This window comes from Pollicipes pollicipes, unplaced genomic scaffold, assembly GCF_011947565.3.
Source record: "Pollicipes pollicipes isolate AB1234 unplaced genomic scaffold, Ppol_2.1 Scaffold_5724;HRSCAF=6776_pilon_pilon_pilon, whole genome shotgun sequence".
Taxonomy (NCBI): Eukaryota; Metazoa; Arthropoda; class Thecostraca; order Pollicipedomorpha; family Pollicipedidae; genus Pollicipes; species Pollicipes pollicipes.
In genome coordinates this window covers 42,523,568-42,586,940 of record NW_023596746.1, presented here as the reverse complement: position 1 = coordinate 42,586,940, position 63,373 = coordinate 42,523,568, and the positions used below count along the sequence as shown (strand labels likewise).

General features: G+C 49.4%; 3 protein-coding genes across 4 annotated transcripts in view; all 3 read right to left on the bottom strand.

Moving 5' to 3' along the window:
* Nucleotides 1-15,197, bottom strand: part of LOC119102636 (uncharacterized) — a 21,860-nt gene extending 6,663 nt beyond the window's left edge. The window contains exons 1-3 of the mRNA XM_037226091.1: nt 15,099-15,197; nt 14,383-14,601; nt 13,267-13,375 (exon numbers count right to left, since the gene is read on the bottom strand). Coding sequence (XP_037081986.1) covers nt 13,267-13,375; nt 14,383-14,460 — 187 coding nt within the window. The 5' untranslated portion in view covers nt 14,461-14,601; nt 15,099-15,197. The remainder of the gene's footprint in view (nt 1-13,266; nt 13,376-14,382; nt 14,602-15,098) is intronic.
* Nucleotides 15,198-37,473: 22,276 nt separating this feature from the next.
* LOC119103076 (alpha-2-macroglobulin) lies at nt 37,474-41,113 on the bottom strand. Its single transcript, XM_037226524.1, has 5 exons — nt 40,973-41,113; nt 39,883-40,059; nt 39,359-39,488; nt 38,624-38,848; nt 37,474-37,598 (listed from the first exon to the last, which is right to left on the bottom strand). The coding sequence occupies exons 1-5, from the start codon at nt 41,111-41,113 to the stop codon at nt 37,474-37,476; spliced, it is 798 nt and encodes a 265-aa protein (XP_037082419.1).
* A 2,140-nt stretch (nt 41,114-43,253) lies between these two features.
* On the bottom strand, nt 43,254-56,939 carry LOC119102637 (alpha-1-macroglobulin). Of its 2 annotated transcripts, XM_037226093.1 has the most exons (8): nt 56,754-56,939; nt 52,203-52,369; nt 51,030-51,162; nt 49,363-49,486; nt 48,251-48,367; nt 45,977-46,134; nt 44,324-44,554; nt 43,254-43,349 (listed from the first exon to the last, which is right to left on the bottom strand). In XM_037226093.1, the coding sequence occupies exons 1-7, from the start codon at nt 56,801-56,803 to the stop codon at nt 44,401-44,403; spliced, it is 903 nt and encodes a 300-aa protein (XP_037081988.1). In that variant the 5' UTR covers nt 56,804-56,939; the 3' UTR covers nt 43,254-43,349; nt 44,324-44,400. The 2 variants fall into 2 exon arrangements, with proteins under 2 accessions (XP_037081988.1, XP_037081989.1); XM_037226094.1 differs by lacking the exons at nt 45,977-46,134; nt 48,251-48,367.
* Nucleotides 56,940-63,373: the final 6,434 nt, after the last annotated feature.

The window sequence follows — 63,373 nt, the reverse complement described above, 5'->3', positions numbered from 1 at the left end:
AACACCCAACGGCACCACCCGCCCGGCGACACACCACGGCACCACCCGCCCGGCGACACACCACCCCGCCCCGCCCTGCACCGTCACGCCACGACACGGCAGGACACGCCCCGTACCGCAATGAGACGCCCAGTCAGCCACCCAGTATTGCAAAATATCTACGTTTTTCCTGTCAGCATTCACCAGGACCAAATTTAGACATGATCCTTTTGTATTATGCTATTTTGCCGCTCGCCAATAGCACATAGAAATGTTTTGCTGGGTCGCTATTTTGCGGTCCGCCATTTCGCCGTTCGAAACCTAGGCACGTGGACTCCATCAATATTGCATTTGGCGGTTCGCCATAAAGCTTATGGGCGTTCTGTCATGGCAATTTTTGCATTTCACCTTTTTGTGGTTCGCAGTTCAGCCGTTTCGACTTTTTGTCTTAGGACCGATTATGACACAACATTACAGTACAGTTCATGACGGTTAAATTGCCGGCAAAGGGTCAGCACCCGCCACGTCAAGCAAGAAAGCACGCAACACGCTGTCGTCCGCACAGACTCAGGGTCCTGGGACGCATGCGACGAAAGCCATCCTGTTACCATGACAGCGGGCGCCCGACACAGCCCGCGCCAACCTGTGACGGGCGGTCTGGATAGCTTCCATACCCGATTGCATGCCTCTGCAAGCCTGAGCAAGCTGACCTTTTGCCAGAGCGACGCAAATATTGATCTCTTACTTGCAAATGTCCCTGGGGTGACATACTACAAGCCTGTTTAAGCTGCCTCAGCCATACAGCTCCCCTCAACTGCAGAAAACCCACTCTGGTTTGAGCTACAGAATTCAATGAAACAAAATCTCACCTCCCGCAAGTTCTTCGCCCGCGTCATCTGCTTCTGCTAAGCCTGACAACCACGGCCACTGCCCCTGGCGTTTGAGAGACGCCGGTTACTTTCGGAATGCAGCCTCTTGCATGACCCTCAGTCTATTCAAACTTAGCAAGACACCAGTGTATATAACCACAACATTTCTACCGACTATTGATGTACTTTATTTGTTAAGCTATCTTACAGCAATGGTCGTTGTACACGGAGAGTGGATGTGCTCAACCCAGCGTTGAGTGGTAAAACAGCAAGACGCGGATGAAACGACACACGAAGATGCGATGCGCATGCCAAGCAAACCGAAGGACGAGGCAAAATGGAGTTTGTCCACTGTTGATCAACGCATAAATAGCACAGGACCAAGCGTGAAAGGATAAAACACATGGTGATCCGTCCAGTGCCAGTCCACCTCACAGTTCTCCGTTTTATGAGCATCTACATGTTTTTCTTTTCAAACGAGTCAGTCTCTTGGCTGGTCAGTTTGTGACAGTCTGTGATGGAGTAAGAGCCCGAGGAGCAAACTCTCTGTCGTCATTCAGCCACGTGTGAGCCGGTGCAGGTTCACGGTAGGGTAGTACTTCATCCGGATTGGTAGGTCTTCAGCAAATATTTGAATTGCTCTCGGATGTTTTTATTTGGCTAACTGTGCGGAGGAGTTGAGCCAGTCGAGTGCGGGAATCCTGGGCCAGAATATGTTGAACCGGACTTGTTGTAGCGGGCTCGGAGTTCAGACAGTCGAGTGCAGACATCCTGGGCCAGAATATACTGAACGGGACTTTTTGGCGCAGGCCCGGAGTGGAGCCAGCTGGGTCCTCTCAGAACAGCCGATATTCACCCGTATTTGCATTTGCCAGACACAACAGCGGCACAAAAATCAACGCATTTTTGGAGCCCCAAGTAGTTCGGTCGGAAAGGCAGCCAAACAGTAAACACAATATGGCACTTACGAAAGCGTCATGCAGTGCACTTCAGTGGTTGGAATGTCCTGAGGGAAATCGTGCCGGAAATGGCAGCGTCCAGTCAATAGTCGGAGGCATTGGCGTGCCAGGTAGGCTGCGTGTGTGTCCAACGACAGACTGGTACCACCATATGTTGCTCAGGGTCTGCACCGTGCGGCTCGGACTACAGACGGAACTTTTTTCCGATATGTTGGCCCCCAGCCCGGTTCCCTTGGCCAGAAAGCCATCCAGTCCACAAAACCCGCCGTGCTCCACATTGCTGGCCGGCATTAGCCCAAAAGCACTAAGTTAGTTGCAATCTACATTTGTCATTTCTTCTTAATATAAGACCTATTCAGAGCGAGCATACAATGGTATGTGAGCGTCAAATGATACACAATATTGTTTTGCTAGCACCAGTGATGCTGCTTGGACGGAGGTGATCAAAATACACACAGTTATTTGTATTTAACAAGCGCCCGGATGGCCGGTTGGATACCGTTGGTTCGGGCGGGAGTCAATTTAACCTGCCCTGAGATCTCAGGAACTAAAAGAGCTGGAGACGCTAGAATCACAGAGTGCGTTGCCCTGCACGTTAAATCTCTTAAGTCAAAGTATGAGATTCCTAGATCTCTTTTGGGTCCGATAAAGTCAAACAAGGTCAAGGTCCAGGTTGGTTTCGAAAGTGTCCCAAGAGCCTAAACACATGTTCTAAGCAAGAGGTCACATTCTCACTAAAGTCAGTGACATCGTTTGACCTTTTGAGGATCATGGTGACCTAAACCATACAAAACTGCTCTGGTGTTTGCAGTTGAGTAAGCGAAAAAGATTACGCCTAGCAGCGTGCTTCCAAAAACACAATGTTCACCTGGGCCAATTAAGGTCAGGGACCTATTCCGACCTTTAGAATGCTCATGGAAGTGTCTAATGCGGTTCCTGTTACCAATGAATTTAAAATGAACACCAGAAACTACCCAATACGGTGAATGATATCCCTAGAGTCATATAACAGGCTGGTTTTGACCTTGGTCTAACCTTTATACCTGACCCTAAGCCAATGTAATGTGCTCATTTAATTTATGTGTTGCCTTAGAGAGTATCTTAGAGAGGTATTGCTTCGTCTAACGCTCCTTTGTTGCATGAGATTGAACGGTTTCCTAGAAATTGAGTTCTGGGTGCATGGACTGACTTTGAATTACCATAGGTCAGTGACCTACAAGGTTCATCTAAATTTCTGGTACCAAGCGATCTGCTATTCGATTGTCTACAGCTATGCAAACGTTGGCGTGGCTACACCGCGCCGTTACAAAATCATTCCGGAATAACCTTTGGGGGCCATTTGACCCCAACTCAAGCGCGTGCTAAAACATCTTTGTTCGCTATGTCAGCCCCTGCATGGTCCCACTTTCAATTAAAACATATCATGCTTGATTGCAGCAAGTTTCGACAACACCGAAAGGCATTGGAGGCATGTTGTCACCACAGTGTGTTGCCGTTCAAAGTTCTCCTATGTCATGACCATCCAACTCTTCTTGAACCTTTCTTCATTTTGTTAGACTAACTGATATGTTTCAAGCACTGCAAAGAGTTATTAACTTGATAATGTTATTTCCTTCGCCAATCACGTTTTAAAGTTTGATTTGAGACAATGCTCTGAAAGGCATGACATGGCCCGAGCAGGCCGAGCATCCCAAACCAAGTGAGATAAAGTAATGCGTTATGACCCATGCACGCATTCGCTGGCTACGCCTGACCGGCAAGACTATCCCAACACAGAGCGGCAGCTCCCATTGCGGGTTTCTGCCAAGGAGCCCTATTTTCTCATCGTCATTTTCGTCGCTTTTCCGCTCGCACTCGTTCCAATCACACGCCTATCACTCAGCTTTTGTTGTTCTCTTCCCGCTCCCCTATACGGAAAAGCGTGGTAAATGCAAGGACGACACCGACACGCACTCGAACTTGGCCTCTAACCTTGGTTCTCCTTTGGATGTAGCGGACGGGAGTGCTGCTGGTCATGCTTTGGCTCCTTGTTCGTCTGATGAGCTCCGCTCACCCCAGATCCGTTCCATTGGCTCACACAGTTCCACCGCTGTGTCTAACTGCACTCGTCTCCGTCTAAGCCCCTGGTTTCGACCCTCGCTCGTCTCTGATCACCCCGGTGCCTGCTCACTCTGATGCTGACTCTCGCTCGACCATGGCCAGCAATCGCCCGACCTCCGAGCCAGTTCTCAATCTGCTCGGCTCTTTCGTTGTCGTGCAGTTTTGTGATGAGAACGTCTCCTTCAGGAAAGTCAATGTCTTCTGGTCGTCCAAACAAATCCAAGTCAGCTGTGGCCATGCAATGTTCAAAATGAGGCGCCACTCAGCGGGACACTCGTGATCAAAACAGCCTCTCGTGCCCAGATCAAGGCTTTCCTCTAGACCACTGAAGTATGCGGCAAGGAAGTAGACATCACCAGAGATACCATCTTCGTGCCTGACCTCCATTGTATGACGGAGGACGAGATTCTGGCGAAAGTCAAAACTGACAACTTTGTCAAGTTCGACTACGGACCGCGTTTAAGACAGACATCGTCGGAACACTACCTTACTTGTTTGACTTTTGCAACCACCCGCCTCCCAGACACTTCACAGCAAGCCACCTCAATATCAAGTCACGGTATTTATACCAGATTCCTTCAGGTGCTTTAAATGCGAACGGTTTGGACACGGTAGCAAGTTGTTCAAATAGAGTGCAAGGTGCCTCAAGTGCGATGAGACCCCTCACGAGGCGCCCGTGTACACATCGCCCCAGAAATGTTTAAGGTGTGAAAGTGCTGATTACAGCACCAACTCTTCCCAGTGGCCGACAGGGATACAAAAATAAATCTGCATCGAAAAGGGTAAGACGGGAACTTCTTACCAACAACCATAACGCACTGTCGAGGCAAAATTGTCTCCGTCTTTCTCAGAATCATACGCACAAGCAACTCAGGTAAAAGTAGCGACAAATGGTACACAAACAGAACCGATTCCCCAACTACCGCCGCTGAAAATTCATGCCCCATTCAAGACTGTCTTGGTTAGGTCAAACACATATACCCAACAAACTTGTCCCCTCGAGCCGGCCCTGGCAACGTGCTCGGACGCACAGTCCTCCGTGCCCTCCCGTTCCCAGGCCGGTCGGCGTTCCAGCCCTCCGGCTACGAACGGTCGGCAGCCGGGTCACTCTGGCCGACGCACGAACGGCCCCTCTCCTCCTTCCATCACAACACCTGCCGTAACACGCTCCAGCGAAGGCGATGGGACGGTCTCGGTCTGTCTCGTTCGCCTGGCTCCCACCAACTGGTGGGGATGGACCCATCCACCCTTAAATGTCTTCTGTCTCGTTCGGCTGGCTCCCACCAACGGTGGGGATGGTCCATCCCCCCTTAAATGTCATTTGTCTTACATTGGCATTGTCGCAGTCTTATTTCAAAATGGTCTGAAAAAGAAGCAATTGCTGTAGTATTAGCAACCACCATTATTCAATTAACTTGATTTCTTCCCACCGGCCCAAATAACTTTAAAATGTCAAATTATTCATGTTATCATAGTGACGACGCAGGCGGTGAGCGTCGCTAAGGTGGGTAGCGGTTCATACCATAAATGAAATAGCACATATGCACCTTCCTCTCGCCTCATCTCTATAGGCTCTTGCATGTTGTTTGCCAATTCATGACTGCATCATCGATGTCTGTTCTGTGTACATTCCCCCAATTTACGATAACGCGGGGCTCTCACGGCATCTTGACCACCTATTCATTCACTTTCGAAACGCTGTTATCATACTCGACGATTCCAGGTCATAGCCCAGCACGGAGTAACGGCACCCAGGCTGTCAATCGCCGAGGACATTTGAATGGAGACTTTGTTGATAACCATAACTTAGTCACGTTAAGCAAAGCAAAAACACTTACCACCACTTACCAACTGGTACGAAAACCACCATCGACCTGTCGCTGTGCTCCCCCTCAAATGGGTTTCTTGGATTAGAATGTTCTTCTTTTTTCAAATCCAAATTTAACTGTGCACCACTTTTTATTCCGCCGCTGATGCAGTTTCGCCATTCCTAGCCCGCTGGAATTTGCCAAGAGCAGACTGGGCCAAGTTTCAGGAACCTATGTCAACCAAGATCGTTGCGAATCACCAGAGCAGGGTGTTAGCCTTATAACGCGTATTATTCACGCTGCCGCGACCGCGACAATGCCATTGACTAGGCCATCGTTACGCCACGTCCCACTGCCATTGAGGTCGACAGAAGTCAAAAATGTTATTGCACGTCCGAAATGTGCCTTCCGCTGCTTTCGTCACCAGCGTGATTATGAGCGTGCTCAAACCGGACGAATTATAAAGAGTGCCAAACGTCATTCTTCGCAAACCTACATTCAGTAATTCCCTGCTGCTGCTCCCCTAAGCCAGCTACGAGGACTAGTTCGAACACTTCTCGGAAAATGCACTTATTTTTCATTGCCCACTTCACGCATCAGCATGCACCCCGGTGGCCGGCTGGATACCCTTCGCTCAGGCGGGGTGGGAATTAGACCCCCCTGAGATCTCAAGAACTAAAAAGGCTAGAGATACCAATTTTACAGGGTGTGTTAACCTGTACGTGAAATCACTTAGGCCGAATTTTGAAGCTCCTAGATCATGACCTTCAGGTCAAATAGGGTCAAAGAAGGTCAAATTCCAGGTTAGTCTCAAAAGTGCTGCAGAACCCAAATAACTGTTTGTAAGCAAAAAGTCACATGCTCATTTAAGGTCAGTGACCTTGTTGAACCTTTTGAAGGTCATGGTGACCAAAATCATGCAAGACTGCTATGAGTTTTCCATTTGGATAAGCGACAAAGATTACGCTAGGGAGTATGTTTCTAAAAACAAAATCTTGACCTGGATTATTTCAGGTTAATGACCTATTGTGACATCTAGGAAGTCCATGGAAGACGTATAACACGGTTCCTACTGTCAATAGACGCGAAATGAGCGCCAGAAACTATTCCATACAACAAGCTCTCGAGTAGTAAAACAGATTGGCTTTGACCTTGGTCTGACATCCATACCTCACCCTAGGTCAATGTGATTTTCTCATTCATTATTTATGTTGCCTAAGAAGGCATCTCAGAGATGCATGGCTTCGTCCAAACTTCGTTTTTCCATCAGGCTGAATGAGTCCCTAGAAACTGACTTCGCTGAAACCAAGGCCTGACTTTGACCTGCCATAGGTCAGCGAGCTTACAAGGTACATCTAAATTGGTAATACCGAACGATCTGCTGTTTAATTGTGTACTGAGACGCAAACTGTGGCGCGGCTACAACGCGCCGCTCGGAAAGCATTCTGGAAAAACCCTCAGGGGGATCAAGCTGACCCACACCCGAGCGCGTGTTAATAACCACATAATTACGGCAGCACGTCTTATACTCAATGCTCTTGCCGAAAGCCTTGCTTAGTGTAGCTCCCCCCAGAAATACAAAGCATGCTTCGTGGATCTTGCGCAAGTTCTTTTTTATTTACACCCTAGTTGATTGCTTCCGATAATACAGCGGACGGCAATGGAGCATTTTGTTTCCTTTTACACCCCAATTGATTTGCTTCTGATAATACACAAAACTGCAATATACCATTTTCTTTCCTAGAACTCCAAAATGCAAGAAGGTACGCCGGAAACACCTCGGTGGGCAATGATCAACTGCACTATTCCTTGTGCAATCTGTCTGAAAGCATGGTTCATCTTATTTTGGCGGGTTTTAATGATTTGTGGTCCTGCCGCGCCTATCCTGAGACATGGAGAGACACTATCATGATTCTGTTCCCAAAACTAGGAAAAGACATTAAGGGCCCATCAAATAATTGCCCCAATGCACCCACAAGCTGCCTAGAAAATATTTTTGGGCAAATGGTGGTGAAGTGGATCTCTTCCGTCATAGAACAAGACTGCCTGCTTAGAAAAAATCACTGTGGTTTTCGACCTAATCGCAGCACGATAGACCACATCAGCCGACTGAAACTGGCAATAGACGTTCCTTTAAACATCGTCATTACACGACAGCTGTCTTCCTGACGTTAGCCGAACCTACGACATGGTTTAAATGTGCACCTGTTTTCGAACTCCAACAGTAAGGGAGTAAAGGCCATTCAGCAGATTACCTCATCGTTTTTTCTGTTTGTCATCAGACCATTTCGTGTGCAGTGCAGCTCCGCCGTTTCTGGTGCTCACCATCTAGAGAACGGCCTCCCATAGGGGAGCTGGATCTCACCGATGCTCTTCAACTTCATGTTAAACGAATTAATTGGCTTATTACCATCGGGTAGTTCCTCCCACTTTTTGCGGACGAAAGCGCAATCTGGTGTCCGGACGCTGAGTATAACCATTCGCTGCCACGGCTCCAATCCGACCGGAACAAGGTGCAGCGGTGGTCAGAGCGGCACGGGCACCATTTCGCCACTCCCAAATCTGCACTTATGGCTTTGAGCAAAAATATGCGTGGTACTCTTAATTTTCGGCTCCAAGTAGACAGACACAACATTCCTTTCGCTTCGTATTTTGAATTGTTTGGTGTTTAACTCGACCCAAGATTATCAATGCGACAGCACGTGACATATGTTCGCTCCAATTACCTTAGATGCCAAATTTCTTTAACGCATTCCCGGGGCACGGTACGGTGCCAACCTCGAGAAGTTATTACTTCTATATAAATCCTTAGTTTTTCCGATAACTGTATCGCTCGGTGGTATATGCAGGAGGAAGCCAGCACACTCTTCAAACTCTACACAGTATGCAAAGTGTGTTCTTGCGAATGACACGAGGAGTTCTGCGCACTACTCCATTTTCAGCGCTTGAAATGGGCGCGTACGCTATGCCTATTGCTCTTCGACGAATGGGACACACATCACGACACGTAACAAATGGCAACAAAACTTCAATCACCCAGCTTTAAATCTATGCATATCTTGGCTTGCATTGACCACGACTGGAGGGGCTCTGCAGAACGCCGGTCAGAACTGACGGTAAGGTCTCGGACCAATGTCTACCGCACCACTCCTTATTTTGTATTACCCCACTCTTCTGTGCCACCTGTTGTAATAGCACCACCGTGACAGTTCATCCCATGAAAAGTTTTGTTTCTTTTTGACGATCCCAAACATTTTTTTTTTACAATTTCCTGTTGCCAATAATCGAAATGGCAGTTTTGTTTACACCGATGGCTCTAAGGCCAATTACCACACCGAATGTGCAGTAATTTGCACTGAACATTGCCATAAAAATTGTTGGTTCCCGCATGGCACCTCAGTATATTTGGCTGAACTATTTGCTCTTTCTCTTGCATTACAGCACACTCAAAAACACACCTATAAAACGAGGGCGATAGCGTTTGTTCGGATTCGAAGAAAGCTATGCAACCTCTTATCGATTCAGACTTCATTCACCACCTCTTCGTTAGCATCTTCGATCTCTATCATATGGTAAACACACAGGGCATGAACATTAAATTTCTGTGGGACCGGGACATAGGGGCATTACGGGTAAAGAGCCGGCTGATCGACCAGCCAAGGAAAGCTTTGACAGCCCGGTTGATCATGCATCTGCGAAACTTTTATTTGCACTCTAAAAAAACATTTTGGCAACGACGGTGGACCGATATTACCATAAGGCAACTTACTGGTTTACTTCAAGCAGTGTAAAAGTCAGAAAACGTGCGTGTTTTTTCTCTTCGACTACAACTATAACTACACCGATTTAAAATGATATCTGCCCGACGTGCAATGGCCCAAACGGGCCGAAGCGCCTCACACAAATAACATTCAAAATCAAGCGTCGCGAAAACAACATACCGTGCGACCTGACAACGGGGTGTTTCTCACTCTCCGTAATCCGGTCCACTCTGGACCCGTTTCCCTTTCTGTCAGTCCGGATCGGCACCACCTTGTTGCCGGTACCGATGGTACACACCCAACCAGCACAACCACTGCAGCAGTGCTAGTCCCGGCCACTCAGCAAGAACCAGCCGGTTGAGCACGGGCCCTGAGGTGCAGGTAATCACGCTTGTGTTGCACTGCACGGGGGTCAGATCATCGATTGAGAAAAACAACAGGGCAAAAACTGCCACCTTTCGCGATCGCACAGAAGATCCTTTCCTGGGTGGCCCTGTGACTTCATGGGCATGCCATCGCATTATTTATCAGATTCAGCGTCAAATGGTCTGAACTAACGATGACGGTTACCGTCGCAGGCAACACTATGTGCCCCGTTTCTTAACGCTCCTTGCTGAACCCAAAACCCCGGACTGCTGCATACTGGGTAATGATGCCGTGACGTCACCATGGGACTAAGTCATATGGCACCAACGCTATGGCGGCGTGAAAACGCTGTTCTTTGCGAGCTGGTTTAAACACAAATATTTTCATGGGTCGACTTTTTTGACCTTGCACATGCAAGGAAATTTTCTCAGCTGGGAAGTGGTGTGGGTTTGCACCAGAGCTACAGAATTATTGCTTAAATGCGTTTCTAGCTTACCCCGACAGAGATATGGGTAACTCATTCACCAGCGGTTTATCCCAGGGAGGTCTAGCCGAAGGTGCTTACGAACAGGCTGTATAAAGGAGTATAGCATACAACAACATAGGATGGGAATGAGACACGGCAGGCCAGACGGACTCGTGGCACCCTGGGACGCGCAATGATAAGTTGGAATGCACATTCTGTAGCCTTAGGGGAAGCGTTTTCATGCAGGATGCAGTCCGCACTCATGACCGTTACGCTGCGAAGCAGACAGCTCGTGCCACAGACAGTGAGAGCTTTCAGGCGAGCAAGAGCGTGCGGCGGGCGGCAGCGGGAAGGGTGCCGACCAACTCACCGCTCAGATGATGGCTGCACGCCGGCAACCCGGACTGCTAGGGCATGATCAGCTCCGGTAATAACTGCCTGTTCGGTGAACACGCCTCCAGCCGCGTTCCAGATCCCAATGTGCACGCAAGCGGCGTGCGATGTTCATCTTTACCGTTTGGCCATCCCCGGTCTACGTGGACGACACTCGTCCACAAGATTCGCGAAAACAGAACAGCCAGCTTGCCCGGTATTACAGTGGTCCTCATTTTCTAGCACGCGAGTCCACATAACCCGGCAGAGAAACATGCGGGACCATCGGCGCAGGCTGATAGGACATGGCCGTATTAACAGCCACCCTGCTGAAGTAGACCCCATTCACCGAAGACGACGGGCTGAGCAATGTAGCTTGTCACGCACACAGATCAACGCCAGGCGCGTGCCTGTTTCAAGATAACCCAGTGAGGGCATTGGCAGGGGGGCCGGCCTGGCGCGGACCTACCATTTGCTCAGTCTCGCAGGAAACATCGTCGTATTCTACGTGTAAAAGTCTCCAGGCGGGCAGCGGCACTGCATTCTGCCACAGCATGGTCGGCAATAAAATGCTGTTGACGGACAATGTTGCATTTATTGTCGATTTTACAGTGTGTAAACGTCTCCGGCTATATATCGATCGACCGGGTTGTGCACAAAGTTCACTGAAAAGCGTGGTTCCGCACACAGCAGAGATGCCGAGTGAAGTGACAGCTTAAAGCGCAAGCAAAGCGTAGCGGCTCAACAGCTGATAATGCTATATCCAGCAGCGTGACTGCAGTAACTTTACTCGGCTCGTCCTCATCTCTATTCTTTACAATATGATTATCAAAGAACAAACCAGACAATACATTTACAAACAAAACATCGTGGCGACTGGCCGGCGTTGTAATAAGCCAAGGCTCGTGTCAATTAAAAGACGCGTGGTGCTCGGGCGGTAACCAACAGCGTCCACAACCGTTCTTAGCACCAAACCGTGATCACGCTGACAAGGACGTGCGAGACGCAGCTACGTATCACTACAAACCTTGGATGCCATTAATGTTATATCAGTGAATTAACCCATCTGAAAAATTCCGGAAGACTGTTGTCTGTTCTTTCAATAATCACAAGCGTCCTCAGCCCGTGTCGTTGGCAGACCGCGCGTCCTACTGAGCATGGCAGGGCAATGCGGCCCAGCCGGCGTTACCTCCTTGCTGGTCGTTCTCGGACACAGACAATGGAATCGGCTATTCGCTTCAGCAGCACTGTGTCGCATTTGACGTCCAGGGCGTACGACTGAAAGGGCCCAAAAGCAATTCAGCTGCGTCATACAGTATCGGACGACCAAGCACACTTCCGATCAGCCAACTTCAACAGCCGACCACGGAAAAAGAAGAGCCATGCTACTATGCTCGTAAATACGTCTCGCTGTGTAATAGATCGGACCATACGCGGCAAGAGAAAATATAATCAGGTGACATTTGGCTGCATGAAAGGTTTAATTTACCGGCCTGATAACAAACCGCTTAGTTATATCGTGTTTTGCATAGGTAGCGGCCTGATGCAGATTGATGCCGTTTGCGTAAGGATTTGTTTCTCACCGTGCTCCGGGCGAACTCTGTCTGGTAATAATCAGATACGCTGGCCACCGCCCGTTTGGCATCTTCCACCTCCTGCCCCCGCCGTACGATGATGCCGAAACAGCGCTCCTTTCCTCCCAGCGAGTCGAAGTAGAAGACCACCTTGTTGCTGTTGTTGACCTCCCAGCGCTTCAGACCTGAATGGAGTATGTTTCCGGTCGTCAGAAAACAAGATAAGCCTCCCAAACGGTAGGTAACTCCTACAGCTTATCTTAAGAGCGTGGCAACTCAGGTTTAAACTTCATGCCATGTCTAATTGCTAGATAAAGAATTTATTCCTAGTGTTGGCAGAACTAATTCAAATTAGACGACCTGCTCGTTAAAAACCGACTACTCAGATCTGACGACCTGCTAGTGGAAATAGACAACTCAGATCAGACAATCTGCTAGTTAAAACAGACCACTCTTATTCGACGAACTGCTGGTGAAAACAGAAAGCCCAGATCTGACGACCCGTCTGTGAAAACAGGTAATTGTGGCAACGGGAGGGCATATGTCTACTATATGCCACCCAATCCAACTTACCCAACTCGACGTTCTGCTTGAGGTCATTCAGACTTCCCTTGTTGGGAATGATCCCGCTGACCATGTCCAACTCGACCACCGCCATATTGGTTTCGCTATCCTCCTTCAGGTAGCTGACGCAGATGTCTTAAATGCACAACATTGCTGTGTTATCATAACAACCAGACAGGCATGTTGTCATGTGTAAAGCCTGTTGAGCGAGAGATGCGTTCGAGCACTTTTTTAATTGCACTAGGCACTGCAGTGTCTTCTGATGCTTTCACATGTTGGTGAAACATGCCAGGGACAATGCAAGCTGGTCAAGAGCCCCCTCCCATGACATTCCCTCGCATCGCACGACAGATTTGAGACCAAACCGAGCAGAGGTAAACGAGTGGTCTGAAGACCAGGTGAGACAAGAGACAGCTAGAGGAGTCACTAGGCTCATCACTCGTCTCACCTATGGTATGCTTCAGACATTCCCGCTGGTTCATTTTGGGCTTGGCGGCCACGTTGATCGTCAGTGCGTCGTTTGGACCGGCTGTATACACGTTGTATTTCAACGAGGCCTGGCGAAACAACGATGTTACTTGTCATGCGCGTGGTGCACGTACGTCGTCATACATTGCTGGAGCTAATTTGTATGGTGCAGCAGAAGAGGGCATGTCTCGTGGTTCGCATTCCGTGCATGTTATCATTGAACTGAATGTCCTTTACTCAGGCTCTCAGTGAACCACATCAGCCGTCGAACAGCTGAAGCGAAAACGCTCTATACTAAGAACACGGTGTTCAGCTCTCACACAGTTAAGTGACATACATTCTCAGCAGATGCATTCGAGGCTGGCTCATGCTGTACGTCCTCACCGAAAATGGACAACTTGTGATCCGGAAGAAGCGGCATAGTTTCGCAACATGAGTTGAGTGGGAAGCACAGCCCCTTCTCAACGGAAAAGCAAACTACGCCCCTGCATGGACACCTTACAGCCTATTATCGGCACGAACCGACCAGAATGAAGACACGTCTGGCATTTAGACCGCACGGCCGGCGGTGCATTCGATGCCGACTCTGATATGAACTAGGGTACATCTGGCACCATCTGGGCTTCCCGTGCGTGTGACCTGCTTTAGTACACAACGTTTATCATAAAGGTCCTACTGCGGGTATGCCAGCAGCTGCAAGCATGCCAGCACAATCCGGCAGTAAAGATCCTCTTCCTTCCTCTCCCCTTCTTATTCTCTTTCTCTCTTTCTCTCTCTCTCTCTCTCTCTCTCTCTCTCTCTCTCTCTCTCTCTCGCTCTCTCTCTCCTCTCTCTCTCTCTCTCTCTCTCTCTCTCTCTCTCTCTCTCTCTCTCTCTCTCTCTCTCTCTCTCTCTCTCTCTCTCTCTCTCTCTCTCTCTCTCTCTCTCAACACGGTTAACACGGTTGCTCCATCACTGACCTGCACCAGGGCGCAGCCGGCGCCATCGCGACCTTACCATAGTTTACCAAGCAGGGCTTTACTTCTGACCCGCACCAGGGTGCAGCCGGCACCACCCCGACCTTACCGTGGTTTAACACGGTTGCTCCACCACTGACCTGCACCAGGGCGCAGCCGGTGCCCTGTGCTCTGACGTGGACGTGACCTGGCAGCAGCGTGATGTCACGAGTTTGCATCAGTAGCTGATTGTCCGCCGTCACGCTGATGATGTCGTTCAGCGAGCTGTCATCAGAGACGTGTACTCGCAGGTCGGCGCTGCTGGAGCGAGGCAGGTCGGCCGAGAAGACGGCCAGTGCCTCCAGCGCCAGCACCGTATCCTGTCACGGCCGTCCGCCAAGTGAGCAGCGCACAGGACATTGTAGAACCCATTCGATGAGAGTGGGTCGGACTCAGGGGTACAACAGACCCCTCAGAGGGTAATGAGCAGAACACATGGATATGACAGTCCCCTCCCTGGGAGTGAGCAAGACACACAGGTACGGCAGAACACTCCGAGGGGTGAACAAGCCATACACATACAATGGACTCCTCCGTGGGGAGTGAACAAACCACACAGCTACGACAGGCCCCTCCGTGGGGGGTGAGCAGGATACACAGGGGTATTGAGGTAGGAGTACACGGGGAGGGGTATGCATGATACACATGTACGGCAGGCCCCTCCGTCGGGAGTGAACAGGACAAACAGGTACAACAGGCCCTTCTGAGGGGGGACTAGCAAGCCACACATGTACGACAGACAGCAGGCAATGTGTGGCAGTGTCGTGACCAGCTAGTCCGGCAGACACGTGACGTCCACCCCAGTGATTTCTATGACCTGCGTGGACACGAAGCCGCCGCGACTGTTGCACTGCTGGGTGATCCAGCGCACGGCACCCAGCGCGTCGCTGAAGTGTTCGCTGCTGTCGTCACCGGCTTTCTCACACCAGCTTCATCGTCAGGATGTTATAGGCACCCATCTCTACGCTGAGCGCCCGATTCTCGCCAGACCCTGGTGACATACGCCACGATAAGGTTTTGAAAGTACGCTGGTCAACCGCTGTTCAGGATAGGCCAGCAATTGAGGAAGGTGTGTTCAGTACATTAGATTCAGTGAAATGCAGAAAATGGTGTCACATTTCATATGTGCTCACTGTAGAGTTCCATCAAAACACACGAAAGAGTACAGAACACACACAACTGTGCACACTCAGCCTTCACCAACGCATTCTGCAAGCATACTATGGCAGTTGTCAAAGCACCACAGCTATCACAAGCTGATCAACTAGCGTTCGGACGTTCACAGCACCACTCCCTCCAGCGAGTGTTACTGTTGTGCTGGTGCGGCGGGATGACTCTCACCTTCGTTGCGCCAGTACACCAGGCCCTCCTCCCTGGTGGCGCGGCTCTTGAGCTCTGTCAGACCAAACCGCGCCTCGTCCAGGCGGCCGGCCACGGCGCGCGCGTGCGTAAGCAGCGTCAGCGTGTACAGGTCCTGCAGTACAGGAGCTGATGTCCTGGTGAAGGCACATGGCGGCTGATGAGCGGCGGCCAACATGACATTCCTCGAACGGTGAGCGATGGCTGACATGGCATTCCTCGGACGGTGAGCGTTGGCTGACTTGGCTTTCCACGGACGGTGAGCCGTTTGCTGACATGGTATTCCACGGACGGTGAGCGGTGGCTGACATGGCATTCCTCGGACGGTGAGCGGTGGCTGACTTGGCTTTCCACGGACGATGAGCCGTTGCTGACATGGTATTCCTCGGACGGTGAGCGGTGGCTGTACATGACATTCCTCGGACGGTGAGCGGTGGCTGACATGGCATTCCTCGGACGGTGAGCGTTAGCTGACGTGGCTTTCCACGGACGGTGAGCGGTGGCTGACATGGCATTCCTCGGACGGTGAGCGTTGGCTGACATGACATTCCTCGGACGGTGAGCCGTTGCTGACATGCATTCCACGGACGGTGAGCGGTGGCTGACATGGCATTCCACGGACGGTGAGCGGCGGTGAATACAGTCCCAGAGGTAGCTAACCACGGACGGTGAGCGACGGCCAGCACGACCCCCGGCGGTAGCTAACCCACGGACGGTGAGCGGTGTCCAACACGGCCTCAGGGGTAGCTATCCTACAGCGCTAAGTCGCTCAGTCTATTGTGCATACAAAGGCAACAGTGTAATAAGAGCTACTGGAATGTGTTCCTGCACACGGCGGTAGACATGAAAGATCAGCCTTTTGGTGAGCTGTTTAACCCAATTTTGTGCTGTTTAATCGGACCGTCTCGCTACACACTGCGGTATGGTATAGTGCGAGCGTACATCGGGAACACAACCACAACCAGACACCGCCAGAGAACGGGGGGGGGGGGGGGGGGGCGGAGGCAGGCTGCCCTTCTTCCCCACTGTAAGCAACGCATGTTTTACTAAGCACCATAGAGGACTCCTTTATTTATATTATGGCAAGCACTCAGCGAGCTCCGACCCTACCCACACACCCCTCCGTATTGCAGAATTTCTGGCTGTGCCCCTGACTGCAACGGTGCACGTTTGTTTCATCTATGGATCATTTTATCGCTTTCTGCACATAAGGTCCGCTTCTGACACATTTTTGTCTGGTATTCTGTTGTATGGTGAGGTAAAAGGGAGCGAGTGATATTGTTACAGAAGGCAAAAGCGATTATTACTTCGGCCACAACAAAATTTCCTGATAAACTTCATGTAACAGTCGTTCTCGGCTGCTTTTATGTTCGTCCTGCGGACCCAGCAGGTCTCTGACGACGGCGATCTGAGCCCGCTCGGAGCCGGGCACCAGGTCGGCCGGCAGAAGCAGCGGCCAGTCAACCTCCCGTCTGTTCGGTCCGCTCGACAGGTCGGCACCCTCCGCTGCCGGCGTACGGGTCGGGTCAGGGAAGCGGTACCCAAACAGGGCGAGCCCTACTGCGGCACAGGACACGTCCGTAGCCATGCGGCGGGACGAAGAAAGCCGCGTCGCGATCAAGGAAACTACGCCAACACACGGCTGAGCATACGTGCGTCCCAACACTGCCAGCAACGCCGCGCCCTCCAAACCGTCACTAGCCTGCAGCTACACCGGCACCGGCCTTAGTCGTCCCGTTAACATCCGCTTTGGCAGCGCACTCACGGCTGCTGCACATGAAGAAGGAGTGGATGACTTCACGCTCGAAGCCCTCCGGCTCCACCAGAATCGGCCTGGTCACGGCGTCCCTGTCCAAATGGTAATCGCGTTGGCTGCATGCATCCACGGCAAAATGGGATATCGGTTGAGAGTAGTCACGCCTTCATATTTCATTGAATCAAATAATGAAGGCATTTTTATTTTTTCAGCAAATATATGTATGTCATTACAGGACAGAAACGTGCATGCGATAGGAAACACTACCGGTTCATTTGCAACTCTTAACATCCTATGCAAACCAGGGCGTCTGGGCTCGTGTCTCGGTTACGCACATCTGCCGTGTTTAAAGCTGACTCACACGGCGTGCGCCACGCTCCGTACTCCAGCAACGTGGAGCGCCACGCACCTGAAGTAGGGCACCACCTCTGACCCACACTCGGCGGGGAAGTCGGAGTACACTTCAGCCACCACGGTGATGTTAACGTCGCCGAGCTGGCCGGGCCGCAGCCGGTACGGCACGACCTCGGCCACGCCGGTCGACACGCACGAGGTCACCACCGGCGCCGAGAGCGTCTCGAACTCGTCCGACGCCACCAGTGTCAGCTTGACCTGCGGCCACAGGCGCCGGTGCATGTTTAGCGTCCACAGGGCCGGTGGGATATCGCGTGGAGCCAGTAGTGTCCGAGCGGACAGCTGGTTAAGCTAGCGTTGGATTCAGTCTTCTCCAGCATGTGGCGTATGGTGACGCCGAGCACCGACAGAGATAACACGAGCGAGCAAGATAACACGGGCGGAACAGAGCGCTCAGGAGAGCAGCGAGGACCCACCGGCAGCGCCTCTTCGTTGTAGTTGAGCACCGAGACCTTGAGCACTAACGTCTCGCCGCGTTTCACCGAGTAGGGCGGCGTGTAGCTGACGAAGAACGGCTGGAAGCTGGTGAGGGAGGCTGACGGCGCCACGCCAAGGCCGGCCGTCTCCGAGCTGCACACGGCTCCGCCTACCCACTCGGTGATGGTGTCCGGCACCTTCTGTGTCAACGTCACCGAGCCGTCGTCCCTGCCCGGTGCGGAGGTGACTGGCTGTGACACTGCCCAGGCGGCCGAGGAACGGCACCGAATTGTGGCTTGATGGTGTAACTATCCTAGTTCCTGTATGTGGCATGGTGGGTTTAAATGTGAACATGACTAACGGCACGGAATCATGACTTGGTGGTGTAGCTGTCCAGTTCCTGCATGTGAGGAGCGGCACGGAATCGTGACTTGATGGTGTGGCTGTTCTAGTTCCTGCATGTGGCATGGCGAGTTCTAATCTGTATAGGCACGGAATCGTGACGTGATGGTGCAATTCTGTCCTAGTTCCTGGATGCGACATGGTGAGTTATAATGTCGAAAACGACCAACGCTTGAGGTATAAGAATGTGTTGGGTGAAGGGGACTATCAAGAACTTGGTGCTCTTTATGATGATAGTGCTTAAAATTACGACTTATTATCTATCATGTGTGATCTGCCCACGCTCATGATCTATACTAGTTAGTGCATATTTCTGGATACATTTTGAGGACAAAAACGCATCATGCCCCTTTCTTAAAAACAAAATTATGATTTTGTTTTGTTTACATGATCGTGTAAGCTGTTGACGGTTTCAACTAATAGGTTAATGTGCATCCAACATACTACTGGCTGGTTACATGTACATGTGAACATACTCAAACGACATGAAACGATAGGTAGCCAAGACAGCAAACCCATGAAAGCTTCATAGTACGAGGATCAACGGCTCAAGTCCACATCCAACGCAGCCTCGTCACAGTCGGTGCGTCCATGTTCGTCCACTGACCCGACCGTATGGAGATCGAACAGCCACGTCTCGGGGAAGTAGGTGCGAACCACGTCAGGCACCTCGGACGGAGGCGGCGCCGGGCCGATCCGGAGGGCGAATCATCGAGCACCGGCGTCGGGCCTCCTGGTAACCGGAGGAACGTTAGCACGGTACCTCAGCGCTTCAGATACATTGTTCTTTCCTTTCTAGATGTTAGCTCAAAAAATGCGTTACTTTGCTTTCCGGACTGAACTTAACGACAGTTAAATGAGTTCGCAATATATTAGATACCCAGACGGGTTGCGAGGCAGTCATTCATCATCACCGTTATCATCATCGATGGTTAACGGCGGCTTGACGCCCCCCGTCGGCTCTGAAGTCGGGCAGCGTCATCTGTCTCATCGCGCCTTTAGGTGGTCGCGTCGGAAGACTTGCGGTTAGCGCCGACACGCGTTGACATGGGGGCGCCGACATCGACCCTCAGAACCATGCTGACCACCGAATACCAGTCAACTGGGGATTACAAAGCCTGCCACCCTGTTATACCCCAGACATTGCGAGTGTTGGTAGATAGGGTGGAAAAACTTCTAATTTGCTAGATATGATCGGTGACAAAAACTGACACCTTTGCAAACCAGTTGATGACAAAATTGCGAAATGAAAACGAATTGCAACAGATAAAATCATACTACAACACATCACCCCAGCTCGACAAAACGAAAAGTTTACTATTGGTCTGTACTTGCTAACGCCTGCAGCGTGGGTGCATGTCGAAACGATGACGTTTCGCTGTATGAGCAAGTGTAGGCATAAAATGCTGCCAAACAAAGAAGCTTTGATCAGGATAGTTTTTAGCCGGTGGTAGAAACGTACTACAAACTATACTATATCAGTGCTGACCTCACAGATAAGTAATAACACAATGTTTTCTTTTTCAATGCCCCGCAGATCGGCGCTTTTCAGATTTTTTGGCCAAGGTTCACTTCACATACTAAACGGTATGAAATACCAAATAACTAGGCTTATTATTGGTGGTAAGAATGCTACTGGCCACAGCATCTTGCAACAAACGTGATCAGTTTGCTACGTAGCGTTTTAGAGCGTTGTGTCATTTGAGACAGCTTTGATTTGATTTGTTTGAGAGTTTGATTGCTCGCTACGCGCAGCTCTACGTCATCCCTGTGTACCGCAATAGCTTTATTTTTTGCAGTGCCAAATGCGTGGCGCGGAAGAGACAAAATGATTTCACTAACCTTGACTCAGGTCAGCGCGCGCCGTTTGGTTGTTCCCAGCAGGGGGCCATCATCACAGCTTGAGAAATTGGTCGGGGGCGGGCGGCTCCTTAACGTTAGGCGGCGACGTCACAAAGACGCATTGGCTTGAGCAGCGGCGTTGCATGGCAACGTCGACTGCGTCGCTTGGAAGGCAGTCGTCACGCATAAATGCTGTGGTCGGTCTTGTCTATTATCGTGCAGCGTGGCGTCAAGCTTGTAGTATGTGGCCTCGGTGCGTGCTGTTATGTCGCGGGTGGCAGAAATTCGAAGTGGTGTGCGAGCATTGGGCAAGAGTAAGCATCAAAGGCGGTTTTTTGGCAGCAAGATGCCATCCTGCGACGCAGCGTCTTGCAAGAATGTCAAACGGCGCAACGAAGGCACTTAAGTTTTTCACACTTCTAAAAATCGATCTAATTATCGTGAAAACATGAGTACACCGTTGCTCTTTGACTAACTATAAATGTGGAGAATGCGGTAATCATTTCAATATTATGACTGATCCTGGTCATCTGGTTAAGACCAGTCCCAGACCCAATGTTAAATGCCTTCCACCAAGTGCAGTTCCTTCCAAGCAACTGGACATCGCCGGCACGCCGAAGTGAGTACGTGTGTGCTTAAAAAGGAAAGTTACCGCCTGTTTTACGCAGAGATCTTTCAACCCGATTCACAGTTTAGTGCATGCACAATCCATGCCGCTTTGTGCAGTATGTAGACTACAGTACGAGAATTCAAACGAGACTTTCCAACCATAATCTTGTTTACAAAGTGGGGGCCTGACTACCACACAGGGCTCGGAGGGCCGCGCTGTTTTCGTGTATTTTTGCGTCGAAAAACAGTAATGGCGGCGCCACCCCCCTGGGTAGCTGATACACTGAACTGAGACCATGAAACGGAACCATTCAGACAAATCCGTGGCTATGACCAGGAAGGGGTAGATATGAGAATGGTGGCACGCAGTGCAGTACTCGTCGGCCGTTGACCGTCCCTCTTACCCGCCCGGATTGTCACGCTGGACCACAAAAAATAGTTGTGTATGAAACAAGTATGCGATAACCAAAAAGGGCAATGTCCAGGTCCAACATGTTTGCTGTTGCAATGAAAAACAACACTGGCGACTTGTAGTACGGTCTGATTAATGCGCCTGCTAGGTACGTGGAAATGACCGTGTTTTGTTGTGTCGCAGATCTAAGATCCAGCTGCAGTTGGAAGTCGCATGGCATGCGGACAAGATGGAAGCCGCCTACCAGCAAACAGTCGTGGAGGCGTCCAGTGCCCGCCCTGAACGAGTTCGGCGAGACGACGGGGGTCAACGAGTCGGGCGAAGACAAGCTACATGGCGGTGGCGGCGAGAGGACCGAAAATGGCCCCCCGCCGCGGCGACGAGATGGACGAGGTCAACATCCAGCACGGGGCGCTGACCCTCGTTGCCGCCTTCGTGGCGGTCAGGTGCAAACACCTCCATCCATGTATGGGGACTGTCGACCCGAGAGGCACCACCCAGCTGTGTGCCAGACAGGTGGATACATACGATTAGCCAAAGTGGTCTGATGGGACCGTTGCCGGCCTGAACGAGCACTGTCGAGGCTTTCGAGATCGTGTTCCAGCTAGTGATGGGCCGAGGCATGAACTGAGATATTGGTAGCGTGCGTGAAAGCCAAAATGCATCAGCTAAACAGGTATGTCGTGACTGGTAATTCACTGAATGTGTGACGTCACTGGTCATGAGTTTTTACGGGTCTTTTTCTGGGCCGACCTAAGGCCATTAGGCATCAGATAGCGGTATGACGTCACTGGTATTCAATTAAGCATCAGGTGCTATCAGTCATGTTTCATCTTTACCTTTCGCACCTATCTACTGCAATATTCGCGCGTCACATAAAGGCTCAGCCGAATCACCTGAGCGTGTGATGCAACTGGTCATCAGTTTACACGGTTTTACTCGGGCTTATTGAAGGACATCAAACAACATCTGACGATGTGACGTCACTGGTATCCAACTAAACGCCAGGCGCGGCAGGCCATGCTCGTCTTTACCTTTCGTACCTGTCTATTGTAGGCATTGGCGTGCTGAAGGAAGACTCTGTGAAGTCTCTTGAGTGTGTAACGTCACTGGTCATGAGTTTTTTACGGGATGTTTTGAACCCCCCATAGGGTAAGACATCAGCTGACGATATGATGTCACTGGTTTTTGACTTAACCTCATGCGCAACAGGCCATGTTCCATCTTTGCTTTTCGTACCTGGCCACTGCAAGCATTCAAGTACTATATGAAGGCCGTGCCGATCCACCTGAGTATCCACCCCACACTAAGGAGACTCAGCAGAGCCTTCATTCCAGCTCGTCAACATTTGTAATAGACAGGAACGAAAGGTAAAGATAGAACATGGCCTGTTGCGCCTGATGTTAAGTCGGACACCAGTGGACGTCATATCGTCAGCTGACGCATTATGTCGTATAGGGGCTTGAAACGAGCCCGTAAAAACTCTTGACCAGTGACGTTGCAACACTCAGGAGACTCGACAGAGCCTTCATTCAGCACGCCAATGATTGTAATAGACAGGTGCGCAAGGTAAAGATGAAACATGGCCCGTTGCACTTGATCTGAACTCGAATACCAGTGACGTCATATCATCCCGTGATGCTTACGGGATATGCTGTCTTGTGGCATTGGGCGGCCTAAGAGAATCCGCGCAAACTCATGACCAGTGACATCACACACTGAGATGATTTGGCATCACCTTGATATAGCACGCGAATGCTCCAGTAGACAGGTACGAAAGGCAAAGATCATGGCCTGTTGCGCTGCATATTTGGTATCATGCCGGTGACGTCATATTATCCGGTGATGCTTCGGGGATATCATGCCTTGTAGTCTGTGGTGGCCAAGTGAACCAGTATAAACTCATGACCAGTGACGTCACACACTGAGATGGTTCAGCGTCGTCTTGGTGTAGCACTCGAATGCTTGTAGTACACGGGTACGAAAAGTAAAGATAGAGCATGGCCTGTTGCGCATGATGTCTTGTCGAAACCCAGTGACATCATATCGTCAGCTGATGTCTTGTGGTCTATAGTGGGCTCAAAAGGGTACACAAATTAATGGTCAGTGACGTTACACACTCAGGCAATACGGCAGAGCCTTCCTTCAGAACGGCAATGCTTGCAATGGACAGGTACCAAAGGTAAAGGTGGAACATGGCCTGTCGCGCCCGAAGTTTATTCGAATACCAGTGACGTCACATCATCAGTTAATGCCGTATAACCTTTCTTCGGCCTAAAAGAGGCCGTAAAATCTCATGACCAGTGACATCACGCACAGTCGAATGCCAGTGACGTCACATTGTTAGCTGATGCTTTATGGTCTTCAGCTGGCCGCAAAAAATCCGCCCATACTTGCAGTAGACATATACGAAAAGTACAGATGGAGCATGGCGTTGCCTGATGTTCAGCCAAAGACCAGTGACGTCATATCGCCAGGTGATGCCTTACGGCACTTCGTCGGTCATAAAGGGCCCGTGAAGACCCACGACCATTGAATTTCTTACAATCAGTCGCATAGCAGTGACGTCGTTAACTGACACCTTGTGGCCTTCAGTTGGCCCAAAAGCACTGGTGAAGCTCATGACCAGTGACGGCACACACTCAGGTGGTTCGGCAGCTTTCATCCAGCACGCCAATGCTTGCAGTAGACGGGTAGAAAGGTAAAAATAAGGCACGGCCTGTTGCGCCCAGTATTTATTCAAATACCAGTGACGTCGTGCTATCCGGTGATACTTCACGGACCATAACACAGCGTGGCCGTGGGGCCTAAGTGCACTCGTATGAATTAATGACTAGTGACGTCACACATTGAGGTGATTCGGTTCATTTATTTCACATTCGGTCAAACCTTTATGCGGCACACAAATGCTTGCAGCAGACGGGTACGGAAAGTAAAGATGGTACCAGGTCGGTCGCGCCTGATGTTTAATCGAATACCAGTGACGACACATCGCCATCACATGCCTTACGGCATTCAGTGGACCCGAAAGATCCATAAAACTCACGACCAGTGACGTCACATACCCAGTCGAATACCAGTGACATCACATCACTAGTACTACACTTATGAACTTCAGTCGGCCGGAAAGAACCCCGATCCCGATCGATGCAACCCATTTTCAGTGACGTCCTAATGTCAGCTGATGCCTTACAGCATTTCCCCAGCACGGCAGTGCACGAAACCCTGCAGCCAGCGTAGCTCTTCCCTCCGTCGGCCGTACAGGTACCAAAGTAAAAAAAGTACTGTCATCTTTGTGGTAATGCCGTTAAAAAGACCTCCCGATCTAGGGTTATTGCAGGGACGTCAATTTTTGTAAACTATGGGGAGGGGCGAAACCGAAGACTCGGCAACTTACTCCCCCTTTACATTTTTTTCTCACCGTATTTCGACCATCTGATTTTGATTAAACGCAGTATGTTTTAATCCTTGTATACTTTATAAAAGTCTTTGATTTAAGCAGTGTAGAAGCCACGCAAAGGTCAAGGTGTACTTTCCTACCTAACGTTAGAAAAAATCATTGTACACCATTCGTCGTGTTTGAGGCAGGACATATCGTAAATAATCACAAAACAGGTAGATTCATGCTCATACCTTCGAATTTTTTATAATTACCATGGCGAGCTGCCGAGCGCCGCACACACACAGCAGCCGTGGCACCGTCGCCATTACTGCGCGTGGTCACAACATTATTGCGCATCACGCAGCATCAGGAACCATAAAATGTACCCGGCCAATCTAACAAGAATCCATGAAATTTGATCCTCGACGCCAACGGGACGCTGGGTTGCAGGGGGATTGGGTGGGGAATGTTAAGCAAAATGAGAACATGGCGGCCAAATAAAGTTCACTATACGGTGCCCATATATGGCATGGAACATGGACGCCAATGGGATGCTGGGTTGGAGGGCATATAGGGTGGGGAGATTAGGTTTGGTAAGGTTAGGTTAGGTTAGGTTAGGTTAGGTTAGGCTAGGTTAGGTTAGGTTAGGTTAGGTTAGGTTAGGCTAGCTAAGCTTAGGTTCTGGTCTATTCTCGGTTAGGATAGGTTAGGTTAGGTTAGGTTAGGCTAGGTTGGCTTAAGTTCTGGTCCATTCTCAGTTATGTTAGGTTAGGTTAGGTTAGGTTGGGTTAGCTTAACTTAGCTTAGCTTAGCTTAGCTTAGCTTGGCTTCCGGTCTTTTTACTTGATCGGCAAGTGAATGCGCCCCTTTGGAGACCACCTCAGGGGGCTGATGGCGTGCTTCTATAGCGGTCATGGGGGGCGCCAAACAGTTTTGTTCTGGGCGACGGGGACGGGGTAGCCATGGAGGACTTAGGTCATCCCCGTATTCCAGAGTTTTTCACTGTAAACTCACAAACATCACGTGTCCTATGGTGCTACGTATGCGAAGCTTATTGCATCGTTTACTCGCTCACCTGCTAGGATTGGTATTTTGTGGTGGAACAGCCATGACTTTTTGTTATGATAGTGGAGAAAGAGTAGGCTACTACGGAGAAAAGTAGGCACACCTTTCGTTATGATCATCTTCTAAGCACGCTCTTTCCAGTATTCCAGCCAAAACATTTGGGGCCACGCTAACAGGGAGGGGGGGGGGCAACTCAGCATTCCGGGGGGGGGGGCAAGGCCTCAAAAAAAAAAAAATACAAACCGACACCTATGAGTTGTTGTTTGTGGATACCTGAGCTGTAGCTTCAGTGGTAAACGGAGGTCGTTGGAGCAACACACGTCAAGGATCCATCCGGGGCTTCCTGCTACTGAGAGGAACAGCGGCTTTGAGGTAAGAGGCTGAGCATCCCCCGCGTAGGCCTTTCGCATTGCCCGTTGCACCTCAGACTTAGCACACTGATCGGTAGACAGGGATAAAATAAAACCCATTTGGTTGTCATCATACTACATATAAAGCTGACTGAGGGTGCTAGAGGTATTCAAAAATGCCGTTTACATCCGTTGACAACCGATATTGCATGGGTTTTGCTCCAAATAATTGGAATCACGTTAGAAAGTGCGAGTTTGACCGGCGATGATCATGCCAAGATAATGGGAGGTCGCCAACTCTTTCAGCTGATTGTACGACTGACGTCACAAAACGAAAATGATTATTGTTTCAGGTGCTTGAAAAACCATATTATCGATAAGTGCAGGGTTACAGGGATGCAGTTTTGCAAAGCACGTAGGGGTGAGAGACGCAGGGAGAAGGGCGGGGGTGCAGGAAGTAAAAATGTCTGAGCATGCCTCCGAGATGCGACAGAAATGTTTTTCTTCCCCAGATTTGTGGCTGGCAGCAGGAGTGTAGTCTCCCATCATTAATTTTTTGGATGCTGAACCCCTAATTTACGACAGATGAAAAATAATTGATGCTGATGAGAACTAGAAATAGGAAACTGCATCGCTGGTTAAGAATTACAATTTGCCCCCCCCCCCCTCCCCCCCAACTGAACAGAAAACTAAACGCCTTTAGGCTGGTTATGTTAAGTATGCCTTTGTATGACGATTCTGCTAAGTCAGACGCAACCTTCATTCAGTGCTTGGTGGCCAAGAAGTGAAACTACAGTGCAAATGAGCTTCCCGGAACGAAAATGTTCGCTGGTTTATGCCGCACTACAATTAATTTGTTTCTCCTTCTTGTGGTTACTGCCTTTAGATGTATATTACGATGGTTTCTGAGGGATTTGATTCCAGGTGACAAGACGATTCAAAATTTCGTGGGTGACAGAAAGACACCTTTTCAGCCATGTTGGTAGATTTTAAAGCAATCTATCCTGCAGACGCATTTAAATAATCAGTTAACTACATAACCATCAACTACCCCGGATCGACTCCTCATCTCACTAAGCTGATGATAATTCGGAGCGGAGAAGAGTAATATAGGAGATAGCTCATATAGCATTGCCAGCTTCTGGTTCTGCAAAGTTTGAACGAGTTCACATCTAAAATTGGTGTGTTACCAGAGGCGTGTTGCACGACGGATCAAAAGATATCCAGGAATGAGCAGGCGCGCTCGTTCGATTCATCACGGAGATAAAAGGGACACCCTAAACGGCCTGCTCCTTCAGAGTGTGGTCACGCAGGTCCCCAACTTTGCAGACAACCAGAGGGCATGTTGGGTTAAGGGGTGCTGTCCGCCGGACGTGTCAGCCTGGTCTCTGGTTAGGATGAACCTGTCGTTGCTTTGCGGAGTGACTTGTCGAATAGCAGTGATTGTAGTGTCGGTGTCGGGTTGCGAGCAATGGCTTCGGAAGTGAAGTTCATCGCCCTGTACAGATACCCACCTGAGGAGAAGGCGATCGGCCGAAAATGTTCTTCAGGCAAGTAACGGCAGAGCCAGTAGTACCTAGTCCGCTGCCGGGAGCGGACGGTACAGGCACGAGTTTCCATTACTAGGTCAGAGAGCACCAGGAAGGAGTGAATCTGAAACGATAGATGATACAGACTAGCACACCTTCGAATTGGGCCACACTTCAGTGCAACGAATGTCACGGTGGGAGCAGGAATTAAAGAAAACACAGCACAGATGAGTTCAAGTTTCTCACGCGGATGCCTGAAAAGAATACACTATACTTGCCCTCCCAAAATTTGTCGCGTATCAGGTATCTGGCAATGCTGAAAACAAGGGCAAAGATCTGCGTAAATGATAGGGGGAGGGGAGGAAGTGCTGGCCAAGAGCCTGACAACCTTACTTCTCTCCATAGCTGTGTTTTTCAACCATTGCGGCCCAGTTCGTTACGAAGAACGACAATTTTTAGTTACATTTTTTGCATCTAACACTGAAAAGCAAGGGCCATGCAATGTTGTCTTTGGATGGAAACAAGTCTTGTCCACGAAATAATGCGTGAAAAGGTAGGCTTGACCAATATCTAACCATATCTTCACCTTCAGTAATACCTCAGCGCAGTATATTGGGAGATCAATGTCTACAATGTCGGCTCAGACCCTCCTTTTGACTAAAATAGTGCAACAAATGAAAGAACTAAGTATCACACAGACTTATCTTTCCGAGCATTATTTGGTGCCCACAAGTGCGCCAAACATGCTGTTCACATTTACAGGAGACTGATAGCTAAAAACAATCTGAAAATAAAAATCGCTGTTGAATCGCCGTCGTCCAAGGCAGGTCCGTTCAGAAACAAACATTGTGTAGATGGTTAGGTGGCAAGCGTTCAGAATGGTTTCCCAGTCATTTACAAAACTAACGCCCCTGACCAAAAGCATGTGTACCTTTGGTGCGTAAAAAGGTAAGTTCTGGTGTGACTTTGCTTTGACCAAATAACCTTCAAGGTACATCAATTTTGAGCGTATGGTCTCATACCAATTGAGATGCCTGGACACCATTGACTTCCCAAGAAGGAAGCTCCTTCTGTGAGCGTGACATTATTATGCTACCAGCATGTGGCCAGGCGCTAGTTGGACAGCATGGCACAGTTTCAACGAGATCAGAAGGGTTAACACTGAGTCTATTATGTTCAACATGTAAATATTATATCAGCCTTGCCGACGTACATGCAAATATCATGGCTCTGTAGCAATATTTGTAGTGACTAACATGTGGTCCCACGGCCTACGGAACTAGTTTTACGGAACTTAAATGCATTTGAAGAACATAGGTTAGATGATTAAAGTTATGCTACGCTCTTCTGAAATGCCTTTCGACTTCGAAATCGGCAAAGTTTACAGAGCACATGCGACGATTATGAAAATAAGGCTCGAGGGAAAGCGTCATAAAAGCTGTGAATAAATGGCGATTAATGTTTGACCAAATCTAGCATTATTTCTTTGGCTGACGTGCCATATCATATCCACCAATAACAGGTTAGGCACACATGAGCCAGGGATTTAGCCATATGTTGGCATGTAAATGCCTGGAAAGAGATGTAGTGCTGGCTCTTCGCACGTCAAGGACGTAAAAAGTCATCGGCCGGCACGGCTCCGTTTGGCAATAGAACCAGCGACATGTGATCCAGAACAACTGAACCATGACGGCTGAATCAGGGACAGCTGAGCCAGTAAAACATAACCTAGTGACAGCTGGCTTAGTGATAACTTGCTCTGTGACAACTGACTCAGTGGCTTTCGAGCCAGTGGCAACTGACCCAGGGCAACGGCACCAGTGTCAACTATCCCTGTTCAACTAAACCAGAGACAACTGAACCAGGGACAACCGAACTAAGTACAATGAACCAGAGACAGCTGAACCGATGACGGGTAAACTGCGGACACTCTCTGGCCAGCATTTGGCAGCCCGTGGGTTCCACACCGCTAGCAATGCCAAACAGAGCTTGGCAGAGATTCTGAGACTCCCGACTGATGCCTTCACGGGAGCCGATCTGCAGTATGAGAGTACCACGTGGTTGGTCCTACTCGGCCAAGTGACGACAAAAGTCCTGAGGTTTTGCGGCGCACTGGCCCTTACCATTCTACGTCAATCTGAGACGAGGACGAGGGCAGCTCTTTCATGGCTTGAAGCGTCGCCCGCATCTCGATGACTGAATTGAGCACCACTTGGCCAACACCATTGTGACCAGTGCAACGACGCACCTATGTAAAAAGCTACCAATGACGAAAACAATGCAGAATTGCAGACCAAGCACAACGTTTGGCCCACGTTCGATTACGAGAGAGGCGAATGGGCATCTGGGCAGATCCACCACTGGGAACACTTGAGGACAATGTCTCCAGTGTTTTTTTAAGGATCGCGAAGGCTACTGGATACCGTTCCCAGTATTTCTATCCGTCCTTATAACGTGTCCCAGAAGGTCAAAGGATGCGTAGGTGGACGGACCAACTTGCTGCCTGATGCAAGTAGCGCAATCTGAAGGGTTGGATAAATGAAAATTAACGTGAATCATGGGTTCAACCAGGGGGAGGAAGGACAGGGAGCCCGGATCGCACAGAATCGGGCTTTTATCACAACAGATGGCTTCTGACTGAACTTATTATGTAACAGAAATATGATTCCTAATCCGTCAGTCTTCAGAAGCTGGCGTAGAGCTCACCGGTGACATCATCGTTCGTGCAATGACCAATGGCGCAGATAGGATTTTCTTAGGGGAGGGAGCTGTCAGCTCGGCAAGACCTAATCACGCTGATTTTCAACTTCCGGTCAGAAACTATCCATGGTGCTCAAAGAAAAATGAGAGTCTAAGGGGGAGATATTCCCCCACCCCAGCACGCCAACGCAATTGCCATTTCGGATATTGTTCCGTGACGTCATAAGCACGGAACGGGCTGTCAACACATGCTGAGCCAATGAAAAAGAACTTGAAATGCATGCAGCCAGAACCGCAACCAAAAACACCTGTGCGCGAACACGAGCACCTGGAACGCACCTTTATGCTCTGGTGGTCCAGAAACAGCACAGCATAAAACGGCACTCCAAAATGACTGTCGACCGCTATGAGCTACCCGCTTGCCACTTTGTCGTTATCGTGCCACTTTGGCGTCATCATGTCATCATGCATTTAGTAACCCCTGCACTGCAACACCACCCGTGACCAGGGCAGGTGACGGATCTGCATGCTATTAGCCGTATCTGGCAGCCACCCGTGACTCGGGATTGCTGCTGCTGCTGTTGCTGCCGGGATTTGAGTCGGTTGTGAAGGCCGCCGCAAGGAATCCTGGTACACTACCACCTCGATACAGATAAAAGAAGTTCTCGCGGGCTAAGGCGACACAGTTGCGCGTCTCGATGACAAGGTCCGACAGCACCACGAATGAGTTGCTCTGAAATGTAACGGTCACAGGTGTGCCAGGTCAACACAGACACGACCATCGGGCATTACAGCGACATCCCATGACGCTGGCGATAGGACCCATGTGGAAAATATATGCAGGTCAAAAGTAAAATATTCTGTTTGCAATTGCAGTTTCTAAGGGCGGTCCGGCAGTTCGTGACAGGGGTGTCGTTTTGTGTGAATGCTTAAGCGCAGCCGAGCAAAGGGAACGAGAGTCTAAGCCCCAAATTTAGAAGTTATGTATTTATGTACGTGTTGTGATATGCATATACTAGTGCATATGCATGTGACCGTACAAATCTGCATATACATATGCATAAATGAAGGTATAGTTGGCTACAAATCAAAGTATAATTGACCTTCATCAGTCAATTATCTCATCATTTTCTCAGCAAGCTCATACCGCCGCATTAAACATTTAGCTTCGTTAAGTAAATCAAAGGTGAGAATTTCCTAGAATGGTCACGTATATTATAATTATATCAACTAAGCCCATTAAGTTCAGATGCAGTGTTTCAGAGATCTATTGTCTATCCTCAGTTAAAGCGCACGGCTGGTCAGGATTGCAAACAAGATTGGACGGAGAAGAACGATGTAGTTTTGCACGTAAAACCCTTTCGGAGTATCAGTATAAGAAGGGTATGTCAAGATATCACGGACGGGTGATATATGAGGAACTGGGAAGCAGGTCGCACGTCGCATGGCAAAGGCAACACAGTATGTCAACTGTTTGTTAATGGTTGGATGGCTTCCTCTGATATATCGAATAACCCCAGTATGGAAAGCCGGCGGCGGCAATTAAAAGAAGGCAGCCCTGAGGTGGTTGCTGCCAGACTTTGTCGCGTTTGATCTTATTGGTGTGTTTCCGGGAAGGGAAAGTTGGGGGCACCACAGTTGTCGGTTTGCTTTTTTTGGGTGGGACACTGGCCGCCCAATGCTCAGTCTGCCCCCCCCCCCCCCCCCCACCCCTCAACGGTGAGTTTGGCCCTCCAACCCTTTGGGGCCCAAGCTCATATAGAATGTAACGAAAAAGCGCCCGAAGCTACATAAAGTTCAAGAAAGGCTTCCACTAATTTTTCACAGGTAAAGAGCCGAAGAAAATGAAATATACGAGGTCATGTCAAGTTTAGGGCATCTGACTGAGTTAGTCACGGCGTTATAGCTCCGCAGTCGTTCCGTGTTTACTTGTGTTTATTCTTCTGTTTTTTCCTGTATGCCGCATGTTTTAAAGTACACGATTTATATCTTTGGCTGACTGTGTTCTAGTTTTTTCTGCTGTGGGAGCGTTTGGCATTTTTCAGCTATGTTTAAGTTATACATATCGCAGCGAGTTATGACGCTTTGCTACGACGCCTTACCGGAAAGTGAAAACAAGGCGTTACAAAGTTATTGGCCGTCTATATTCGGAGGAACCCTTGAAAGGTGTCGACCTCCACTTCAGCATGAATATTTGATGAAACGGTTGAAGAACCTGACGGTCGACAACAGCCGACTAAACCGACAGCGGTAATCGTCCGACCACGACCACCAACACAAGCTGTCTCGAACACGCCCAATGGCCCCTGCACTCCGCCTTGCGACAATCGGCGGGGAGTTCCATGACAGACATTATTAGCCGCGCAACTCAACTTACACTCTTTGCTCCCGAAGCCGTTTACGTCTAGCAGCGTCTGAAGCCAAATAACGTCGACTTCATGTCGATTGCCGAAAGCTGGTTTCGACGATCGACGCCGAGCAAAATTATAATGGTACCCAACGACAGGATTTTTCGCCGACATAGAGCAGGCAAACTTATTAGACCAGGACCAGTCAACATTTTGTTTTTAGAAGCATACTGCCTGGCGTAACCTTTGTCGCTGATTCATATAAAAACTCAGGGTATTATTCTTTTATTTTGGCAACCGTAACCTTAGAAAGGTCAAGCAAGGTAACTTAAGTTAAACGAGCATGACACTTTTTACTCAGAGTAGGTATTTAGATTCTGGACATGCTTTGAAGACGATTTTGAAGTTTGACCTTGTTTGACCTTATTTGGCACGAAGTTCATGACCTAGGGACCTTAAACTCTGACCCAAGTGAGTTTACGTAAGGGCCAACACACCCTCTGAATATGGGCCCTTTAGCTCTCTTTTGGATTATGAGATCTCGGGGGTCAACTTGACCCCCGCCCGAGCAAAGGGTATTCAACCGGCGGCCCGGGCTCGTGTTAATCGAAAGGAGCAGGAGAAGTACATTGTTAACAGAAGGGCATCTGCCTAAGCGTGTTTGCAGGAATGTTAAGAATCGTGTTCTTAAACTGTACGTGAAATAAACATAAACGGTATTTCACGTGAATTTGTTCACATTAATATTCACCAAAATGCATACGTTTTATCAATGAAATTTCGGTGTTTTGGGAACCCGCCTATAAATGGATTATGATAGTCAAATATAGTGTGAACACGGGACGCGTTATTCTCGTGAGCGAAAGAATCAGCACACAAATTCCTAAGCACGTAATGGCAAATTATTCATGACTTTAATTTCCAGTTTGCAGGAGAGCTGTAACTACAATCCCTTCAGCTGCACGGAACAGGTGCTTTTATAAAAAGCAGATGCAATCTGTGTGGCTTCCGTGCATGATTGCTGTGGCTAAGCACATGAGCTGTACGAGGATATCTAAGCATATCATACACACTCATACGTATATACGTATATATATATATATATATATATATATATATATATATATATATATATATATAAATGATATCCAAAACATTAGGCACGAGATCCGAGAAGGTCTTGGCCCTGTCCCCTTATCCAGTCCTGTCCCCTGTCCCTCAGACCTTTAATAAATGTGGTGGGCATCTCCGCAATCGGATATTCATCGACGTCCTCATAATATTCCGTGTATTCATACGTGGGAGAGTAGAATGTTTTCCGGCATGGTCTGGTCTCGTATCGTAGATCGGCAAGCCGAAGCCGGCCAGAATCCTGTGAATTTAGAATCTTCGGCACGGCGGCAGGAGCCGTGAAATCTCGTACTTTGATCAGGCGTATGACTGCACCCAGAATGATTTCAAGATGAACGAAAAATGCATCCGGCAGAGATCAACCCAATGCTGAAATTAGCTTGTTTAAATCAACCATTTTTAGGTTGCGGGAAAGATCCCTTCTCAGTGATGCGTACATGACCAAGTTGGTGAATGGGTCATAACTTGCCGGAGATTTTCCAGCGCGCATGTGCGTTGTTAACTCATACAACACTGGCAGGACTAAATAACCCAGTGTTGATGCGGTCCAGATGGCTTAGTGATGCACTCGAACGCGATGGCAGATCGTGCTGCTGTCTTTCGGACGCGACGAAGCGGCTTCACGTCACAACTAACTAGGTCTATAACTGACTAGGTCCACCGACTAGGTCACAGGTACTACCAACTGGATCCGCAAGAGCACTTATTTCCACAGATGAGTAATCCCAAGTAAAAAATTGTGCACACTCGATAGCATCCACATATTGCCGACAGGTTTCCATATTTTGTCCACTCAACTTGCAGCATACGTTCTCTTTAAGTACACCGGTCTAACAAGTCTGATCACTATCTGTTCAGTCTAGCCAGTCTCACCGGCGTTCAGTTGACTAAAGACTTACATGGAATGCGGTGAGTGAATCGGCGTGGATAGTCTCCCAATAATATGCCAGCGGTGGTGGTGAGAACGGCTGCGATCGCCTCTTCTTCCTAGCCGGCGGGGGTGATGGGAAGCCGGGAGGGGACGGCAGCCCGCCTGGCACACACCACAGAGTAACGTCACCCACACGTGTGACGCGTGTTAGTGACGTCGCATATGACCTGGCGACGCTGATCGAGCCGCTGACATTTATGATCCAGACTTATCGGGAGCGTGTTTGACGACAATAACATACGCCTGATGAAAAATAGAAACACGACTGACGTCTGATGAATCCAGTTAGGTCGTAGAAAGTGTGAATAAATGATACTGACAATTTATATGAGTAGTATTATGTTTCTAAATTTGGTTAAGTCATTGGATAGCCTTTACCGCATTATGAACATAGCATAACAATACCTAATTCAAGCAACTGTACGACCCAGACCGGGTCCGACTATTTTCGTTCAAACCAAGGCTCTGCATTACAGTGTTTGACTTTGCAGCAACGATGTCGGTCATCGGTCGTCACAAATCTCAAGTTCTAAAATGTAAGTAAAGACGGACTTAAACCTGGCCTGAGCATAAGGGCTGCTCGATACACTGACCTCAAACACGTAATGCCATGCCAAAGACGAACCAAAGATAACAACAAAAAAAGGTCACTACAGTGCGTGACGCACTAATGATTGAAGCCATAAACGCAACTATGCATGTGCGCGAACCGTCTAGCAAACTGATCGAGGTCCGGTCGCTGGAAAATTTGAACGCGAGGATCATCCGAAATGGGCGGCGATGGCGCCGACGGTGGTCCATCCGTGGGCCAGGCAGCAAGCAGCCTTACAAGCGGTCAACAGCTGGCATGTCCACACTGCGAAGTTAATGTAGCATCCTGGTCAACTATCATATGCTGCGATGCGTATAGGTGATATGTGCGTTTGACCAACACCATGGCATGTGTGCCACAGACGTGCAAAGTTTCTCCTCTTGCAGTCGGAAATAATCAACAGCACCGCCATTTCAAAGATGTAATAGGTCTGAACCGAGAGGTTTTACTTTCGGCGCTATTTCAGTTGTAAGACGTGTGCTGAGATATTGGAGGAAGCGCAGACGAAAAGGGATCTCTTATTACTACATTACCACCGCAGCGTACACGGGGGAAGGGGGGCCTACCCCAATTACGCATCACCAAAACATTCAGTCCTAGTCCGAATGTCCAGCTGCAGATTCCGTTCGATCAAGAGGCAGCGAACTAGCCGACCCACAATGATCATAAACACTTCTATAGCACCACGCAGCGCAGGTTAAAATCCATCACGTGCATGATGGAGCGCTCCACATTCGAACATATTACATGTTGCATGAGATATAATACAGTATTATCACCTATATTTATTATTATGCTTCGAAATGGAAAAAACATTCTAAGCAACATGATTTGTCTATTTAGTAAATATTCCCTTCAATACGGCACTGTTTGATTACGCCATGGAACTTTTAAATAACGTTAGAGGTGCTGACAAACTGGCCGTGCAAATTGGCAGCCTACTTCTCACCTTTAGCACTTCAACTTGCCGAGAGGTGGCGGTGGCCGTGCTATCGTATTTACTAAAGTAAATATAAGTATGAACTGGTGTATTGACCCTCTTTCGTGGCGTTCTTCCACATTCTTGCTGAGTTTAAGTTGTGTGCTTGTACTGACTTACTCGGTTATCGCATTAAAATCAAGTTATTCTATTGAAAGCCCTATTTCTATAATGGCTAATGTCCACACCCAACTACTTGAATTATGTACCGCAAAACGTAAGTCGTGCTTAAAACTTGCACTGTCTGCACAACATCGATGCTAATTAATGTCCGTTTTACCTGGAAGCGGTGCTCACGAAGGCCAGACCTGGACGACTCGACGATTACATTCTTCTTGAATTTGAACGTCTCACCCACAGTGGGGTGGGAATATTTAAATGGTATTTGTGTGGCGTTATGTATGCCTGATTTACCTTAAAATAGTCTGCACGAAATACTCTGTATAACTTCACGAGGGCGTAGCTCAGAAGCTAGTGTGTTTTCTGTCTTAAGAACGAGGGGTTGCAAATTGTACCGAATGATCTTAAGATGGCTATTTCGGTTCAAAGCCCTACTCAAATGTGAAACACTCCCTTTAGGCAGTCACGGTTAGCACATATCCATACCTTTTTTCGCTTTTCACGTATATGCGATATGGCTCTCCACAAGTAATGGCTACATTGCAAGCATTTCAAGAAAGTCTTGGACCGGGCCTCGCCTCATGCTTTTGTGTTCCTCTCATGTGGTTGTGTCTCTTTACTTTGTTTCGCGCCTCTGTTCACGGGTATGTGCCCCTCCTCATGGTTGCATATGCTCCCTTATCGGTTTGTGCCCCTCCTCATGGCTTTGCTTCCCCTTCTTGAGGATATCCTGTATGCGCTCCCGAAAGTATCCATGTAAATGCTACGCGTCTTGCCCGAAAAACAGCGTGCGCTCCGATGCAGTATTGCAAATTGCCTGAGTCGCACTGACTGAACTCACATTTGGCCCTGCACTACTCATCGTCGTTGATCCTAACGATGTCATCACTCGAGATGAGAAATCGAAGGCTCTTATAGATGTCAGACAGCGTGATCTTGTTCTCATCGCCGAGTAGACTCACCGATTTGTCAACGACATCTGCAAACAGATTTCAACGTGATATAACACCACACATTCACCTATCGATCTATTTCATCGCGCATTCACCTATTCATTTTTTATCACGCATTCAAATATGCGAAGTAGAAAATGCGATATTTTATGCTATAAATCAAAAGTTGCACTCGTGGAAAGGAACGGTTCTCCTTTCCAACAGTGGGAATGCTCAAAACAAGGGTAAACAAGTTACTAAGTCTGCAAGAAGTGTCGTATGACGATATACATCTCCACCCAACAGCGTCTGTTGGACATTGTTATGGGCTGAGTGATCATAGTTATATAATCAATCATAGGCCCACGGAAATATCAGTGTCGTTACGCTTTCAGAACTGATCTTCTCACTCGAGGTATTCATCCTACCATGAGAAAATCCGTGAGCCAAGCTGTCTTAAGCGTGTAGTCACATGCTGCGTGGTAACACATATGAATATGGTCATTTCTGATGTAAAGCACTGCTCATAAACAAACATGCACATGCAGGGACGGTGCATGGTGTGGTCGCTTCAGTACGATGGAGAAAATAAATGAAAATGAGAAAATAAAAGAAAATGGGACTCTAAAAAAGAAAAGGCTGGGCAGATAGCACTTGGTTAACGAGCTCAAAAATTGGTCCAAACGACAGTGAAATGATGTGTATCATGAGTTAATGCATGGCGAATGATCAAATATATGTGGAGTCACTGATGCCTGGATCATTCGCAATGGTTTATGACGTCATTCTCTGACTTGATGACCTGGTGAGGGACGTCATTCTCCGGCTTGATGACGGTGGTTACTCACATAAATCGTACAAAACCGCCATCAACTTGGCCTCTGGGTACAGTGGTGGCCGGGAGTACTGAATGTTGAGAGGGAAATACGGACAAACGGAGACGATGAGTCACCCATAAACGGAGCGTATGCACCGCTCACCAAGAGCCACCTGTTACCCCATGGACGGAATGCACCCACCACTCACTGTAAGAAAGCTATCACTCCGTGGACGGAGAGTACCCACCACTCACCGAGTCCACAAAGCGAGCCGGGAGCAGCCGTCACCGTCAGATGCACGGTGTCTCGCGGCTGGACGCGGTCAGGCGACCAGTGCAGCGACACCTGGTTGTCCAGACAGCGCCCCGCAGCGTACGACTGGCTGTCCGCGATCACCTCACCATCAATCACCATGTAGACCAGGACTTGGAAGCCCGAGGACATGGATGACGTCACTGGGATCGCGAGGGTCACCTGACCTGTTGAAGCAGACCGGTTGGTGTTTCTCTACTGCCCGTGGCTCGCCGGTCACATGGGTAACAGCTGGATGATGACAGTATGTCAGACGCACAAACTGTTACGGGGCTGACATCTTGGTACAGACACGTGCAAACTCCAAAATGGCCATAGTTTTCTCACTCCTCAGTCATGCGCGGCATGATCAGCTGCGTGGTGTCATCGCCACTCCTTCAGCTATAATGTCCGTTATGTACCGTGTACTGTTATGTACTGTTCTGGGCCAGGCGCTTCATATGCGGCGGTGCTTGACTGTGTTGGACGCAGTGCGTGACGCTGTAACGGCGCAGAGCGATTTCCATAGCGAGTGCAGCAAAATCGTGCATCAACAAGATACTCAACTCAGGCCAGCTCTTAAATTACACGTTCTGCATCACAAACAGCCCAGTGTTAGGGACATATCTCGTACCGCTCCGTCTATCGTAACACTGATTAGGCGACCCAGCCGCACCAGCCGGTGACGCCTCACTCACCGACGGGATGTGACCCGGACACCGTGGGCAGGTCAACGACCCCGCCCTCCTGCAGTGCAGAGGCGTCGACCGCCTCGGAAAACGTCACCGGCACTAAGTCCGCCAGCAAGATGTCGCTGTTGGCCGTGACCTGACGCGCCCGGCGAACACAAGGTCAACACGCTTCTCTCACCGCAGGCCTCGGTTCTGCTTCGCGAGTTGCAACAGCGTGACCGCTAAAGGCACGTCTTCAAACAGTAGCAGGAGGATAAGGCTGTCCCCTTATCAAGCATAGCTACGACTGACGCTATTAAATAACGACGCCTGGAGTCTTAGCTTTTTTAAAATTGCAAATACCAGAACACTATGTCTGAGGCTTGATCCGAGTCTGAATGACATGAAGACGTTTCCCATTCACAGCACTACCCGAGCGTTCAGTTCTCTACAAGGAAAGTGCCTTATTTTACCTCCTGTGCATGCAGCATGACTTCTTTATTTGTAATTTTCGGATGCTGTCTGTGCAGTACACTCTCAATGTAGCTCACCTGGTAAAACAGCTCGAACTGCGATCCCAGACGGGTCGTGAAGAAGACGTCAATGTGGGCCTCAGCGCCGCACGTGAACTCCTTGCGGGGCAGCCGAAGCAGCTGCACAAAGGCTCCTGACTCAGAGGACCAGCCCGTGATGTCGTACTTGAGACTGGACGATTTTGGCGTCGTGGCCTGCACCGCCAGAGTAACCGGGCTGACATTCCATGGAAGTCTGACCGCGAGGTGGGCACGAGTAGCCGGTTGGTTACCCACACGTTAACGGTCACTGGAATGTCGCTCTCGCAGTGGTTAGATTTTACTGACTTTACATCACTGGCCTGAAAATGGTGCCGCTCATAGTGCATGTGACCGGCGAATGGTCAATAAGATACCGCAAGGTACGTCGTCTTTAAACCTGAGATCTTTCCACGATGCCATACAGATATAGATTGAACGGCACTGTTATTCAGAACTAAGGGAAAAGGCGCAATATCGCATTTCTCAGTTCGTAAAATGACACGTGCACGCACGCACGCGCGCAAGCACGCGCGCACGCACGCACACAAGCCGGCACACACGCACGCACGCACCCTCATCCACACACACATCACCCTTTGTATTACTACTACCGTCCTCATTTTTACTAGCTTACTGCATGACACTGAACAAAGAAGAGTGACTTCGAAAACTAGAAGAAGCATGTACATTTTTGACCAGTTACTTGCTTTGTCTCAGCAAAGGGTTGAACAGGGCATGTGCACGATTACATGATGAAGGAAAAGGGGAACATCTCAAAGATTTTGGCTGCTGACCTGGTCTAGCGCGCCGCAGCCACACAACATTTGTTACATGGTTTGAAACAACAGCGCGCATACACACTATGCTTATGGTTACGCCTCTGCACCTGGTTGTTCAGCGTTGACATTTAGTTGCACAGATATCAATGAATCACATGAGCGAGAGGCACAGGCCTCAGGAGCGCACCATGTGCGCACGTCCCTGGGGCCGATGTTAAACTGAACCAATCAAATGGGAGGCCTTGACTCCATCACCCGCCTCTCTTACCGTCTCAGATAATGGACGCTTTAAAGGAGATTTCAATTACCTGAATGGATATCTTCTCAATTTCCTGATCTTGAGGTGGCACAGTGAACGCGACCACGCCTCTGCTGTCAGACGTGATGTTCAGACAGACCAGATCGGCAGAAGACCTCCAAACGTACAGTTGTGCAGAGCTAGAGAGCATCACTCCCCGAGTTACTGGGAACTTCCCAGTCATTGGGAACTACACTCGCTTAACATGCGTATGTGCGACGTGACCACCGAATACGACATGCTTGGGTTGAAGGCGGGGTGAAGTTGACCTCCTGATATATCTCAAAGTAGGAAAGTTAGTGACACCAAATATGCAGGATGGGTAAGCATGTGTGTAAATTCACTCGTGTAAAATTGTGAGGTCCCGTTATGAACTGCGAACCAGATGTGATCAACCATTGTCAAACTTCAGATCGGTGTCCAAGATGCCCTCAGACTCCTCACGAAAGCCCGCTTTAGCCAAAATACTTGTTTTAACAGGCGCTCGGGTGCGGTCAATTTGACCCCGAAGGTTTTCCCAGACTGGTTTCCGAACGATGTGGCGCAGCCGCGCCAAATTGTGCACAACTGTAGACGATTGAAGAGCAGATCGTTTAGTATCAAATTTGGATGAACTTTGTAAGGTCACTAGCCTGAGGCGCGTCACAGCTAGGCCATGTATTCAACGTGGTAAATTTCTAGCGAATCGTTCTCATATCTGAGCTGATGACAACGGTAATCTTTGTATTGCATGATGCAACAAATGAGTGTAAGACGAAGCCATACGCCTCTGAGATACTTTCTTAGGCAACACAACAATTGAAAGAACAACTTACATTAACCTTGGTTTAGGTATGAAGGCCAGATCAATGTAAAAACCCACCTGTTATTACTCTAGGACTTGCTATACGAGGTAGTATCTGGTGCCCATTTGAAATTTATTGATAACAAGAACCGCATAATGTACCCTCCATGGACTTTGTAAGTTCAAAATAGGTCATTGACATAAAGTGACCCAGGTGAATATTTTTTTTTTTAGGACCAAACTGCCTAGCGTAATCTTTGTCGTTTATCCAAATGCAAAAAATCAAAGCATGATTGCATGATTTTGGCCACCATGACCTTCAAAAAGTCATGTCAAGTCACTAACCTTAAATGAAGATGTGAGCTTTTCTTAGAACAGGCATCTAGGTTTCGAGGCACTTTTTAGACCAACCTTGAAGTTTGACCTTGTTTGACCTTACTTGACCCAAACATCATGACCTATGTACCTCAAATTTTGATCTAAATGAGCTCTATACGGTCAAGGCACCGAGCCAATGACCTTTCTTGACCTTCAGAAAGTAACAGTGACCGGAATCCTACGAGGCTGTTGTGATCTTTTAAGTTAAATATGCATCAGGTGTAACGTCGTAAGGAATTTAGCCAACACGAATGCGTTGGTGGAGGTCATTTTAGACCTGTGACTTCCTTAGATCTTCTTTGAGTCGAATAAGAGGCCTCATGACGTCTCTGTTACCGCAAATGGAAAGTGAGCGTCACAAACTACCGCAAGAGACAAGCTTTCAAGTATAAAAGGCACAAAACAGTTTTGTTTTGACATCGATATGACCTTCAAGCCCGACCTTAAGTCCATGGAATTCATCGCCATTGTGAATTTACTTGTTTTATTGTCCAAAAAAACCATCTCATGTGTATGCGAATTCGTCCAACACTCCGTTGTCGCATCAGATTGAACCATTCACCAGGACCTGCCTTCGCTGAGTGATGACCTAAATTTGACCTGGTGTAGGTCAGGTACCTGACAGCTTATCAATGCTTTTACACCGAGCAATCGACTAGCAAATACCCTGCAGTTGCGCAAAGTATGACGCTGCTTTGTAACGCTGTTCAAAAGTCAGCCTAGAAAACCGTTCAGAGGTTAGGTTGACCACCACCCAAACCACGTCCTTTCTCTATTAAACACGTCTATTGTCTGTTATGTATATATCTGTACGTACCGAACTCTAGAACTATCAGCTACTTCAAATTTCACGAGGACTGGAAGATGATTAGTTCATTTGCTTGTGCCGGTCATTTACATTTAGTAACTTTTATTTCAGCGATGGTCAAGCCTCAAGTTAGATGCGGGTACTCCAGCCAAATTCCTAACCCCAACGATTGCTTGATATCCTCACCTCATCGGTTTTTTTTGGGACATCGGAGTTGGGTTATTTTCTGCAAGATAGCTTACAACACCCAAGCATCAATACACTTCTGTTTGTGAAACTCTTGACAGGAGCACTGATAACGCTTAAAAGCACTCACGTGGTGCTGATTCCGTCCTCTGTCGTCGTCCAATGGGTCTCAAAACACAGCTTGACCAGCTCGCCGGGAGCTGGTGTGCTGTCCGGGTGGCGTACCCTGATCTGAACGTGGAAGCAGACACAGCCGAGTTAGGGACGGAGCCAAGCACTTCCAACTACACTCGACACAGCTGCGGACGCGGGGAGGGGGGCTGACCCAGGATAAGGTCACAAGGTCCCATTTCGGGCGTTGAAATAATTGTGGTAAACAAGAGACCCCGGATACTTTGCGTTAGTATTGATACGGTTGCGGTATCTAATAACGCGCTGAGTCGCAATGCAGCACAAGATTCAACGGTCCCCATCTGAGCACCGAGATCAACGTATCAATACCACAATTAAAAGAGTAGTCCTGCGGACCATTTACAAGCCTGCTGCAAGTCACGAGCACATTACATTCGAAAAAGGAAAGATAGAGAAGAGAGAAGTGCGAAGGCAAGAAAGAAACAGAAAAATAAATCAATTATGTTAAGAGAAAAGCTCGGACAGCGTAATTGCCGACCAACCAATCTTCTTTCGTGTTCTCCCAATATTCTGGAGAGCCTAGCATTGAGAAAAATTTGCTCTTATAACAAATAAAACAAAATTCTCTGTAGGAAACTGTAAGGACACAAAGACACCTAATCCAAATTGAGGTCGCACATGGCGCATCAATGTTAATGCACACTGAATATGAATGAATCAATCACGTGTCTGTGTATGAATGTCTCCAAATATTATAGCAATATTCCACATGCTGGTAATATGAAGTGCAAAGTTCATTGCGGCCCCGTCGGTGCCCTCTTGGCATGCTTCAACTGGCGTCTTAGCCACCGGAACCGACTGTTCACTTCGGTGAAGGTCATTGAGAGCCCAAACCATCCCTGCTGGCTGCACTCAGGCTAAGGACAAAATACGATAATGCCATTTTCCACGTGGACAGTGTCTCTCTGCATGTCTCCATCCACATATCAGTGAGGAATCTAAACTTTTTTTTACAACACGACCTCGATGCCTTCAAAACAACTTTGCGTTCAGTGGGTTTGGCACACACGCACTCAATTAGTGAAGGGAAGTCCTGGCTTAAAATAATTGCTTCTCAAGTTGTCAGTCTCGAGGTTCAGCTCCTGGTATGCTATGGAGAACGTCTTGGTGCCCTTGATCGTGACTTCAGTGCCATCCTCTGTGAGTTCGGCGGTGGCCTCCAGCCTGTAAGGCTTGTCCAATGTTTTTCCGAAGCCGAGGTCACTGCCGCTGACTCGAAACACGGCACAGTCGGCCCCGGACGTCTGTCAAAGCGTTCACTGGAGTCAGACGGAGCCGCACCAGTCAGTGGCCGTCTGGGGGACGTCTCAGCATGCAACACGGTCTCCACGGGTGGCCAACCAAGGCAGCTTTATATGACGCAGGTGCTGGTATGCTATGCATATTGCGGCATCCATGCATATCCTGCGCCACTGAAGAAGAGGCGGATAGTTGACGGTACGTCATGAATTAAGGCGCTGGCGTAAAACTTCAAAAGTTTTAAAGCAAAAAAACCGATTGCTCACGTATTGTCGGTGAAAACAGGTTTATTTCAAAGACGTAAGAAGCATGTCCTGCCAAAATTGACAAGAATGTGGCATATATTGTTTTGCTCAATAGCATAAAGTGACTGCTTAAAGTGACTAGCCTAAAGCAAAGTGCCAAGCTCGAGCTAGGTAAATTTTAACTGACCGGACCTCATCTCACAGCGAGGGGTGACCCAAATGCTATGAATGCTGGCAAGGCTCCCTAAAGAATTCGAAGTATACTTAAGGTAGTCTTGCGATCGACCCCAGAGCTACTCAGTAAATTGTTGGGGATTCTTGAAGACCTTTAAGATCTGGGAGGTCCCGAGATGTCAAGGACACAGTAACATAAGGCTACTGGATACGATTATCTCTCTCTCTCTCTCTCTCCTCTCCATCTCTCGTTCTCTCTCTCTCTTCTCTCTCATCCTCTTTCTCCTCTCTTCTCTCTCTCTTTCCTCTCTCTCTCTCTCGCTCCACTCTTCCTCTCTCCCTCCTCTTCTCCTCCTCTCTCTCTCTCTCGCTCTCTCTCTCTCCTCTCTCCTCTCTCTCTCATCGACCTCTCTCTCTCTCTCTTCTCTCTCTCTCTCTCTCTCTTCTCTCCTCTCTCTTTTCCCCCTCCTCCTCTCTCTCCCTCTCCTCTCTCCTCTTCTCCTCTCTCTCTCCTTCTCTCTCTCCCTCTCTCTCTCTCTCTCTCTCTCTCTCTCTCTCTCTCGTTTGCATTTGATGGTAAGACCACGCTTGCACTTATGTGCCCATCTCGGGTAACCTCCTAACCATGATCAAAACCAGAAGAAACACGAATCGTTGCATTCCCTTGCACCGGCTTGTCGTAGGTGTACCTAAAATTGGTTGCAGTATTCTTACATCGAACCTAATGTAAACAACTTTCGAAAAGCACTTGCAGCTAATGGACTAACAAAGACATGCATCTACAGACAGCACAATTATAGGACGAAGTTATCACCATTTTAGATGTTTGTAAACGCAGGAATCCATGTCACCACACATACGCCTCACACTAATGCGGTACGGATCAGCAGCCGGTTCAGTGGGTCATCGGCACAGTATTCACAAGGGGTAAACGAGTACGCATGACGCGAATGTCCACCCGTCAACGGCGTCCACAATACATCTCGGAACATGACACTTGGCACCCACCTTCCGCACACCTTCAACGTCACTTCCTCGGCATCATCCAGAATGAATGAAGGACCCTGGATGTTGACCTCGAACCTGGGCAGCACAAACTCCTCAACCTTGAATGGCTTTGTCACCCTACGCTCGCCGCTTGTCGCTACGTGTATGTTCCATTCACCCTGCAAACAACGAGGCGGGGAGTAGACAGACTTTCAGACTTTTCAGACTTAGGGAACAGACTTTCGGGCCACCAGCCAGACGGCACAGGAGATCCCCCGCGGTGATATATCGACAGATTGTTACGCACTGAGCAGCCTTGCATGCTAACCCTGCAGTGACTGCATGGCCTCTCCAAGAGATAAAGCGTTTTGAGCCAAGCTGGAAGCAACCAAACCAAAATACCAAATGTGGCATGGTTTAAGCATGTTTGACTGAAGTATTTGAGTAAAGATATTGACAGCTCCAAATACATGGAAATCTAAGCAGCATAGACAATAACTTCCTTTTTCTGCAATAGGATCTTACAGATGGTTTAAATCTATATTTAGTTATCAACACGAATGTTACAGGCCTTCAGTATACCAGGGCATGCCGATTAATCAAAGGTATTAGCACGCCAGTGGAATGTATTGCAAACTCTGCACATGTTTATCCACCAAAGTACCTTTGTTGGCCGAACCATTGTCTTCCGATTCACCCATCCGTGGCGGAGGGTGATCGAGCTCCTGCCCCTGACCTGGAATTGCCCTTTTGGAGGGTGGGGTGGCTGCCCCTCCCCCTGTCTCCAACTCCCACTGGCGACACATCGCTGAAGGCAGAAAATCGCTTGCATGTGTAATTTCATGATTGCTTAAAATCCATTCCACTCGACGACATGTTCCGTTATCCCATAACGTCTGGTAGAGGGACATCAAGCACCAATGTTCCGGCGTAAAGGGAAAAAAAGATGTCAGCGCCCTTAACTGTGTAATCATACTATGCAGTCGTTTTAAACATTACGTCACACATCAGGTTTTAAATACATTACGAACCAACAGAAGCTTGGCATCAATGTTGATACAGTCTTTGTGAACTACTGATTTCCTGGAAAATTCTGGAACAGAAATTCCATATCTGATATGAACTTGCTATGGACCGGTAGAAACTGAACATGCATATCAAAGTAATCACTCAGAGCACGCGGCCTTTGAAGACCGCTGCTACCGCGCGGAAGTCTACGCCTCTGTACGCTGATCGAGCATATATGCTATGCTGATCTTATCCATGTTTCAGTGACTTACGTCATGAGTCAGGTAAACGACGAAATGATTATACCTAATGTCTTGTCTTATCATATCGGCATGTCTCGCATAAATCACTGATTAGGCTTGGTGCAGTTACATCTTCACCATTTTGAGGGAAGCATGGCGACTTTCATGATCTCAGTGGCATTTAAAGCTCAATTACAGTACGTGAATCAAAATTTTCGGACTGTAACATCATGCATGCCTCGGTCATCAGTTTCGTGTACTGAAGCATCTGGCCCATACAACATACTGTATCTGGAGTTGATCCGTCATCCAGGATTTGTAAACTTCTACTCTATCACTTTACGTACCTTCAGAATTACGGCTCGAATTACGATAGATTTAACCATATACCGGCAAGTTCTAAAACCCTGTTGCTTAGCTAAGATATTTGTGGACTACATCCATTGCTAGCGGAAAACAATACTAAGTATAAATATGTAAGGAGCCGATACTTTATAGCAACCACATTCATCATATAATAGTGCGGCGAACTCACACGCAACACCGAATATGGTTTATGAGTGGGCATCATGATTTCGAAACAGCTGTATTTAAACAAATATACAAACGAAAAACAGCGCAGCTCCGTTAATTTCTACCACAGCCCGTAACCGACAAGCGAGATGGTAAACACGAGTGGCACTTTGTATACATCATGACTCGCTCAAGCTCCTCCCCCCCCCCCCCCCCCCCCCCCCCACCCACCCGCATAGTAACCACGCTGTTCGCCGGACACGTTACGTCTGCACCTCTATCACTCACACTGGGTCACATAGGACTGGGTTCCTCGACCAGCTGCATCTCCAAATGTAGCACTCACCACACTGTGTTCATCGGCCAGCCGCATTTCTCCAGCTGCACCACTTACCAGACTAGGTCCATCGGCCAGCTGCATCTCCAGCTGCACCACTCACCTGGCTGGGTTCATCGGCCAGCTGCATCTCCAGCTGCGCCACTCACCAGAATGGGCTCCTCTGTCCGCTGTAACCCCAGTTGCACCACTCACCAGACTGGGTTCCCCGGCCAGCTGCATCTCCAGCTGCACCAGCCCGCTCTGACCAGTCACATTTGTCCACTGCGCCACCCTCGTCCCGGCCGGCGATTCGATGTAAATCTGCGGCAACTGAAGACAGTGGGAAGAGAGAGTCAGCTCAACCAACTGGCTGGGTGACCGACGGACACTTGGATAGCGTAGTGGGATATGACACCAATAACGCACGGCTAGGGGATAATTAATTCAGTTACGCTAATGACCTTACTACCGGCATGCATTAACCGGGGGCATGAAGAAGTATGATCCTGCTTGCACTGCGCGTGTAAGAACCGCCAGGCCCCGCCAGTCTTCCGAGTTCATGGGACGGGGGTGGTATATATATATATATATATATATATATATATATATATATATATACATGTATATAATACGGTCTATTATGTTTAGCCATGTTTAGCCAAGTCATGCAGATAGTTTCCCAGGCAATGAAACAATTCAAGTCAGAGTTAAGGCCGATTACACTAGGCCAGAGTTACGCATGTACGCCGGACCGAGGTCAAAATAGCTTGCTTTACTCAAAAGGTTGCTGTATGGGGTGGTTTCTGCTGCTCCTGTTCATTTACCAATCACAGGAGGAACAGCAGCCGTTTTCCATGGACTTGTTAAAGGTCTGGTCAAGCCACTGACCCCAAATGTCTCAGGTCATTTTTTCTAGGAACATACCACCTGGCGTAATTCCTGACGTTTATTCCGATGGTAAAGTAGAAACAATGTTGTAGGTTTTTCGCTCTCTTAGTTTTTTGAGATTGGCCCCCGCCGGACCAAAGAGACTCTCTCTCTCTCTCTCTCTCTCTCTCTCTCTCTCTCTCTCTCTCTCTCTCTCTCTCTCTCTCTCTCTCTCTCTCTCTCTCTCTCTCTCTCTCTCTCTCTCTCTCTCTCTCTCTCTCTCTCTCTCTCTCTCCCTCTCTCTCTCTCTCTCTCTCTCTCTCTCTCTCCCTCGAGCATTCAGCTTGCCTTTCATGAGCTTTTGGCCTTTAATAAACTGACAACACGTCTTTTCGACTACTTCAGAACAAGAAAAAGTCGCTTATGCCGGAGACGCCCGACCACACGCTGTAACTTACCGGCTCCGAAATCGGCCTCAGTTTCCCGTTGACGGAGAGGACGCGGAAGCGGACCACCTGTCCCGGCTTGTACACGTACTTGTCTGTCTGAATGAAGACATGATCTTCAGGCGCGTTGTTCGAGCTGAAACGAGCGGCATTCTTCTGTGTTGCCAATGCTTTAATAATAACAAATTGTATTGCGGGCGAATGTATTTTGGTTCAATGTTTTAGACTTAATAATCGAATCCGGTACTTAAGTGCGCACACATCACGTTTGTGAGCCGGGAAGGCGGACATCAGAGTACGGCTACCATGCAAACCTAGCTTCACCTTCAAGACAACACTTGCATTTAACGACAAACATCAAACACGCATGCTACACGATCGTCCATTGGTCACACACTATACACAGATGAACTCGTTATACGCTGTTACCAGCATTATGGTACTCTCCAGCCGTGTATACACCCGGCTGTGGTGCCAGATCTTCCTTTCAAATGAAATGTTGAATTTTCGCACCTTGTGTCACAAGAGGTTCTGTCTTAAGAAAAAGCCTTGTTTGTAGATTAACACGTGCACGGGTGGGGGTCAAATTTTTCCCACCGAGGGTTTTCCTAAATGGTTTCCAAACGGCACGACGTAGCCCTGCCAGATTTGGACTGGCTGTAGACATCTGAATAGTGGATTGTGTGGTATCCAAAAACTGGATGTACCTTGTAAAGCCGCTGACCTGAGGTAGGCCAATGTCAGATTATGAATTCAGCGAAGTCAATTTCAAGGCAATCGCTTAACATGATGAAATAACGGAGTGCTAGACAAAGCCATGCATCTCTGAGATAACTTCATAGGCAACATGACAATTGTATGACCAAATTAAATTGACCTAGGGTCAGATATGAAGGTCACACTAAGGCCAAAACCAATCTGTTTTATTACTCCAGGGCTTGCTGTTTGGTGTAGTTTTTAGTACATGATATGAACCGCATTAGACATCTTGCAGGGACTTCTTATAGGTCGGAATAGGTCACTGACCCAACACGACCCATGTCAATGTTTCGTTTTTAGGAACATACTGCCCAGCTTAATCGTTGCCGGTTATTTAAATGTATAACCTAAAGCAGTTTTCTGTGTTTAGGGTCACCATAAAATTCGGATCAAGCAGTGTCACTGACCTTGAATGGGCACGCGATCTTTTGCTTAGAACAGGTATTTGAGTTCTGGGGACACTTTGGATAGCAACTTTGAAATTGACGTTGTTTTGACCTTACTTGACCCAAATGTCACAACCTAGGAGACTGAAACTTTGACTTAATTTAGTTCATGTACAGGCCAAGACATCCTGTAAATTTGGTGGTCCTAGCTCTCTTAGTTCCTGAGATCTCAGGGGGCAAACTGACCCCTCACCCGAGCGAAGGTTTTCCAACCGGCCGTCCGGGAGCGTATTCAAGTGCATCAAACAACACATCGGCGTAGCTGTAGCCCTATCATTTCTGCAATATACACGCTGATTTTTGACGAACGGAGAAACACGTGCCAAATCATCCTTGGTAGGCCAAGACTTTACACCAAAAATGTGTTTCGCAGTGTTCATAAAGAACAATATGTTTAAGTATCCACATATGCACTAAACAATTTGTACGACGCCTTCAGTACACTGTAGTGACTAGACACTTTCTTTGACTTACAAGACAGAGATGTACTGATTTCCCGAGATGGTGTAGTTGACGGCGGATGGGTAAGTAACTTCCAGACCCATCCACATGGTGAAATCGTCAAGCTCTGGTGTTTGAACCTCAAAGCATGTTTCCTTGGACCCACCTGAAATACGGCATCGTGTTAGCGACACGTGTATCTGAACACCGTAGGGTGGATGGGGGCTTAACGAAGCCATGCTTGCGCGAGGAGCCGCCGGTTTCGCTCCAAGACGCTGAGCCGACTGATGGGTGGCGTGGCCAGGAAGCGCGCTCATGGAGACAGATGGTGTGGCTGGCCTCGCCGTCACCGGATGGGTACATTCAGATCGGTCAGTGGTGACGATGTCAAGCACTTTGTCCACTCGCCGAGAGAGCGAGCAGCGACCGATGATCTCCGGTCGGGCTCGTGCACTGCTGTGGTGTTATGTCTCCAGTTACAAGAAACAGGCATATGCACACGAGGCATTCCTTGCCAACACGCCGGCACTATCAACACGTGTGTTTACTGACTTTGAGCGTCAATGCATACCCTGGGGGTGCAGTGGCATATCTGAAGCTGTGAACAGTCGTTCATTATGATAATCAGAGTGCCCAAAAACATCAAGCACGCTTTCTGACTTGGTGGCCTGATTAGAGTGGTTGAGGGCGCTACATGTGCAGTGTCTCCCAATATAACATTATCCTTTCGCATGTCTCTAAGACGTTACAAGGGCGACCAAAGCTCTTCAACCCCTGTTATGACTTTGAGTGCTGCCTATCATAATGTTGTATTAATGCCGGCGAACGGATTACAATAGTTGCCAGGCGTTAAGAGATTGGCAGAGCATTTGCTAAAGGCGTTGATATACAGCCCGGTGTTGTGCCCGACACAAATATATCAGGCCGAATGCCACAAAGATAAGATCTTCACAGAAACTCTCATTAGTTACTTTGGTTTTCAGCTTTATTCTTGAACTGTGAGTGTGCACCGTGCACCCAGAAATGCCCTTTAATCAGGAAGACATATTGAGAAAGCTCGACACGGCCGTAACTAGACTTCTCTCGCTGTTGAGACCAGTGCAAACGGCATCGGTACCCAGCTCAGACTAGGTAGTGAGTGACAAGCTGTGGCCTCACACGTGGTCACGAGGTCCCTGGGCCGCCACACCCCGGCTCCGTACTTACCCGCCACGCCCGACACCTGCTGGGTGTGCTGTGCGAACGTCGGGCTACTCTCACTTCTCCTGAACGTCAGCGTCAGGTTGCCGGTCTCGGGCACGTCGAACAGGGTCAGACACACCCGCTCAGGCGTGCCGGCGAAGAAGGCTTTGGGCGCTGTGAACAGGTACCGGCTGCAACAGCGGACCAACGCTACTGTCAAAGCTGGAACAGCTGGCCAAGCTGCTGTTGACATAGACGGGAGCGCTGATCTCCAAAAACCGCATGACGTCATGCACGATGCGTTTGGTGCAATCCTTGCGTTCCATTGGGCAGTTTCACAGTATTGTATGAGCAAAATAAAGAAACGGGTTCCCACCTAACAGACTGCATTGATTTATTGCACGTATTGCATTTTAAGGTTAGTGATCACAACCTTGGTATTTCATTTTGCCAAATGTTGGGATAACCCTTTTGTAGCAGCTCATGCGTGTAAAATATCATTTCACCTAGTCGTTTTATCATCAGGGAAAACATGTTTGAACGAGGTCCAAAATATAATATTAACTTACGTGCAAGCAGTTAGGATGGGCAAATGATAGGACTGGAATGTGTTGAAACAGTTTCGGAAGGTGGTTGTTGCCGTGCGCGGAGGCTATGCAGCCCTCGAAACTAGCACTTGCTGATAATGGCAATGGTGGTGAAATGATACGGTTCTGATTCGTTCGAAACGCGTTCTGCCCTCAACTTTGATCTCCGGCAGAAATTGCAGCAGCGACCTCCATGCTGGAAAAATATTTTACCGGCCTTGTGCGGCATTATTCACAAAGAGCTTTCAATAACGATACAGTTATTAGGGTTTCATTTCCGCACCACTTTGTCTAAACTTATTCCGAACCCCGAACGTTTTACTGCTAACCATGTGCCTTCATGCAATGCGCTTGGCAAACGAAAAGTTTTGCGTCATTCGCTTTGGCCGCTCGCCGACAACCTATGCGAGTTCGGCAGACATTTCACAAAATATCTTTGTTCAACCCAGACGGCATGGTCGTTGCACTTGCGTTACAAAACCAAACAACTATAACTATAATGCATGCAATATGCGATACCAAAACAAGAAAAACCCTCTACTTGAACAAAATTTTAGTATGATGCACTGTCTTCCATTAAACGCATTATTGACCAATCTTCATTGTGTATGAATGTGATTATTTTCGCAGTTTTTTTGCGTTACTCTGTTGAACATAACAAAGCCAAACTTGGACGTGCTCAGCTCAACGAATGCTGTCATATGCGAGCCAGAAATCCTTTTTTGCGATTCTTTACGATTCGGTTCTTCACAAAGGATCACCTGGTAGCGAAACCACGTTCAATATCCCTCATCGCATCATTGTACATAGCTGCCACCGTGATGGCCTGGAAGAGGCTGTGTTCTTAATCTAGTGGCACCCGCCTTAGGTCTCAGGGCAGGCCCACTGTCTGGCCCGATCCACGAAGGTCAGTTGGCTGCTAGCCAGAGAAGGTCACCCTGACACGGCGCAGCCGCCCTGTTGACATTGCACGGCACGAGGAAATGCCTCGGTCGCCGTTTTGGCCCTCATGGTCTGCAGACCACTTGCATACCACATGCAAAAATATCCGCTGAATCTGAACCACTCTATGTGGGTGGATTGGGAGTGTGGTCACTGCGTTCGGCTCTGAATGCGCTCTGAGCTCAAAGGCACCTTTCCATATCACCTCAGAGCTTCCACACAATGAATTGCACAGAGCACCACCTGTGCGCTGTGCGAGTCATTCGATTGGCAATATCTTTTGCTTTTTTAATTCATCTATGCCCGACTCCTAGGCCCGGAAAGGCCACCGACATCGCCTGCCTAACGCCCGTTTTGTTACCAAACGGGAATAACGCGAGTGAAGTCGCATGCACCGCATGCAAGAATGCTGATTAAACCAAGACCCATGGCCATTCTTCGTCAGATCTATTCGGAGAATTCCATGGGGATGTGCCGATCTCTTTTCCGCACACCGACCGGCCGGGCCTCGAGGTGTCGGGCCTCAGGAACGTCTTTGGTCCTTCGTGTGCTGGCGAACTACTTCAGGAATCTGCATGCTCTGCATACTAAAAATTATCAGCCAAAAAGTAACCAACGGGGAGCCCGGGCGAGCACGTGCGGCCCCACGCGGACTCGCGCGCTCGCCGTCGCGTCTGCTGGATTCCGATGCTCGGCAAGGCCCCCCCCCCCCCCCCCTTTCCTCCTGGCCCCATCCCCTCCGACCGGAGACGATGGTCTCCACCGCAGCCGTCTGGTCGGTATCAGCGCTGCGGATGGGCAAGCAACAAACACCCGCTCCACCGCCGACCGGGCTGTGGTGGAGCGCTGGTGCTGGCCTGCCATTTATTGGGCACCGTTTAATGGATCAGGTTCCAGTTACACTGGCGACATTATTACGAGTAACAACACAGGCTCGTGAGTTGGGCCAACCAGATTGGGCTCTTATGGCATAAGCTAACCGTCAAAAGGTCGGCCAGCTAAGCTTTCCATGAGCTTGTAATCTATGCAACGTCTGATCGCAGCCCTCAGCAATGATTAGCGCAGCTATGATGTGCGTGCTGTAGCATTTCCAAAGTATTGGCCAGCAAGTCTTTAGGTAGCGCTGTCGTGCATTATTCCATGCCAGCAGATATTAATTTCTCGACAGACTCTATAAGCATGGAAAATATACCCCGATTTAGTTAAAAACAAGGGTGGAAAACAAGTGCAGACATCGCCAAGACGAACACTCTGACCGAGCTGAAGACGGGCAAACGCATTGGCGAGTCTCGCGCAAAATATCAGGTACTCTCGCGCGCAAACTAGCAGGTACCATCGCGCGCAAACCGCGCACCTTCCAGTTTGGGGGCGTTTTTATCAACCGAAGTCAGGTGCTTCGACCGGAAAGGATGAACACGTGAAACCAACGGTTTTATGTGCACGTCTTAAGCCAATGTACAGGCTACGAATCACATATCAATCTCAAAACTGTTCTCCACACAGGCGCGCCAGTGATCGACCCAAGAAACGGGCAGTAAACACCTTTTTCCAGACAGGTCGTGAATAAGATTCACTGTGGTTTAAATCGAGAGGGATCCGGCCATATCAACTACGCGCGCTAAGCATGATTCTGACTTGTATCAGCCAAAAACAGCCGTGCTTGAGTAATGATTTGACCCCAACTTCCAAAACCAGAAGTTATTCCAAATTTTACGAATTGCATCGATTAAAATTGCCAGGCCTTGGCAGCTAAAAACTAGCCAAAACACACTGATGGCAATACATTTTTGCACGGAAGTTATACATCATTGCGTCTTTTTCTGCTAAGCTCATGGAGGAGAAACGTTTCAACGCATTAGTTGGTATGAATTCCCGAAGGGGACAGAGTCCATGCGCCTTTTGGGACATCCTCAGCGTGGTGATAACACTCATATTAGTCGCACCTCACGCGTATGACGCCGCAAAAGCGCATACTAGTTAGTGGGTTCATCTGGTGTCGCCGCAATTTTGTGCTGTTTATTGAGTAATGATGGACCGCCAGCTCTGCTGTCTTGGTATTATCATAGCTGTATTCTTACCTTGAACCGTGTTCACTATTAGGGCGGTTCAAGACGCACTGTTTTGGCGCGGGTGCGCGCTGCAAGGGTTCGTAGAGCATTCAGAGAAGCTGCCAGAGCATATTCAAGTACAGCAGCACAGCGATATGTGAAATGAGGAGCAGCGAGAGACGATGGTCTGATTTTGGATGCACATCGGCAGCGTGGCATAATACGGCTTTGTGTGCACGTAGTACGAACGCATTCGCCAGCTTGTGCTCCATGCTCGTAAGCGTGGCCAACATCATGTGCTGTGAGGAGTCCCCTATTGCGGTGCGTTCACCGTTCGCGTCTCTCGCCCAGGTGTCATGTCAGGTGCGTAGTACCGTACAATGCACGTGACAAGTGCCCTACTTAGAGCGCGCTATCATATACTCAACAAGCGGTTCCCCAAGTGCAGCTGGCACGAGGCCTTCTTCCACGCGGTCAGTGCAGCTGAAACGTTTTCACAAGCATAGGAACGGCTACTGAAACCTCTTAAAAACTTCCACAAAAATGTATAAAAAACTCCAACGTGTCACACTTAGTTCAGAAAAATTACATGTGTAGTATTGAGCCCATCCCAATACACAGGAAATAATGCCCACTGGTTCACTTATCTTGTGCATCGCTGAAAATATTTAGATCTCTGCTCACTTGTAGCAACAGTGCATATCTACAGACGGCAGTGTGGTGTCACCTTATCCAGCCAAGCAAGTATTGTTCCTGTCGTGATAAGGCAGCAAAGCGCATGCTGATTTGTACCCCAGATCACAGGATGGATTCTATGACAGCCCGAAAAAGCATGGCATGGAATGCTGTGAATGAATCAGTTTTAAATGCACATACAAAAATGGCAAACTTTCCTCGAGGCTTGAACCCGCGCAAATATTTTGCTACACTCCTGTCCAATTGTCCTGCTCTGATGATCGGCCCCGAGGATGGAAGAAAGACATAGAGGGTTCGCTTACCGCCCGGCAGCCACTACACCACACAGGAGAAGCAGCCGGAGAGGCGTCATTGCCGCCCTCCTGCGACGACGGGGAGCCGTCCAGTGACGCTGCAGCGCCGCCGTCGCCTTGTTACCTCGCCAGACGGTAGGTGGCACTGGATAAGGGCGACCTCCGTCAATCTAGCAGCAGATTGATGTCCAATTGCCAGTTGGATATTGCGGGATCTCCGGGATGTCCGGGATATCCGATTCCGGAATATCTAACTGGTGATTTTCGGAATCAGCGTGTCAAGAAGGTCATGCACACCAAATTTGGAGGCAATCGTGACGCCTCTTGATATCCGAGTGCCAATTGAATGTAAATCTGCTGCTAGGTTGACGGACGTCCCAAGGGCAGTGATTTAAGGAATCAGCGTATTAAGAAGCCCTTGTTCACCGAATTTGGAGGCAATCGAGACGCCCCGGAATATCACATTGGGATGTTACGCGTCATATAACTCGGGAATTACGCAAAATTACACCCCAGAGGCGGTGATTTTCGGAATCAGCGTGTCGAGAAGGTCATGCACACCAAATTTGGAGGCGATCGTGACGCCCCAGAATATCCAACTGGCAACTGGATATCAAGCTGCTGCTAGATTGACGGACGTTAAGGGCGGGGATACACCGGCGCAGCGCGTGTTCGGTATTTATGGCGTTGTTACAAGACCGCCTGGCACCGCTCGCACGGTGACGTCAGTGGGCAGTGCGCCAGCAGGATGTGCCAACGGGACAGCAGGAAAACCCGGGTGGCGTCTCTATTCATATACCAAAAAACATCCTCCGGCCTGTGCTTCCAGGAGACGAATTACCACAATCTCAACGTCAATAAAGCCGCGCCGTCCAGACATATCCAAGCTCTTAGTATGTGTACATTAACGCCCACCTTTGACCTGACCTTTCACGTCCTTATCCGTGAGCGTGTTTATGCAGTTTGGTCCCCAGCTGCAAGCACCAGTACATGGATGGCACGGCCAACATTGAAGCCAGAGAGGCATCCGGCTGAAGGCGGAGCCTAAATTCAACCACGGCGTTGATCATTATATCGATTTAGTGGTAAAGTCGGGATAGATTCGACCCATTCCTGTCCTTTGCGTTGGCGATTATATCGATTTAGTGGTAAGGTGGGGATTGATTTGACCCATTCCTGTCCTCTGAACCCGGCTTTAGAAGATATTTTCTCTGCTCTAGAGCTGGTTTCTACTGCGTAAGTTGGCCAAGAATCTTGCTATTTCTGCGTTGTTTTCGTTGCGTTTTCTTTGACCGTTTTCGTTTTGCGTTTTTTTTCACTCTAAACGCAACTTTCTGAGGTGCTGCCCCTCCGCCTCCCGCCCGCCCACCAAACATGGGTTACGCGGCAAGAGGAAGGGCATCACTGTCACGGACTCAAAATCGGCCTAAGTCATTGATGCTGACCTGGATGTCAACAGCATTGATGCTCCCCCGGATGTCGTCGACGGTATTGATACTCCCCCGGATGTCGTCGACGATATTGATGCTCCCCCAGATGTCGTCGACGGTAGCGATGCTTACCTGGATGTCGTCGACGGTAGCGATACTTACCTGGATGTCGGCGACGGTAGTGATGTTCACCTGGATGTCGTCGACGGTATTGATGTTCCCCGGATGTCGTCGACGGTATTGATACTCTCCTGGATGTCATTGACGGTATTGATACTCCCCTGGATGTCATCGACGGTAGTGATGTTCCCCTGGATGTCGTCGACGGTAGCGATGCTTACCTGGATGTCGTCGACGGTAGCGATACTCCCTGGATTTCGTCGACGGTAGCGATGCTTACCTGGATGTCGGCGACGGTAGTGATGTTCACCTGGATGTTATAGACGGTAGTGATGTTCATCTGGGTGTCGTCGACGGGTGGCGATGCTTACCTTGATGTCGACGATGCTAGTGTCGCTAGCCCTGACGTGATTTCCTATTTCAGCCCATGACTCCAGCACCCTCAGACCTCTCCTCTGGATCCCGCACCCCCGCCGTGGTGGCGTGACGTGATTCAACTGGACGTCATGCAGAAGCACAGGCAGAGGACATGTGCCCCGTGTACGTGTTTCGAAGAGCCCGTAGGGCTTCTCGGGACCTACGATTAACGGCCCAAAGACCGGCCGAGGTCTTATTCGGGGGCCCGGCCCGAAGGACTGAGCACGTCAATACCATCCACAGGGCCAACCGCGTTGATCAGGGGCCCGCTGGGTCAATAAGGGCCCACATGTCGGTCAGGCACCACCAATAACGCATAGTCGGCTACGCGTCTGCATGGGCCTGTTGGCCAACTCGCTAAGCAGGGACGAAGCGAGAGCCAGAAATTTAGATTGGTCGGGACCCAGTGCCTATCAGGACCCCACCAGCCCTAATACGGAGTCCTGTGTTGGTAAGGGACCCCGAGTCGGCCGAGACAGTGTTCAAGCAGGCCCGAATGGCTGGTCGGATCTTATTCAGGGATATCAGACCACGGGGACGGGCCCTCAGATGACAGACAAAGGCCTTTGCGCCGATCGCGGACTCTCTGAGTCCATATGATCCTATATGACGGTCAGGCACCGCCTAATACCCGATCAATGTGCAAAGCCACGGCCAGCGATTTACACTGCTCGGGGGGGCAACCTGTATGTGCTAGGGGCCCGAAGTACCTAACACAGGGTCCTGTGTTCGCTAGGAGCCCCGAACCAACCAAGGTCAGTGTTTGATAAGGCCCGAAGAGAGGCCCGGGCAGCCCATTGGAACTGACGATCGATGGCTCGCTTGGAGAAGATAAGAACCCGAAGGACTGGGTGTAGGCCACAAAAAGAGTTGCGACCGATAGTGTCCTGACCTGAAATATCAGTCGACATCCTCCTGGACAGTTTGTATGTTCCCTGAGAAAATGCGGGTCCCAAGGGGGCCATGGTCTCCAGTGGTCATGTGCCGGCTTATGGCCCGGAGTCGGTCAAGGCTTTATTTGAGGAAGTCCAAAGAGGGGCGGAAGGGTCCCTCACCACCAAAGATCAGCGACCCGATTAGAGGGCTGAAGAGCCTAAAGCGCTCTCTGTAGGTCACATTAAGGACCCCCCGCAGATAGGACCGTGATGACAAACATCAGTGAGAGGGTCCTTTTGTGCCAGTTGGGACCCCTGGATCAGAGAATCCCTCTGTTTCGGCCCAGAGATCCACCAACATCGAACAGTCAGCTCCGTGCCGGTCTAAGCTCATGGGGCCCATTTCCCAAGCAGGGACGGGACCGAGCCTGTGATTTGCATTGCTCGGAGTCCCTGCAACAATGCAGGGCTCCTGTATCGACCAGGGGGCCCAGTGCCTAACAGGAACAGGAGGTTCTATATCAATAAGGGGGCCTCGATTCGGTCGGAGGAACATTTGTTCGATAGAGACGATGCTGGGCAGCCGAGTGACAGAGAACCTCTTGCGCCGGTCGGGCGCTCTGACAATAAAAGGAAACATTGTAACTTATGATAAGTGTTCACGTTGAGACACTTTGAAGGTCCTGCGCCGGTCAGCGTTCCTAGTGCCGAACGGTGGGCTCTCCAATCCAACTCCAGCATGGGCTTGTTACGATGTTGTTGCGCCATTAAGGGTCCCTACGTCGATCCGGGACCGTCTGCGCGAATCAGAAAGGCCTCCAGCGTCAGGAAAGGACAAATGTGATATGGTGTATTCCTCTAAGGGCCTCTGGATCGACCAGGGGGTCCCACCCCGTGTCGCCAGAGTGGCAGCCGGAAGACACCCCGCGGTGGAGCGAAATGGACCTCCAGCCCCTGACCGAGACCACTAATATGTTCCCCTAGTGTCCTACTCGCGCGCAGCTCCACCGCACGCGTTCTCACTGACAGGCCAGCACGTATGTAAACAGATTACATGCATACAACACACGAGCTGCACAACGAGTCGTTTCGCCTCAGCGGGACGAAAAACAAACCTTATCGAAATGAGGATTACATTTTACACTTCATCGGCCTTCGGATGAAAATCTTAACAAGTAATCCACTGATATACTTCGTTGTGTCAGAATGCATTTAAGGTACCTTTTTGAGACTTGCGAAACATTGTGTGTGCTTTTTTGGAGGGAGGGGGGGGGGGGGTAACAACAAAGGTGAGTTTTCGCCGTAACAAATCTGCGCGTTCCTCTTGACATATTTGGTTGGATACTGGCATGCCCAAAACAAATACGATGGTCAAAGTTCGAGATGTACGAAATGGCGATGTTTATTCGAAGTATCGCCACCGTTATCAGCTGCCGCGTAATCCCTGGTATCTCAAGCCCGAATGCAAGATAATTTTACATTCCTGCGGTGCAGAATATCGGTGTCCCTGGCTGTGTAGTCTGTGGAGTCCCATATTCTTCATGGTTCGCCTAAGCCACCTCGACAGAAGTCAAGGTTTTAGAGAAGTTCGAATTTTTGAATTTTGTGTACTCCATAACTATCAAAAACACTAACTATCAAAAGACGACTATGCTGATTTCGCTGCACGTAAACTAACGATGGCTAGCCATTCGAGTCGTGTTATCATGCCTGTCTTCGTTGGTATTTATTACCTAAATCTAACTCGTTTTGCTAGTCTTCGCCAAAGTTCTAGCTCAGAATGGTAGGAATCGTGGCTCATCTGATCACTACGGGTTAATGCGTGCAGCTGGTGTGCCTATCTGGGGCGGGGGGGGGGGGCAAGGGTCCTCCTAGCACCCATTGCGTGTCGTCCTGTCCCCCGCCCTTACTGTCGGTGGTGACGTGACACCGCCGTCCCACAACCCGCGCGGCAAACGTTCAGTCGTGAACATGACCCTTGTAACGGCTCATGTCTGGGCTGGAGCTGAGGTCAAAGATTACTCGCATCGGGCTTTTAACATCTTGTTGTTGGGGTTTCCTTAGGTGCGGTTGCTGTGGGCACCTCGGTGTTGTGACCTGACCTGCCCCAAGCTGTCAGGGACAACAACCAGCAGCCGAGGCTGGTGGCCTGGGTGGAAGCCGTTTACCGTGCAGTCGGAGGAGATGACTGTGGTGGAGGTGCAGAGGATAGTCGGCCGTTCTGCTGCTGGCGGTGCCATTTACATTATTCGCTCAGCCACTGGGTCTGGTCGAGCGTCACCTGCCACCCGTCTGCCTGCAACACTTCGTGTTGCAGGTGCACGATTGTGGTGTTGTGCCCAGGTCGTGCTCGGTTTTCTCGGCTCGTGCCCAGGTCGTGCTTGGCTCGGCTGGTTCGTGCTCGGTTCGGAAGTGCTAATGTTCCCTTGTAATGCACATTTCTGCAGTCTGAGCGGCAGTTTAATTTGTATGGAATATTGTGCCGTGAGTGGTAGGTAACCTCTTCAGATCTCAGGTCCCCTAAGCAAAGAAGATTCACCAAGTGACATAGCCAGTCAGCAGTATTTTCAGCGAGATGTTGTCATAACCCGCCACAGCAAATGATAGTAAAGCATATATTATCGAATGCCGTCGAACAAATGTGAACATTACGTCAAACTCGCGCGGGACCAGCATGTGCCAGTACCCAGCGGCGGGACATTGCACCGCGACAGTGTAGCCTCCCATGAACGATGCAAAACACGCCCATCAGCACACGTGACAGTCGCGGCTACGGTGCCCGACGCAGCGAAAGCCTGTAGCCCCGCGGGTCATCACCGGCAGCCCGCGGGTCATCACCAGCCCCGCGGTCATCACCGGCAGCCCGCGGGTCATCGCGTCCCGCCCCGGGTCATCACCGGCAGCCCCGCGGGTCATCACCGAGCCCCGCGGGTCATCACCGGCAGCCCCGCGGGTCACACTCACCCCGCGTCATCACCGCAGCCCGCGTCATCACCGGCAGCCCCGCGTCATCACCGGCAGCCCGGGTCATCACACGGCAGCCCCGGGTCATCACCGGCAGCCCCGCGGTCATCACCCAGCCCGCGGGTCATCACCGGCAGCCCCGCGGGTCATCACCGGCAGCCTGTCGAGCTTTACTGGCAGCCCCTTTCGCGAGCCAGCTCCACCTGACGCTTGCGGAGCTGCACGGTGCCAGGAGCCGCCGCCAGCACGTGCTCGTCGGTCAGCGGCAACAGCGACTGCTCCAGCTGGTCCTCCGTCATGCCGAACACGTACAGCGGCCTCCCTGCACACACACAGTGGGTAGCGACGGAGCCACGTTAACATAGAGCGACCGCCGACACCCGTAAAACGAATTGCCAGATGGGAACAGGGCCGCACAGGGACGGAAGTAACAGCTTAGACGGGTGCGCCGTAAGACCACGCCGTCAACCACCAGGATTGTCACGCCGGCAGAGTCAAACATCTCACATGCAGCCTGCCACAAATCGGGCGACAGCACACGCGTTCGGTGAAAACAGATCACATAGCCGGCGACAGCACACGCGGTGAGTGAAGACAGCTCACACAGCCGGCGACAGCACACGCGGTCGGTGAAGGCAGCTCACACAGCCGGCGAAAGCGGTGGCGGCCGAGTGCGCCGCACGCGGGCTTAGTAGCCACTGGTGCGAGACAGCTCACCCGTGTCAAGGACGCAGTCGCAACCGTCAGTCATGGCGATTGGCTGCTGGACCCCGAGCCGCGTGGGCTTGCCCTCCAGAGCCCAGGAGGAGCGGTAATGGAGCGT

Bases quoted from the DNA above. Each gene is read 5' to 3' on its own strand.
- LOC119102637 (XM_037226093.1), bottom strand. From the start codon at position 56,803: ATGACGCCTCTCCGGCTGCTTCTCCTGTGTGGTGTAGTGGCTGCCGGG. The intron at 51,163-52,202 runs GTAAGTACGGAG...GCCGTATTTCAG, and splicing joins GCAGGTGTCGGGCGTGGCGG to GTGGGTCCAAGGAAACATGC. The intron at 46,135-48,250 runs GTGAGTGGTGCA...CGTTGTTTGCAG, and splicing joins TGGCCGGGGAACCCAGTCTG to GGTGAATGGAACATACACGT.
- LOC119103076 (XM_037226524.1), bottom strand. From the start codon at position 41,113: ATGCTCTCTAGCTCTGCACAACTGTACGTTTGGAGGTCTTCTGCCGAT. The intron at 39,489-39,882 runs GTGAGCTACATT...CGGGCGCGTCAG, and splicing joins AGTTCGAGCTGTTTTACCAG to GTCACGGCCAACAGCGACAT. The intron at 37,599-38,623 runs GTGAGTGGTGGG...ATCTGTTTGCAG, and splicing joins CGGCTCGCTTTGTGGACTCG to ATGTCGTTGACAAATCGGTG.